Consider the following 70,489-nt stretch of genomic DNA (forward strand, 5'->3'; position numbering starts at 1 on the left):
AATCCCTTTCCTGAGGCCAGGGGCTGTTTTGTGGGAACCACTACATCGCTCCTCTTCCTCAGAGGAGCGCCGGCTGACGATGATGAGCTATCACAGCCGGAGCCCAGATTCCGCCTCGATATACTGACAGGATGTGCAACAATCGACTCGACTGGCTTTTCTTGGCCCAATTGCTAATTCATGCAAGTTGACAATCTGGAGGCAACAATTAGGAGTGATAAAAGCGGCGCTTTGACGATCACAAGAGTTGAGAGGAAGAAGACAGAACATTTCCTTGGCCTTCAAAACGTGTACGTACCTCAGCTGAAACCTCGCACAAGGGGATACTACGAACGCCAGCATGAAAAGCCATTTGTCTGTGGAACGGTGCATTCCGATGGGTCCAAACTCAAAAGTGACCAAAGTGACTTGAGAAGGACCTCAGGTGCTACATTCCCTTGTGATGAAATTGTTTTCGCTCTGGAAACGCAGACGGCTGTTATATGCCATCACACTTGATGAGTTACTGTTTCTTAAAAGTGTGGTCATCAAATTGATGCTATGCCCTAATTACATACTTGCTCCATCCACTTAAGATAAATGTGCTCTCCCTCAAATTGATGCCTGTTTTTCTGTCAGGAAATGTGCAATTATTAGAGTTTATTGACACTATTATCCACTCACAAAGACAAAATAGTTCAACTGCTGAGCTGATTTGAACTCTGCTGCTAGCCAAAACAGCAGCACTCACCAAGGCACAATAGGGGAATTGATTTCTTTGAATGTTCCAGTTGACTTTGACGTGACCAGTATGTGATGCTATTGAAAGTGACATTATATTTTGTCTCCTTTTGCTTTTGATATAAATTGTAATATAGCAGTATTTCAAACATGTGTTAGTACAAATAAAGGCTTCCTTCCCATCTGAAGTTCAGTAACTAAACAGCCACTATTTGCAGAAATACACTATTTAAGGTTTATGATTATGATGATTGTGAAAGGAGGGCCTGTCATGCTGTCTTTGTGTCGGGTCTTAAGATGGAGGTAAACATCTGGCATGGCACAATCTGTTTCCTGATGTTCTAGTACTTCTGCAAATAAACCCAGGGCGAAATTCAGAATATCTTTGGCTGCTTATAGTAGAATCAATCATTTAAAATAAAAATAACTAAATAAAACATACCCTGGCGGACTCTGAGACGGAGAGTCGGCGGACGGATGTCATAAGCTTTTGTCGACTTGCGACGAGCGCCGCGTGTTTGCGCAGTGCGGGGGAATATGAGGGTGATGCTAAGTGAAATGCTCATTTTGCGTTCGTGATTACCGAGGCCCATGGGCAATATGCACTAATGTGAGCTAATGCAATAGATTACACAGTGCTGGCCCAGGGGAGCAGACAGCAAACAGATGTGGTCTACTCAAAGGAGAGGAAGGGGGTGGGGGTCAAGAAAAAAAAAAAAAAGCCCAAACTTGAAAGTATTCACTGTGCTGAAATTGTCCACAGTCTTTTGTTGTTTACACGATGCTCAGCCTTGATGGAATCTGTTGTTCTGTTCAGCAGTGCTTTGTTTTTTTGGGGGGGGCTCTGATATACAGTACATTACGTATATTTTTAATTAAGAAAGAAGTTTGCACCATGTTTTGTTAAAAAACTCGAAGCTATAATACATTAGAAAAACGAGACCAAAAGTGCGATTGACAAGATGTCAATCATTCGCAATTGAAGGCACACTTTTTACATGGGCTTCAAGAGCTAGCTGAAACAATGGTGGAATATGTACCTTGAGTTAACAAGGGTGAGGCTACCCCTAACCCTGCCAAAATTTGAATGGGCAGCAAAATGTTATCAGACGTATGTCAATCAAAAATACCTACCATCCGCAACCCCCCCAAACAACAACAACAAAAAGGAACGGGGCGAAATATTGACGATACATTTTCTAATTTTCTGTCCGCACACCAAGACTGCCTAATACAGACCAGGAGTTACCACTTTTTAAGATAACCATCAGATCTATGGAAGCTGATTTCTTCCAAGTGAGTGCTTGAGTTACATTTGAGGAAAACATAATGGCTAACTTGCTACCCTGTTTGATTAAAAATTGCAATTACCTTGTAGTTTGCTTCCATTTCATTTAATTTTCTAGCTAATAGTCAATTACAATGATCAATTGTAATGACAGCCAACGCCATTTTGCATACGGAGATCGATGTCTCATTTGTTCAAATCATATCTAAAAAGCACAATGACAAAAATATCTGCGATAATTCACAACTCTAAACTTTACTGTATTTGACTGCAAATCGATTGTAAATGCATTCTTAAAATCTGCAATTAATGTAATTGTGTTGTGACGGACTATCAAGGTATCTATACTGCATCCATGCGGAAACGCCAGTAAAGTCAGTTTACAAAAGATTCATCCAGAGGTGGGGCTGGCCAAGTCTAGCCACCACGTAGTTCCACCCCTGGTTTACAGTATCTTCATAAATGTAAATTACGGCCAGCATTTTTTGTCATGAAACATTTTGTCATCCAACATTTTTTCGATAGTAGACCTTTCGCTCAGTCAAAGTACGGTCGCATGCGGCTGAAATCATCATTCAAGCCATTTTGCTTGTATTGTCAATCGCCCTGACGTGACTGCACCGGTCGTACCAAAAGTGTGACGTCATGGGGAAACATCCGATAGTCTGACAGGTATCGTTTTAAGCCGAATAATCAACATTGGATGACTTAACTCTTTAGGAGGGACTACGACAGAGACGTCTTTGTCATAGGGACAATCAGTTTGTATTATTGTAAACAAAATAAAATCAATTATTAAAAAAAAAAAAAAACTGGACAACGTTGTTCTTCACGGAGTTGGCCTGCAGGCCCATGGAATTTTATACAGAACTGTACTTAGTAAATATTGCCCTCTAGCGGCAGATTTCTACGGCCACTGTTGAGTTCAATAAAATACCCCAACCCTAAATGTCAAGTCTGTGCAGGTGATGCACTCATTGTACTGTATTGTATATAGGGAGGATTTCATCACGTTATCAAAAAAATGTTTCATTACGATTAAACATGCAGATAGATCGATAGAGATAAAGATAAGAGACATAAGTTTAAAAAAAAGAGCCTGTATTTTGATTTTAAGAAGTTATTATATGTGGTTGTGTCAATGGCAGTCCTGACTGTATGGTCACTATAACCAATGACACAGCAATAACTGACATGCATCTCTTTGCCTCTCATATTTTTATTCAAACATGTTATACAAATCTCAAACAATATATTTCATTCAATTACACAAGTTGTGAAAGAAAAAACAATAACTTAATCTCAATTCATGGTGGCAGATCAGATTGTAAATCTGACTTGCCTGAGATATTTTATTCACATTGACAAATTGATTCTGATAGTATGTCGTTGTTAAGGCTGAGTGTTCATTTTTGCAGCCCTGAGAACCCAGTCGCTTTTAAAGATATCAAGGCAGGATGAACAAATAATATATGAAATTAAATACTTTCAAAAATGTGCAAGACTTGAAAAACTGAAACTGTGCCGTGGAACAACAACGTACAGCACTATTAATAACCACAAAATCTGAGGACCATTTGACGAACAGTACCACCCAAACTGTGCAGACCACCAGGGGGGCTTGATGTACCATGTAATTCTACTCCAAGCAAACGTTTGACAAAAGGAACACACTGCTCAGTGCTTGAGGAGAGGGGCTTTGCTGGTGAACATATAGCAGCAACAATATTTGGTACATCAAACGCTCCCCGGATATTATTTTATGTGCTAAAAAGATGCACAAATGCTATGTGGTAAACTCTGATCAATATTAGTGTGGCTCAAAAAGGAATCTCCTGGGACACTTTTTTTTCAGCCCTAAAAAACAACAACAAAACATCCAACAGTCCTGAAAATAAGGTAGCAGCAAATGATTCTGATTTCACATTCTCAAAAGGACCCGATTGTGTCAGATGTGCAGAAAGATTGCATAAGTCCTTTAGCGTGCGTTGACCTTTTATGTTGTCTTATCGGAGGTCCCATGGTGTTGATTTGGGATGGGTGCTGGGGGCTCTCTCCTGGGCAGGATGGGTACAGTGGGGAAGTGCTGGAACAGCACACTCCTGCCTCCTGAGGAAGATATTTGCCATGTTATATCCACAACATGTGACCAAAACCCAGTTCCCGTTAGCCCACCCCAGAGCAGCTAAACAACGTACCTGCTCTTGGATGAGCCAGCTCCATGTGGCTTGGGTTCCCCAGGATGCCGCGGTAAAGAGATGCCAGGGTGTTGGGAGTGCAGGCACGCAGGAGATTGTTCCAGTCGGCATCCAAACCTTGTCCGAAGGCCGTGCTCTTGATCGGAGCCAAGATGTCCGCAGGTGCACGCGGGGCTTGCGGCAAAGCTTTAACAACACTCCCTTGGACACGCAGATTGGTTCGTCCATTACCCGGTGGTGGTCCTTTGAAACCCACGTCCGCACCCCCTGCAGGTTTCATTTGCTTTAATCTCTTGCTGGGCGGCTCACCAATCTGGGGCAGGCTCCCGAACTGGCTGGGCAGGAACAGGTGAGCGGCATCAGACTGCCACATGGCCGCACTTCTCTCAGGGAAACTCCTCTCGGCGGCCGCCACTTTGGTGAAGGTGTTTGGCTGCTCGGAGTGGTACGCGCCCGCCGGCCTGGTTTTCCTCGCCTGCTCGGTTAAGCGAGCAGACTCCCGGTCAGACTGCGACGCCCGGTTGTGCCCGAAGCGGTTTCTCTGGTGCGGACCGGCGTAAGGAGGTGCACGGATCAGCTTGGGAGGCGTCGTTTCTTTGGGTTTTGTCGGTGGAGAGGCTGGGGGTGGGGACTTGGTTCGGCGAGGATGGCGCCTGTCAATCATAGCGAGCGGGCTGACGTCTTTTCCTTGGAGCGCAGGTGGGCAGCCTGTGAGGCGCTTCTGCTTGCCCAAAGTATTCTTTCCTGCACCACCACATTTATCTTTGTGAGTCAGCCTTTTGTGCATACTCAGGACCTCCGGGTAGATGGTTTTATATGTGCAGAATGAACACACAGAAGGAATTAATGCATTTCTGGGTTGTCTGCTGGCGGGGACGGAAAGAGACACTTTTAAGGACAGATTTAATGGGGCCTCACACTTGTCGTCTTTTATCTCCTCCTTTTCCACCTTCAGATTAACAGCTACAGGGCACTTTATGGTCACGTTCTCAGTTCCGTTGAAAGCTGCATCAGCAATTACTTTTTCGTGCTCGTTCTGCACAGCCACGTTGTGGAGCTCGTCGACAAGGCTTTGCAATTTATCCAGCGGTTCTCCCTTGGCCTCAGGAAACCAAAGTTTGGATCGTTTCACTGCTGAACTTGCTTTCCTCTCACTTGGTGAGGGCACGGGAATAACGGGTTTGCTTGGGATCTCCACATAAGGTTTGTCCTTGTGGCGTCGTTCCAGGTGATATTTCAGCGATGTCCTCTGGGCGGCAGCATAGTCACAGTAAATGCACCTGTAGGGTTTTTCACCTGACACAAAAGGAAGGGAGGTAACAAGAATGAACGGAGCACTTCTATAAATGTACAGAGAGCTTTTACAGCGCCTTTTCTTGTAATTGTAGTTGACTTCCCCTTTAAGATCGAAACCAGAAATTGAAGTTATTTTCATTTAAAGTGGTACCTACATCCCTGTAGCGGATAGTAAGTCAAATAAGAAAGAAAAAAAGTCAATTTTCACTTCAGCGTCCCTTACTCAATATCAAACTTTAGGTTGAAAAAATGGTTTTGGTTTTAATATCTTACCAGCAAAAGTTGTTGACTTATAATTTCATACTTGGTTGAGTGTTAAAAATGTTAAAAGTACTCAAAATGTTTACGGTTTATTGATGGTGAATTTTTGTCCGTGAAACAGGTGATTTCCTCCGAGAAAACATTTCACATTTCAATTGTATCCATTCAAGTGGGATGAATGTACCTGTGTGAGTTCTGAGGTGCACTGTTAGGTAATAGCTTGAGCGAAATGATTTGCCACAGTAGCTGCAGTGTTTCGATCGCTCTTTCGATTGGTAGAGGCCATCCTCGCCTTAAACAAGAGAACACAGGAACAGAAATCAACAGTGCTCAAAGACCTCAGATCTCCAAATAGACAGAAACAAAAAGGCCCAGGTACATGGGAGAAATGCAGCAAAGATAAGGCAGCAATATTTTGACAGTTGTTCTGGTCTTTAAATGAAGGTGTGATCAACTAAAATGAAAAAGATGGATAAATACCTGCGTCAAAGCCTTCCTCAGTCCCGCCCTCGACGTAGGCTGCTGAACCTGCTCTGGCCCACGTTCCGTCAGTGGCCAAGGTGGGGCTCTCCCCTCCGCCTCCCTCACGCTTGTGTACCCTGGAGTGAAGTACTAACTGGTGGTAGGTCTTGAAGCTTCGCTGGCATTCCTCACAAGTGGTGGGCCTCTCAGTCTCTTTGTTCTTTTGCATCAGGGATCTCCGCGGTGGTAGTCGCGGTTCTAGGTTCGCTGCCACGGCCTGCTGCTGCTGCTGCTGCTGCTGCTGCGATCTGAGCTCTCTGCCTAGAACCACTTTGGTAGTTTTGTCTCCATCAGACCCGGAAGCGCTCATCTGTTCCTTATCAGAGCTGCAGTCCTCATTGTCTGTGCTGGCCTCCGGGCCCATCTCTTTCGTTGTAATAGGACCAACTGCAATCTTACCTCTTGTGGCCAATTGCCAGGCCTGAAATGTGTTATAGGGATCCAGCTGAGGAATCCATTTTGACGTTCTTTCGGGTCGCAAAGACTTGCCTGCGGGACGAGGCTTGAGATTGAGGCTGTGAAAAAAACTCTGTTGGGTCAGAGGTTCAGTCCCAGTGCCGTCAGAGTGTTCATCTTTGGCAGGCCCCACGTCTCGGTTGTGTACTTTACTATGTTCTACCAAGCTGCTGTGGTCTGGAAAGAAAAACCCGCAAACCATGCACATTTTGTAGGCGGTGACCACAGGCGCTGACGCAGGCTCTTGAACCACGCCGTTGACAGTGACAGGGCCCTCCTGGTCTTGCAGGGCCTTGCTCTTGGTCCCGGACTTCCCGTGCATCTTCATGTGGTTTTTGAGGAACCAGGGCTCTCTGAACCGCCGTCCACACACATTACAGCAATAGGTGAAGTAGTCCTTGTGCTTCCTCAGGTGGGTCTCCAGCTCGCTGGCATCTTGCGACACCAGGCCACACACGATACAGGTGTGGACTTCCTCTTTGTCCGGCGCCAGGCTGCCTGGTTTGGTCCGGGGTCTCTGCCCCGGGATCCGAAATTCCGCTTCAATTCTGAGCACGGCCGGCTCAAAGAATGTGGTGGGGTGCTGGGTGAGAACGTGTTGCCCCACCTCATCTTGGTGAGTGAACGTCTTGTCGCAGAACATGCAAGATGGCGAATCGTTCGCTCCGCATTGTGCCACGGTCTTTGAGAGGTAGGTGGCGTGAGGAGTCATGCTTGAGCCAGATCCCGGGATGCTGGCGCTGTTGCTAGTCAAGCTGTCTTGGGTGAGTCCCTCCGGGCTCTCCACAAACGGCAGCAGAGACTGAGTTGGCATTGTGGGATGGAGCAACAATGCATTAAAGATGGCTGGGAATCTGCAAGCATAAAGAACAGAGTCTCCTGAGGCTTTGCTCAAAGATGAAGAATAATTACCACGCAATGTCGGGAAACAGGAAATGTAGCTTTATAGCAATCGGGTTCAAACAAAACTGATTGTGTCCAATTTGAGGCCACTTGGATAACATGGATTTGAAATTTGGTATGCGTTATTTATGCTAATGACAAAAAATGATGCTTGAGGGGTTTTTTTCGCCAAAATATGACTAAAACCAGACTAAGATTTGGTTTACATTTAACTAAACAAACACATTAAAAAACAATGGCCAGGCTTGGATGAAAGCGCACAATATCGATTTGCTCAATTCCTCCACTCGTTGATCGTAATTTAACTTTAATGTGCCAGTTTGGCCCAAAGGTGGAGTAACTGGACCAGCCAGTTATAGTGTAAGCATTGTAAACACAATACTTACTGTAACAATGAAACGTGTTATTCTCACACATGCTTTTGTATGTGTACATACACACTTTTTTTTTTTTTTTAGAAATTTACCGTGGAACTTCTGCAGTCATCATTGACTTGTGACCAGAATTTCTTGAAGAAACTGAAACTCACACTAAACTTGGGAGTCTTTTGCACTTTTTCTTTGCTTTTGTGGCTTCTTTGTGGCAGCTTTAACAGAGTGAAGAGAAGAGCATAAGAGGGAAAAGAATTTGAACATAAAGTTTGAGGAAGTTAACAGGCTCATTTTTTCATAGCACCTAGACACCAGTGTCATCATACAGTATAGCTCATCCTTTATTAAGTTTCTTTTCTTCTTTTTATTCAAGGTGGTTAGCATCATTTGTGTGAATTGGTTCAAAAATATAGTGTTATCATAAATATATATAAGATGTATGTAAACATGTTTAATTACTACAGGTGAATTTGTTATAAGTACACTTCATTGATAAAATATTCAGTACACGTATGTATAAGGCTTTTGTTTGTTTTTGCATATATATATAGCATGTATATTTGAAATAGTTTACAAGCCATGCTTATACTGGTGTTAATAGGAGCTCACTTTATTTTGTTTGTTTTATTTTGTTTGTTTTGTAAACAGAATGCCAATTCCAGTGACATCATCTAACCTAAACCTGCAAATTATAATTCTATTATCAATTTTCCATGCCCACTCAAATGAGTGAAATTACCACCCATTAGTGCACAGCTTTTGCAAACTAACATTTCACAAAACAGGGGATTCCGCTTTGTTTTTATGTTGTAATGTGGTCCGAACCAATCAAATTAGATAGTTGATCAGAAACTGTGGGTGTAGAACATACTATACTAGTTGAGCCCCTTTCCATAAATAAAAAATATAATCTGAACCGCTTATCCTCATAAGGGTCATGGAAAATTAAATAATTTTTTTTTTTTTAAATACACAAGCGCATTTTTAATTCCTGCTAGTCCGCAGACCACGTTCGAGTTCACTACAATTCTGGAGTGTGGAAATTAAATGGCAGGCTTCTTGTTTGGGCCATGGCAACAAACCTCTACAAAATGTAGCAGGAATCAGTTCTGTATTGTTATATCTGAGCCTGCGAGCTGTGTTTGATTGATTTTGTGATTAAAAATGACCGCCAGTAGTAGGAAGCAACAAAGCACAAATGAGTTACCGTCGTAATCAATGCAGATTTTTCAGGTATGCAAACTTTACTTGAGTATTGCATTTCTTTTTCTGACGGCTTTGTACATTTACTCTCAACATTTGAAAACTGATCAGTATTTACTACTCCTTTGTCAAAAAAGTGTTGTTACTTTTTTTCGCATTTCAATGGCAATTGACTGTCCTGGAGAGCTTGATTGATTGATGGTCGGTTTGATTGATTGACCCAAATCTTCAGGAGTTAGCAGATGAAAGGACAGGGTGTCCGTGTATTTTGTTCAGTTGTCATCATTGGCTTTATGTATGTAGGTTTATAAAAGGGAAATCTTGTATGTGCATGTTGTTGTTTTTTTAATTCAGAATTGGCATTGTTTATAATAGAACAGTAAAGATTCAGTTGTATTTTTGTGCTTAATTACATTTCAGAGTGTACGTTCTTGTTTAAGAACCAGAAATACTTTTACCAGTCTTTTTTGTAGACAAGCATCTGTACTTTTTCTACCTAAGTGGAGATATTGAATATGAGCCACTTCTGATGACTGCTGGGTGGGGGTCATGTAAAAACTTACAAAGTAATGCAGAGTCTTGGATGGTTCTTCAAAATCACTTACCCAGTGATGTTTCAATTAAGGTATGACGTCACCAATTTGAAGCAAAACCCGTTGAAAAGCTCCACGAGGTTAGACAAGCGCACATAATTCACATTACCGTATTCATTCACATCATGCGCTTCACAATAAACACCCCCCCCCCCCCCCCCCACAAGCAGGAGCGAACAAATTCGTATTGTTCCTTCTTCTTATTGCACGTCCAAGGTGAACAACACTGCTACTGTCACACACACACACACACACACACACACACACACTTTAGTGTGCGCACTTCACTTTATAGCCATCTTCTTCAATGAGAAGCTGCCCTAGATGTCTTCATTGTTACGTTTTATTCGGTATTCGAGTCCCGAGAATAAACGTTTGTTAAGAAACGTCCTATTACGTTTCTATTATCTACCTCTGGTGTGCAACACGCTGTAATGTTTCCTGAATCCAATGCATCTCACATACATTACAAAAGACAAACTTTTTTGCAGTACGTGTACTTACTTTGGGCGTATCTGTGGTGCGTTCAGGCTCCAAACAACGACTTAACAAGTTGTCTTTTTTAAGAAGGAAGAAACAATAACCGAAGCACTCTCCTCTCCCGTTTCCGGTTTAATAGCACCGAGTTCTTTAGTTTTTGTTGAGGTTTTTTTTACCTTTGTCGAGGGGTGATCTTTTCAAAGTTTACTTTGATGCCCTCTGTCTTGCTCGGCTCACCTTTCCGCCCCCAACAAATTGTTCAATCATTTTAGTCAGCCGTTGGGGAGAAGATGAGGCGCGTGCACGACACTCCCCCCCCCCTCCTTCCCTTCCTCCTCCTCCTCCTTTCCTAACCTAACCTAACCTCACGCGCACGCGCGTCCTCCCTCTGAAGAAGACTGTCACGTGGTTGCAACGAACAGCTGAGATGAAAGTAAAACAGATAACTGCAAGAACTTTGGATCGTGCAATTTATTATGATTTGTTTCATAAACTTGCAATTGAGTCACAGTGCTCGTTGCCATGTCGACGTCACAATATTCATCAGCTGCGAACGAGCAACTAATCACGTTTGATTTGTATCTGCTCAAGTACACACACACACCCATCGCTGCTCCATACAGTCAAATTTGGCGTATTTGCAGAAATCATAAACGACATGTTTAAATGCATTGTCACAAAGTGTGCATTGATAACTTTTCTTCAACTTTTCATTCAAGTTGGTGTAAACTACCTTTTAAAGCGCTGCTGCTTGATCCTCTTCCTCTTCTTTTTTTCTTCTTCTTCTTCTTCTTAAGGCACCATGTGGTGGTGGGGGAAGGGCAACCTCCAACTTTTTCACAGTTACATGAGGAGGAGTTTTTGCAGAAGCAGGTTGAGTGAGTGAGTCAGCTTCCTCCTAGTTCACATCGAGCTTCAATAATGACAAATCAGTTAACCTGGTGATAATGGGGAATATAACATGTGGAAGGTTTGAATGAAGCGTTACAGCTTTGTCGTGGGAATAAAATCTGAAGCATTTTTTTTTTTTCATGAGATACTGTACACAGTAAAGAAGGAGCAATGTGAAAGAAGCAGCCCCTCCTCCACCCCTCAAAGCAGCCAGACAGCAGGCATTGATAGCGGTTTAAAAGCCACATACATACAATGGTACAATCAATGAGTATATTCAGCTAAACACAGCCAGGATGAAGAAAAAGACGAGCGTTTTGTGAAAGCTCGCCCAGCTGAGGAACAGTATAACAAAGAGCATGTGTGAGCCCAAAGTACATGAGTAGATGTTTTGTTGGCGACCATTTTCATTTCACTGGATGAACAGTAGATTTGTAGTTTACTCGACATGTCTTACCGAAATATATAAATATAATGTGCTGCAATACAAAAGCTATACATTGGCTCAGTGAGCACCAGGCACACAAAGGAAAAGCACTTTGCTTTAATAATGTACAGTAATATTCACCAAATGGGTCAAGCAAGAATAATAATAATACAAACCAATCTTAACGTGACTCAAGGAAGAAACATCAATGGCTTTTGGTGTACAGTATTGAACTTTATCCACTATTTGAAAACATATGCAATAAAAAAAAACAAATTTCAATGTGCTGCCAGGTGGAACATTTGACCATAAGTTGTCCGCTTGTCATGTATATGTTATATATGTTTATTTGATGTTGTTATAAAAAATATCTCACAGATTCTGTTACACAATAACAACTCTGTCTATTAGTTCCTGGCTTTTCTCACATGTTTGACATATGTTTATGCAAAACAAATGTTGTTTTAATGACCTTTATATAGCTAGCATTCAGTTGTACAAATTGATACAGACTCATTGTTTACGTTTATTTGAGTGGTTGTTTTTATCTTTGACTTTCTAACAAGTGCATAAAAAGATTACTTCCAGTTAAATACAGCAACAACAAAGTTAGCATTCATGGTAATAAGAAATCAATGTATGCAAAGGGTCATGTGTTTTTTGTCCTGACTTGTCAGAAGCAGCTGACCTCTTTGTTCTCCAAGTTTCATGACCCCAACCCCCCCTTCTTTCATAATGGCCACTCAAAAAGAGAGTGATCGTATGAGATCTCCATACACACCTTTGTAGACTCCATTGTATTCTACATAATACTAGCTGTTGGGGTGCCAAACACTGGAAACATTTTCAAACCTGCCTTTTTGGACTCCTGAGAAGAATTGGTGGGCTTCCTCAAAGGCTTTCAAATACGTCCTTCAAAATCTGAAATTTCAAACTCCTTTGTATTTAGAACGCTCTCTTGAATTCAGAACGGACCTCTGGATCCTTTGAGAATTGCAGATGCAAAACAATGAATGAGATTTGAACCTGATAATATAGAAACACGTAAATATGCAGTTAGATGGTTTAAACTGGGTTTGACATTTATATCATCCTGCATAACAAATGGAAGAGAGAATGTCATCAATCAAACAATAAATCACAAACTGTCACACATCCAACCGGTAAGAATGAAAGTAGCAAAAAAAACTCCCTTTACTGAAATAATACAAATCAAAAACTATGCAAAGAGACCTTTACTCCCTCATGACATCAATGCTGCACTTTCTGTGAGGAATTAATTATCTCCTTTGTTTTCTCTCTATTTGTTGCCTTCAGTGATGAGTGTTATGATGGTATTGATTTATTTCGCATCATGTAAATGCTTTTAGTACAGCCGCCTTCAGTCAATGAGAAGATAAATTAGTTGGATCAATTCTAATTATAATTCTTATCCAGCCATTGTCTACAGTGCTTGTCCTTATTTTGGCAGAGTCGTTCCCAGCTGACTTTTGCGAGAAGCGAGGTCACCGGTCAGTCACAGCACATAATTTGGTTTCAATTCTAATAATAATTCAAACAATTAAAAAAATTATATAAAATGTTTTATTCTGTTTATAATTGTACATGTTTTGTGAGATTTAGCTCCATGTCTAATTTATAAACTCATTCTGACTGTTAGAAAAAAAAAGTTAAATTGCTTTAAGTAAGAATATGATCTGCTGTATTTTAGTTCTCTACATTCCTCAAGAATAATTTTTGAAAGTAAGTTCAACAGTGTATAATGTTACTTTAAATCAGACTCCAGGATCATTTCTAGGCATTCAAAAGGTTTCACTGATAACTTTGATTGCCTTTTGTTGTCACATTAGAGCACAGGTGTCAAACTCAAGGCCCGGGGGCCAGATACGGCCCGCCACATCATTTTATGTGGCCCGCGAAGACAAATTGTGCATCAAATTCGCGTGTTATTACTAGAATTGCAAATTGTCTTCACTTTTAATAATATCTTTTTTCTAAATATTTGACCAGTTTGATTTGAAAACGAGTTATTTGTCAGTTTCTTTTGTAGCTTTTACTGTATATAATATGAGGTGCTCATAAATTTATTTGGGTTGACAGTCATAATGGCCCTCCGAAAGAAGCTATGACTACAATGCGGCCCGCGAAAAAAATGAGTTTGACACCCCTGCATTAGAGGATCATCTCCATAACAATGCCCCCCAAAATTCCGCCTGCTGTTTTGAACCTGTTGCTGTTCATTCATGATTGTCAGAACGCAAAGTTGTTCTTCCAGATCTCCATAAGATGGGTGGATGCTAAAATCTCAGTCAGATGCTTTTTGGGGGTTAAGAAACTTCAAAGAATCTCGGGTCACATGATGCAGCAGTATTGTTTTGTGACCACTTCCTAAGTAGTTCAACTCCAGCTCCCTCCCACTTGTTTCATCATAAAGCTGGGAGTGTGTCAAACGACCCAGGCGATGTCTTCACTTTTCCGTCATTGCCTCTGCAATTACACTGATGCAAAATTGAAAGTGATCCACCTATTACGCAAAGTAACGCAAGCAAAGTCTCCTTGAGAACAAAAGAGCGGTGTGAGTTATGGCTGCAAGGGCTGTGACTCACCACTTAATGGAGGTTGAACGCCTCCCGCTCGGAGGATGCTGCTCTAAAACGCATCCTTCCAAAGATGTCACACCAGGCCCGTTAATCATGGGCGATGACATCATAAATGTTTAAAGACGAGTCGAGGCTTTTCTTTTAGCTTACTATGTATGGGGCCTCGGTTCAAACATCTTACATCACATATAAATGAGATTATATTTATTATACGATTATGTGACAGGAATAATGATGTGACCAAATTCTCAAACAGGTGAAACAAGCCTTGCACTGGATCCAAATTTTTGTACTAGATTTTACCCTTGAACGCAGCTAGGGGTATTTAACTACTTACTTTACTCTATTTATACTATTTACTATTTTATATTATTTACGTATATTTCTTTATACCGGGAACCAGCACCTTTAAAGACTCTGCAATTTTCTTGTACATCCGGTTTGTCTATTGTTGTACAATGCCAATAAAAGGTTTCTATTCTATTCTATGTAGCCCAGTAACTCAGCTAAATAAAATACCTCCTTGTGAGAGTTCCTGTTTTCTTGCAGCTGTCAGTCAGCAATCCAAACGAAATCCAACTCTGACTATGAATTTACAGAAAGTGATTGATGCATCACACTTCCCCTCAAGTTCACCAAACACATGAACGCGTCATGTTCTTAATAATGTTCAAACCCAAGGACTCATCGTGGGTTTTATTGAAGGCTTCTCTGTATGAACATTTGCCAATGAGCAAGAACCGACAAATCTCTTTATTGTCTTCAGGAAGTAACTTACACATAAACACATTAATGGAAGCAGACAAAAACATAATGTTAATCACACAAGAACATGCCACAAGACAACCATGACTTGACAGTTCAGAGGCAACTTCATATTGATTTGGTGTCAGTCGCACAACACATATTTGCACATTGACAATTATATTATAGAGTTCATTCCCACATGAATTTGTTATTTTCAAAGCTTGCAATTATTCCTAGACATAGCAACGATTGTGATATATCTCATGTGTCCAGTAGGTGGGGTCAATATATGTACGAACATCTCACATGAACATAACAGAATGTTGAAGTGCTATTTTCTCAAGCGCAATACACATTTAAGAGAAAGATTTCTGTTGCCGCCCAGCAACAAAAAGTAAAGTGTGCTAGTGGATCCCGTAAAAGGTGTTTGTTAGTACAAACAAAGCTAATTTCATTTCAAGTCTTTGATTTGACCAAATGTTGACCTCCTCCACATTGTCACAAAGCAAACCATCCCAAAACTACCTGCACTCGCAGTTCATATTCACTTTCATTTTTTTCGCCCCCTCGTATTGACCTTTGAACTGCTAAACTGACAAAAACAAGCAATTATTAATATGATGGTTCCGTGAAATGTTGCCATGAGCCAGCGAGAAAGATAAACACAGAAGGAAGTCTATACAGAAGTACTTGAGTGTAGATTCTGTTTTCATTTGGCTGGAGCCACGGTCACTGGCTCGGTCTGGACCCCGGCATCTGTCGAGTGACGTTTCTGACCCTGAAGAGAGGAATATCAGAAAATGGATCAGACTTCTCTTGATGTTTGGACTGTTTGATTACAAATCATACAACCAACTCCTGGCCTAGCTCGTTTTTGCCGGTTAATGTGAAGAAGGATAATCTTGACAATGTTGTCATCTGTACGCATTGGTTTATTCTGAGTTCCACTCAGAGATGACTCATAGACTGAGTAACTGTTTATATTATTATTATATATGGACTGGTTATACAGTCCAAGAAAAATCCAATATGACCATTGTAATACGACAATATATATACAATAAATAAAATCGAGGTCATGTAAATTGGCAAGTTGCACACAAGCAAATGACGAAATAAAGCGACTCTGACAAAACTACCTTCCTATGGTTAACACAAAAGTTGACTTATTATCTGATGAGCTTCTGCTGCCATCTAGTGGAGACAATTCCACAGCATAGTGCAACGTGTTAGGAAAGGCCTCCGAATTAATCTCTAAATAAATGATGTGGGGACCTGTAACTAAGTATTGCTGGTGTGTGTGTTTTTTTTTCTACCAGATGTTTCAAAAAGAGCTGGATGGAGTTCCTCTTCTCTGACTTCTTGGCTGCATTGGCAGCACTGTCGCCAGCTTTGGGGGCCACTGAGGCTGCTTTGTCGTCTATGACCACCTCGCATGACTTTGCTGCAGCTTTGGGCTCCTCTTTGGTCTTTACTGTGGGAGATGCATCTGCTGCTTTGACGGGGGCAGGGCTCGCCTTCTTCGGATCACTCGCCTGAAAGCAGTGAATGCAACACATCATGGTGCATAGTAAGATTGTTTGCTCGCTTTTTCGATTAATCTTTCAACATAATTTAGTCCGTGCCTGCTTTGGTTCATCCCACAGTACAAATGAGTCTCATTGTTCAGAAGATTTTTAGTGAAATATGAATTTCAGCATCAGCAGGGACAATCTCCATCTTTCACAAGTATCAGAAAATGAACAGATGTTTTGTCGATTGCTTCTTACATTAGGTTTGAAAAAGGAGAAGAATGATGACTTTGATGGGGTTTTCTTTTCTTGTTGAACCGGTGGTGGTGGTTCTTGCTTGGCAGTGGCCTCCAGTGTCCCAGCTTTAGAAGGATCCACCTTCTTTTGTGAAAGACAAAAAAGAATCATAAGTATGACCAGCTAGTTTATGAGGATAACGACTAGGACTGAGTTAAAGTAGAAACCTAAGAGTGAAAAATATTGTTAGGAGAGGAAATGTTTGAAACCAGACCCAAGTCCCTGCAAGAATAGAAAAAAAGCACACCCTGATTTATCTATACAGAATATTGTCTTGACAATAGTGTAAGTAGAATTATCTTGGACTCATGCAGTATTCACAAAGAAGAAAAAGAACACGTCACCCAATAATTTTAACAAAAAATAAAATTAATTCCTAGAACTTTCCACGGATGCACAAAAATCTGGATTGATTTGGCCCATGCGTCATGACTCAATAAAGTTTTATGCGACTGGTTGAATCATTTTAGCCAGCAAACGTGTAAACTAACTGTTAAATTAATGACCAGAGTTGACACCTGAAGGTCAAAGAGGAGGAATAGATAATAATTGTGCAGGATTATTGAGACAAGATGGAAGAAAAGAACCAAATCCCAGCAAAGATTTCAATTAAATACAACCAATTAAATACAACCAAGAGACCCTTTGTAAAAATAACACAATAGGTACACATAAATGTAATCTGAATGTTCCTGAATAACTCCTCTTGGTTATTACCTCATTTTCTACCTCAGGCGGTGGTGTCTCTAATGTCATCTGCAGAAAGGAAAAGGTTTTTATTTTTGCACCAAAACTAACTAACTAACTAACTAACTAACTAACTAACTAACTAACTAACTAACTAACTAACTAACATGAGATATGAATGAATGAGTTTGAAATAATTTGTTCTTGAATCATAAAGCCACCTACAAATTTGTCCGATTGTGTTTCTTAACATTCTCAAAAGGGGAAATGACAATTTTGCAACTGCTAGCAAGATTTGAATGTAGTTTGAATTTAACTGTAAGTCTACTGCAACTAAAGAAAGAAAAAACTTTTGTTTACATCTGCTACTTTACCTTCTCCTCTACAACCATCTGAGTTTCTTCTCTTGCCTGCTGAGGTTCTTGAGCCTCATTTGCAAATACAAATGAAAACATTTTTTTAGATAAAAAGATTACTTCTCACAAGTGACACAAGTGAAATATTTACGTTCAGTGATTTACCTTAACCTGTACAACTGCTTGGGGCACATCCACTGGAGTTTCCTGCAGGGTAAATTAACGTTTGCTGTTGCTGTTTTTTTTTTTCTTTTCTTAATTTTACGTACGTAGTTGAGGCCTAGCATGAATAGCTTCGAATAGATTCAGACACTTCCTGAGAGCAGCTGGACAAGTTTACCTGTTTTTCTACAATTGGATCTACTTCAGCTTCTTGCTCTTGTGTCTCCTTGTTAGTCTGCAGCACATTGAAACACTTAAGTTAAGCATCATCATTGTTAAAGGCAAACCTCACTCATCTGCTATTACTGTATGCAACCCATGATCTGCATATACAACATTTGTTGTCATGAAACAAAACAATGCAGTACAAATAACATCTTCCTCAATTGACTTTGGTATCTTCTGACTAAATCCCACATTAACTATGTATCTTTTTTTCCTTGAAATAATTGAACACAGACCTAAAGAGATGTATTCCACCAAACACTCAGAGAATGTAAAAAGTCTACACACCCCTGTTTAATGTACGATAAACAAATGTTGGGTAAACATTTTTGACTGGGCTGTGTCATTCCAACGTGCAGCGAAGTCATTCGATCGTAACCTGTAAAGTCGTTTGAACGTAATTGATAAAGTCATTCAAACGTATTGGTAAAACGGAGGCCGAATGCTAAAATATTTTTTCCCCATAATTCCACAGGGTATTGACTTATGCATCTGCAACTGTTCCCATCGTTCCAACATTTTTATCAATACGTGCAAATGACTTCAAACATGTTCAAACGACTTTGCCAAATATGTTCGAATGACAACTTTACCAAATACATTTTGAATATACTAGAATAGCATTAATGCACACAATCTTATATTGTGTTTATTTACCTTTGAATGGAAGAATTTGCTCAGGACATCTTTGGCTGACTTCCCTTTAGGGGATTCCGTGCCCTTTGCCGCAGCTTTTGTTTTTTCTTTGGAGGTGGAGGCTTTGGCTGCTTTGCCACTTAGCTCCACTTTGACTTCCAGTTTTGGAAGCTCTGGAGGAGGAGGTGGCGGGATCAACATTCCCTTGGAGGCGGCAGGAGGATCAGATACTTGTGCAACCTTTGGGGGAGAGCCTGAGTTAGGATGTTTGTCTGCAAACATGGGGAGGACAGATGTTACAACTGCCGAGTACTTAAAACCAAGACGATTTGAAAATCCATCAAGAGTTCAATAAAGGAGATTTAGCAGGAGGTTGACCGAAGACAAAGGCAGATAGGAACCCAATGGCTTGATAAGGAAACAAACAATGTGCTCACAGTGGTAGTTGGCGCTGGCTGTTTCTCCCTCTGTCGCTGTTTTGCAACAAAAGAGGCAACATTTTAATGTAGATCAGTAAAAAATGCATCCAGTTTAGTGGCAATAAATAGAAAACTACTTTAACTGCCATATTTAACCTGCATACTAACCATCAGCTCAAAACATCCATTAGTCTGCGTTGGCTGATCTTTGTTATTTAAAACTAAGCATTGGCTTTCAGAGTCTTTGGAAAATTCTGCTAACCAATTATAGTTGATTTCAATAAATGACTGAATGAATGAATGAATGAATGAATGAATGAATGAATGAATGAATGAATGAATGCATATGAGTTGTTACCATGTTTTTTAAGGGCTGGGCTATATGGCGGGACATGCTTTGAATTACAGAAGCTGCTAAAAATCCAAACTAATTGATTAATTACCCAGTCCTGGTTTAACATAAAAAAAAAAATCAACATGATGAGGAAGTGGATCTAATGAAGTCATCAGGTGAAATTAACATTACATGTACAAATGTTGAACTCTCCCACAACAGACCCGGACCAACCAATAGTATAGTTTTGAATTCAAACAAATCTGGACACAGAAGGTTTTTGACCAACAATGACAGATATAGTATCATAAATAAAAAAAATGGAGAATGCCATCTTGTTTTCATTGTGATCATCTATGACTATTTATTTTTAGTCGGATTGTGTCATGGTCACCTGATCCGTTATGACTTCAGAAGTTTCCTTTTTGGATGTTTTAGTAGGAGTCGTCTGCCGAACAAGGGAAGGGACAGCTACCGTTAAATTCTGTCATAAAAAAAAGAAAACACAAAATAGAATAATAGGTTGCCCAAGTGTTACATTATTAAAGATTACATTAGAAATGTTAAAGTTGAACATAAGGCACATTAGAAAGAAGGTCGTTCATAAAAGTACGAACAAAATAAGCGCTGTCGGTGGCCATGTTGTGTACACAGTGTGTCGCTGTCAGAGTGGCGGCCATTGTGCTCTGGAGATGGCGTAGGCCTGCCCTCGCTCTATCTTTACCAATCTGAACTTCTAGCTGCACAGGCCTCCCTTGTGAGCTCACACGATGGCTCCAACAATGGGCCGCCACATTCCCGCATGTTCCAAGGCTTGATTAGCATCGCGCGAGGGCACTGTAACTCTTTAAAACGCCACACGTTCCAAACGACGGCATGATGAAGAGGAAACACAATGGCTGCCTGTTGTGCATCAGGGCATCATTTGTTATGGATAGCTTTTGTGCAACGGACAACGTCATTGTTACAATTTATTTGTAATATTAGCAAAAGGAATGCGTTAAAAAAATAATAATCTGGTTCATTTGAGTGATTAAGAGCTAATCAAATCAACATTTTATGAAATCCTTCAATTCTGGTGATTGAAGAGCAAAATTCAATAACCAAAATATCACAAACATACAAATTATTCATGTTTAGGTTTAAAATGTGTCACTTACTAAATTTTTGAAGAAGTTCATAACTGGACTCTCTTCTGGGTTAGTCTTGTCTTCTGCAGGTAGACAGTTAGCGTTGTCAATTGGTTCTGGATTCCCACCGTCTGGTTCCGTCAGTGCCTCTGGGTTTTGGTTAGCAGTCGCCTAAGCACCATCACACAGAATTAGCCTTTGGAGGGTTATGCAGTAGCAGAGCAGTGCAACAGCGTCTTAATCACAGCATTGAGATGGGAGCACAATTCCAACCATGCCTCTGCCTACTCTGCACATTGTAAACAATCACCCTTTTATTAACGTGCATGCTCCCCCCTCACTCATTGATATTCAAGTATGTTGGATGGTCATTTTTCAAAGAATTGTTAGAAAATCCAAATACCTTGCTTTGGATAAATCTAATGATAATTATGGGAGGATTATTTTTTTAAAAAAATTTTGCCACTGAACAAAAGTAACTTTCATAAACATCTGTTTAGTCTTCAATGAACATGAGGTATGTTATGTGCAACAGTCTTCCATCAACTGCATATCAGACATAATGTAATATTCTAGTCGCATTTTTCAGTTAACAATGAGGCTTCTTCAAGGACCTTACATACTTTGTAATTTGTAAACATCACAGCAAATTCTACAGAGCCACAGACATGAAAAAAATAAATAAATTGTGACCACGATTTTGGTAAAGCATCCTGACAAAATACTAAATTAGCTCTTAGCGATCACAGAAAATGCACGTCACGCACATGCAGTCCATATCTCAATTTCACTGCTTATATTTTAGTTGGGTATTTTGAAGGAACCATGTTTTATGAAATATGTTTTTTGTTTTGGATATTACTTGAATGTTGTCGTGGTGTCATGTTAAACAATCAAAGTCAGTTCTACTTTGGGTAAAGCAAGCCAAGCAGTTGTTTATCTATCTATGTATCTATGTATCTATCTATGTATCTATCTATGTATCTATCTATCTATCTATCTATCTATCTATCTATCTATCTATCTATCTATCTATCTATCTATCTATCTATCTATCTATCTATCTATCTATCTATCTGTCTATCTGTCTGTCTGTCTGTCTGTCTGTCTGTCTGTCTGTCTGTCTGTCTGTCTGTCTGTCTATCTATCTATCTATCTATCTATCTATCTATCTATCTATCTATCTATCTATCTATCTATCTATCTATCTATCAGTATTAGCGATGGGAATGGCAGTGCTTTTTACTGTGATGAATAACTAGCATGAGTTCATTCAAATTTACTCATTTGAAAGATTCATTCACTGAATCGTCATCTGCGGAACCTTTTGCCACTCATCTGTTGCCGTTCACTCCAGTGTTGGCTCCTTTACATTAATAGAGCTGCTCTGAACATGTGCATGTCTCCTCAAGCCCAACCAATAGACGTCTTCTGTGGAGATTATTGTCTTGGTGGAGGTCTTTGCACTTCCTTCTGTTGGGGAATTTTCTGCATTCCTCCATGATGGACAAATAAGAATAGTCAAGCCTGGTCAAGGTATTTTTTTTATTATTTTATTGTCAACATTGCTACATTACAAAGTGAATTAGCTATTTAAAAATACAGGTGCCTTGACATTGTCAAAATGCAATCATGTTCACGGCAGTGTTCTGTACATTTAAAAGCATAAAATAACAAAGACAAAGCAGCAAATTAAATTATTCTAAAAAAAAAACTTTTTGTGTTTCATTGCTGTTCTTCTGGAGCTACTTGAATGAGAACCATGATCTTATCACTCGATGAAGATATGTCAAAATATTGAAGTCTGTAGGGTGAATCTTGAACAACAGATGTACATGAAGACTCCAGCCTCATGAGTAAATCTTCCATGTGTTCCTGGCGTTCCAACTTTTGGTCTGACCACTCTTCAGTAGGCATAATTTCTGTTGTGTTGACACTTGATTCAGCCTTTGAGGTCCCAAGGCAAGCTTCATCTTCAGGAATATCTAATGCTTCCATTAAGGACAGAGACTCTTGAACATCATGTTTTGTGTCCTCAGTTTTGACAACACTCTTCTCTTCTAGTGGATCCTCATGAACTGAGTTACATGAATCCAGATTGCCCCCTGTTAATGATTTTGCTTGCAAAGTTTCTGTAGAACTGATTGTACAAACGTCAAGATTTTCAAAAGGCTCTATTCCGGTCGTTCCTTGAGTCTTGTGAGGGCTTTCATTTTCCTCTTTGGGTGCATCTGAGATTGCAGAATTTTCGGCTTGTGCATGTTTTGATGATTCACAGATCTCACCTTCATCAGATGTTTCCTCAAAATGGCTCTTGTCTTTGGCAGAGATGATGGTCTCCTCTACAGTTGGCTCAGAGTTTTGTGGGATTTCACTGGGTGTTTCAAAACATTCATCTTCTGACAAAGAATCTTCAGATGTTATTTGTGCTTCACATTTCGTCATTTTATTGACTACTCCATTTTTTAGCTGAGTAAAATCCTTCAAGTGAATCTCATCTTGAGCATCCTTTACAATTGGCTTGCAAATTGCAGGTATTTGATCAAGTGGTTTGGGACATTTGTCTTCTGCCAAAGCTTCCAAAGATGCTTCACGAGATGATTTATGGATAGGTGTATTTTCCTCAGTTTTTATCTGTGGAGATTCCTCAAAGTAACCTTTCGCAGGAGTAAAATTCTCATTCTTACTCGTCTCTGAGATCTCAGTGAGTGGTTGCGAACAGAATCCAGCTCCCACAAATGTGTTGGTGACATTAAATTCAGAGGACAATTCTTCATCAAGTGTATCGTCATCAACTACTTCATTTTCTTTCTGTGTAGATTCCTCAAAATGTAGGTCATCTTTAGTCGGAATGTTGGTCGCCACAGTTTTTCTTGGTACTGCGGGGATTTTGATGAGTAGTTCCGAGCGATATGCCACAGCTTGCAAAGCTGCTTTGGTGACTCCACATTGAGAAGATAATTCTTGGATCGGTATAGCTTCATCAACACTTCCTAGGACTGCCTTTATGTCCTGTTTAGATTCTACAGAGGCGATCTTGTGAATGGTCTCCATGAAGGTAGGCTCTGAATCGCCAGGCTGCTGTGCAGAGGATACAAAGCTGACTGCAGTGTAGGCTTGTTGTTGGTGGTCATCATTGGCAGGTTCCAGAAGCATAGTAGATTTGAATTTGGGGATCTGAGAGGGGAGAGCAACTGCTTTCTCTTTGTTACCATCTGCAGGAAAGCCAGATTCTGCATTGGGTTCCATTGCCGTGTCAAAGTCTTTATCATCTGCATCCGCTAAACATTTAACAATATGATATTCAGGAACTTCGTCAATGATTGATAGTTCTTTGTACCAAATAGTGGTTCTTTCTGAAGAATCCTCAAGCACATCAACACGTTGAGCAATATTCTCAAAGACTCGCTTTGGTCTTTCAAGAAGCAAATGCTCTTCCTCCTCTGAGATGGTTTCCATCATTGTGATTAGTGGCTCAACATTGGCTGATGGGATGTCATTTCTTCCCGTGATATCATGCGTGATGACTTCAGGTTCAGCAGTCTCACTCAGAAGTGTTTCATCCGCTGAGCCGCCTTCTCCAACCTGAAGCCGAGACACGTTGACCTCATCAGCTATCTCAGTGATGGATTCTGCTGGCTGATAATTGACAGGGGTTTTTGTATCAATGTCATGAGTGTCATCAAGCCTCCTTTTTTCAGGATTCTGGATTCCACCAGTCACCTCCACCCTCTCAGCCCTGAACACACTATCCTCATTGATGATGTCAAAAGTGGTGCTCCCTGTTGCCTGGTTGTCCGACAGTTCTTCAATCGCCTCCCTTGCGATCACAATATCGGATTCACTCGGTTCGTTGGCTCGATCCGTTCCGACCAGGACCTTGGTGGTCAGTGCTCTCTCCGCGTCATCTCCTGTTTGTATTGAAATATCTGATTCAACTATTCTCTCTGTCTGAGTGGATGATTCGGCTTGGTGATGCAGATAATCCGGTTCCATTTTGGGTGCTGATGTGCTGACTGCATCTTCTCTGCTTGAACTGGATTCCTTTATCATGAAAATCAAGATTCACATTTAGATTCATACTTTGGCGTTTGACCCTGGGACAAATAATAACCATGTTTTTGAGCAGGATGTACGTATATTGACCCATAAATTGTAACTTCATAGGAGTTGGTGCAACAGATTAAAATACACTTTATGTATTTGATTTCAGAGGCATATTATTGAAGATGTAAATGGCAAATCTTACTGCATAAACAAATAGTTTGATTTTCATGTATAACATTAGACACTAGAGAGGCTATGTGATTGTTTGACATTGTACAGAGAAAGTTAGCTTAGCGCCTCACGATATCCGGAAAGATGGTTGAAAGTGTGATACGGACACGTCACTTTTTTAACCATCTTGGCGCTGATTGGTTAATGTGACCGGAACTCCAGTAATATGCTGCTTTTGATTGGAAACCTTAGGGGCAATACGAGCACTTAAACTTGTGCTTGATAATAAAAACTTACTTTACTTACCGTACGACAACAATGGTTGTCCACTGAAGGAGTCTTTAAAATTCCTCCACTGGGAGCGTAATTAAGTAAAGAGTGTATTTAAGTTTTATATTTTGTAAATATTAGTGGTTTAGTTTTTAGAGTTTCATATTAGAACCTTTGCCAGAACTCACGAGAAACTTAACCGCCTGACCTAAGACCTGGGCCCAAAATTTTCTATCAGAATTATATTCTCATCCCATTTCAAAACAAACTCTAAAACCTGGTCTTGACCCCCAACCCAACCAAAATCTCCATACTCTTGGTCCCTTCCTTAACCATAAAAGTGAAAATACTCACCAGCTGTGTGTCTGTGGTAGGAAGACTTGCTTCTATTGCAATATTCTCATGAGTCTCTTCCACAGCAACATGCTCTGCATCAACTGGCGCCTCTGGTTCTGCTTTCTTTTTGAATATTTTGTCAAAAAAATGCATTTTTGCTTCAGGTTTCTCAGCCTCTTCTGTCTCAGAGGTGGCGGCCGGCTTTTCGGGAACAACTTGGGTTTCAGCTTGCTGACTATCCGAGTACATCATCACATATTCAGAATCTGCGTCAGAATTGAATGCTGCAACCTTGCTGGTTTGTTGGTTTGGTGTCAAACCTTCAGCTAAAGAGAATAAAAAAAAGTCAAATGGTGACATAACAATCATGACTGAGAAATCTTTTGCTCTGATAATTCTTTGGAGGCCACCAATCCCATTAAAGCTGTGTTTTGTTTTCATTTAACTCATCTGAATGTATGTGAATTTGCTGAAGGTTTGCCCTTGCAAAAACAGGCACAAGCTTGATTTCTCAAATAAGTAAGATAATCTACTAACCGGGCGCACCCAGGATCTGTTTCTGCCAAACTGACAATATTGACACACCGTACTTTTCGCACCTTTCGGGAGGAGTTTATACAAATATATAACCTTGTTCAGGCAATGTGATTTTGTAAAACCTGTAACCAACAGCATATGCAATCTTTTAGAGTGAACACACAAGTTAGCCCGTTTTGGGGAATTACAATAAATCAGCTCAATGGGGATTTTGTCCAAATTTTGTCCATCATAAACTGAGCTAATTTTATTTTAGCATTTTCCTTTAAAAGGTTGTTCAAACTAATATTTGTCAATGATTAAATCAGTTAGAGTATAACAAATGCTGTGTCTGTTCTTTGAAAGAATCGTGCTCCATGAAGTAAACATGGGCTTGTCTACCCAAGAACATGAGATTAACCTGATCACCATTGTGTAAACATCATCTCACTGGATGATTCTCTCTGCAGGGACAGTAACTGCACCATGACAGATTAAATAGTCAATTTGAGAGACTACGCCTATAGTTCACAATAGAGGGTCCAAGAAACAGTCACTGTTTACCTAGCATTAAAAAGTCCAAAGGACCAATTCATCCTGCGCATGGGAGGCTGATTTTGTTTACCACTGACAGATAGAGACATAATGTGTTTTGAAAAGTAAGCGAGGAAAAACATAATTATGATTATGTACGATCTAATTTGGCAGCTATCGATGTCAGCGTTATAATTATAAATATAATAGAAATGCGAAAGCTGAACAGGGCACCTTTGACAATTCGGAATTCAACCAAAGGTTTTTGGGAAAATGAATTTTTATAGTCACGCATATCCAGTCATAAAATGTAGTTTGATTTATCTTTTTTTTGCAACAAACAACCTCAACAAGAACTGTGAAGGAGATTGTGAAACAGAATATAAAAGGAATTTACCATTAGTTAAGATCACTCAAATTTTCTATTTGCTATTAAGGATGGTTCATTGGACAGGTGAATGTTTAATCATAATGTGAGTGCAACTCACTATGTTCTGCACTTTCTTTTTTAATGTTTTGTTTATTCTCAGCAATGTTAACAGTGGTAAGTTCTTTTCACATTTATGTGGTAAGTAAAATATTACAGTTACATAAACCACTGCCTATTTATTAAAGATGAAAGTTGATTCGTATTATGCTAGAATACATGTTCCATTTCCATTTTTTAGAAAAACGTGTTTCCAAATCCCAACAAAACAGTGATATGTATATTTGAAGTTCAACCGTACAAAACTGTGATATGTACGTATATTTGAAGTTCAACCGTAACATTGATATAAAAAACTCACCTTCATTTTCTAGTCCATTTGATGTAATGTTTTCTGCTCGGTCATTCAGTCCTCCATTTTTATCACACTGATTGACCTATAAACATATAGTATGGAACAATGAAAAGACAAATGACAAGTGAAAAAGACAAGTAAGCATTCCTAAATGCTACCGTATGACTATGATAACAATCTAACAACCAAATGAATAATCATCATAATCACCTGGACCACTTATTCTCATTAATGATTAATAAAATAATCCAAAATTATAATAATGAGAATTGTATTATTGTTATTAGTTACTAATAGTTTCCAAGGTGAATTTGCTTCATCTGTCATATTACCTTGCTTGGATCTTTGTTTTTGGAATGCTCACTCCCCATACTTACTGTAAGACCAAAAGATGCAGGGAAGCCAAGAGAAATTAGAACAGAAGTAACTGCAGCATTTGGTCACATGTAACGTGAATCAATCGCCTTACCCAAGCGGCTCTTCAGGTCTAAGTAAATGAGATCCTCCCTTGGAAGACAACAGGTAGAGTGACACCCTGTCAAAAGGGGTGGACTCGTCACTTCAGCCCAACTGTGCTTACCTACGACCGTTGTAGACAAGATCATTATATGTGTGCTTGCAGATGGGTGGGACTCTTCTTAAATAATCAATCAGATTTTCTGCCTGGAAGGCCCAAAAGACGTGCAGCAGCAGCACATGATTAGTTCAAGCCCTCTTGAGCCTTCTTCGCGTTGTAAAAATAATAGTGAGTTTTATACTTAGTTAAATTGTATTTTTCAGATAATATGGGTAACGAGGTTTTGAGTGACAGACTCCATTACGGCTGCAAACATTGAACATACATGAAATATAATGTATAGGAGCCACATAAAGACCACACACTTTCAAATCTGCTTTAATTTAACAAATGTGCAGAAGAGTATCTCAACATATTTTGATGCTCAAATGCACAAGACAACCATTCCTCATCTACAGACGCATTGAAGCAAACCAAAAACAACCACATGCTGTTGTTTTTTTCTTGCTGTTATTTATTTATTTATTTATTTATTAAAATTATTTGGGCCTGTGCTAAGGGCTCTCTAGCATAAAAAGTCCTATTCAAAGGTGGCTCAAAACTGCTAAACAGCAAACATACAAATGCTGTGATTTGTGAACCCAAACTGACACGCACTTTATTGTTTATTTATTTTTTATTTTTTTACAGTCATTTTTCCAGCCCCAGTGTAAAAACTGCCGCGGTCCTGTTGTTATTTTTTTTTAACAAAATCAAGGTTGGCGGCTCTGCACTCAGCTGAGTGACATTCCAGTTGTCTTATTTTTTTATTTGATTAAGATTCCAGTTCCATTTAATCAAAACCGACATGAGGCTTAAAATATCGACTGTGACATTATTCCATTTCAAAGCAAAGATGTTTGTGACCTGTCAAGAGTGAGTAAGGGCTCTTTTTGATCAGAGCTCATCAAAAAAGACTGAGCTCTGTGATTAGATCATTGTCCCGTTAAAGATTGCACAATGCCTCTCAATTCTGCAAACCTTTCACCATCCAAGATGACAGCTCATCAACCGATTTCTTCCTTTTATCAGTCTTTGATTTTTTTAGCTGTCGAAATGTGTCGCGATTACGGGGACAAAAGTTCCTTTAGCGTTTGTTTTGTTTCTCTCAGAAGCCAACACTGACATCACACTGTGGAAGACAAACATGTTTTTTTTCTTTTTAAATGGACCTAAAATGTGCTGTATTGATGGTAAGTGTTGGAATGCTTGAGCACAATGTACCAATTGTGGCGTGCACATTAAAGTGGGAGTTGGATTCCCCCAGTCTGGAGTGCGCTCTTTATATCAGACGTGGTGGCAATGACACATGCCAATTACAACAATGCTAAAAAAAAGTGTTTAATAACACGTATTTAATGCACTTTTTTTCATGGCAAATGGAGTAAATGTGTGTGTCAAATAAGATTTTTTTTCAATACATAAATAAATAATGGCTAAGAATGCTGCTGGGCTCATACAACGAAGCATCATGGAAAAGATTGGGCTCGACATTTGGGGTGCTACTGTGGATGGCATGCACATTTAGAATGGATTAATGGTGTTCTTTCTTTACAGATGTTCAGTAAATATTTGAGGTTAGGGCACGGTACTGTTTGCTGGAGATATAATGACAGTGGACTCATTTAATAACACCTCTGACATTTTTCATACACGTTTGTATCCAAATAGTGCCTGTCCACCCATTAAATGTGACATTCTCTGCCACTGCTTAGCCTCACTGGGTACATGGGTGTGCTGGAGCCTTTCCCAGCAGTTTACAACCCATGACCTTTGAACTGTGTGGACTAACCTGTCAGATACCATGCTGCCAAGTGTGAAATTAAGACAGCCTGAAACTGTTCTAAACTGTGGGAAAATGCAAAATATGCCTCATGCAACAACAAAAAATTCTTGTAAGGTTGTGTCCACTTCTCTGTTCGAGAGAGAGAAAGAAAATGTGGTCTACCGCGGCGCATGGGGGCGCTGTTAGCTTCATCCTGGCGCTCGTTTCCCCACTGTTTCAACGAAGAACTGAAGATGGCTGCAACCATAAAATCAACACCCGTAAGTTGATTTTAAAAGACTATTTCTGGTCTCCAACATATGCTACCGCTTTTGTATAGATGTTGTGTGTTTTGTAAATTAAACTGTCGGTGCTGTAAGAGCGCGCTTCCGATGGTTTTTGATCGCGGTCACACCCTCATTTCAATCATAGCAGCATGTGCTAAGTAGCAGCTAGCTACCTCGCCAGTCATTCTGCGTGATTATTCTGCGATTTATTAGTAATTAGTTGGATAGCATATTCGTTTCTCAAACGATCTCTCATTTTTTTAAATAAGCAAACAGACGAATGAACAAAATGACAATGCAATACGTTTGTTAAATCGTTCAGATTCACCTATTAATAGCGGTTGCAGAGTTCAATCTCGCTTCATTCTGTTCTCAGTTGGGTTGCGTGTCCTGTAGGTGTCTGTAATTTCTGGGTTTTGGTGAAAAGGTAGCGTAATACCATGCCCGTGTCGTTTGAATTCATGAACGAAAACATCTACAGGAACGAAAAACACAGCAGTAGAATAAAATCGTAGCAGTTCTACTAATTTATGAATTGAGGTGTTGCATTGTAGACTCCTAAAATACATACATTTTCTCAAGGGCATGCGTGATTATCAAAATGGAGTTTTGTGCATGTTGAGACCTCCAGAATATTTCCTAATCACAGAATTACAATTTATTATGCAAGTTCAACAATGCGTGTATCTTGTGTTTGACTTCACCAACCTGCATTTCTCACTCCTAGGGGGTCGAAGATGTCAATGTCACTTTTGAAGACCAGCAGAAGATCAACAAGTTTGCCAGGAGCACGAATCGAATGGCAGAGCTAAATAAAGAAATTGAGGCAAAGAAGGTGAGGTTTGCTAATATTGAGAGTTTGTCTGTGATTCCCACCACTGATGTGCTCTCTTGCCTTGCAGAAATCACTGCAGAACTTGGAGGACGCCAGCGACGACCTATTAATGTTTGACGATGACTCACTTTTGATCCCTTATCAAATCGGTGACGTTTTCATTAGTCACACGCAGGAAGAATCGCAAGAGATGCTGGAGGCTGCCAAGGTAGGTTCACTTCACATCTCCTATCACCACGCTATGCTTATCAAGTTGATGCATTGTATGAAATGATTTCCATTGATTGAATGTAACTGTGATTTTTGATTGTGTTATGTTTTATGCTTTCTTTTTTTTACTCATACAAAACAACATCTTTATGTTGTTTTGCATGAGTAAAAAAAATGAATTATACCTGTGCAGGGTAAGAAACGTTTTACTCTAATCCAAACCGAACCATGTGAATTCTCCCAGCCAATCAGTGAAGGGAGTTTATGGTTAAAAACCACAAATCAATAAATTAGGATTAAACATGATGGAATAAACATACACAAATATAATGGTCGGTTCTTATTGACACTGTCAGAGAGGTACTCATTTAAAAACAAAGGTATAACTTTGGATATAGTTTGTAGCGCCTCTGGTTTTTCACTCTCTTTATTTAGGTGACCAAAATGCAAGAGGCAACTCTCATTATGATACAGTGAAGTTGTACGCCACTGAAGTTTTCCTTGGGTTCTACAGACTTGTCTTTCCTTATCTTATTATGTGCTGATTTTTTGTTTCAAGTCCAACATGGGTCACTTTCATCTATGGTCCTAGATCCGAAACACATCTCTCTGAACTGAGAGGTCACATTTATCCGACTTTACGTAATTAAAAGGCAAAAGACGTCACCATTCTGCACCGTGGGACCGGGAATAACAACAGCCCTGGCAGACGATGAAGTGGAAAATAAGCAGTGAACTGGAAAACAAAAGCCACTGAATTTTTCTTTGGAACAGGCCTTTGAATCGTCCACTGTGTGTAATTGTAAGTGGCTTGATTGTGTGAGCAGGAAGCATTGAAGCAGGAGGTCAAAGAGCTTGATCAGCGAGTGTCAACCATCCAGCAACTGTTGTCGGATCTGAAGGTGCAGCTCTACGCCAAGTTCGGTAACAACATCAACTTGGAGGCGGATGAAAGCTGAGGCGAGACATTGTCAACACACCTCGTAAGGACTTTGACAGAACTTTCGACACACAAACAGAAGGTCCAGATGGACCCGACTTGTGATGTTATCGTGAAGAACCTCAAGGACAACAATCAACAATGGGGGGGAAAAATGAAATAAATAAATGCCATTCAAGTATATATTATTCAGTCTCTCTTTTTTTAAGGTTAATTTGTGGCAAATATTTTAAATCCAATGGTTTCAGGGATCAAATCTTGGCTCCAGCCTTCAGGTATAGATTATGCATTTTCTTCCTGTGCTTGTGGGTGTTTACTACAAGTAGTCGGGCTTCCTCCCACTTTACATAAATATGCATGTTATATTCATTTTAGATTCATAGATGACAGTGTTATCTATGTGTAAATATGTGCTTTCCGATTGACTGGTAACTTATCCAGGATTTAGCTCACCTCTCGCACAAAGCTGGCTTGGCTCCATGAGGACAAGTGCAGTAGAAAATAAATGGTAATGATGAGGGTCAGTCGTGGGTAGGTAAGAAAGACAAAAATGAATCACAACTACAGTATTGTACAAGATAAGTGCAAATTGAGTAATAAAATAGTTGAAGTAGACATCGCTGGTTGATCTGCTTGTGAATCGCACTTGAGTGGTCCCCTGCTGGTGCACTCTCCTGCTCCACATCCAAATTCCTGATAAAGAACTACCTGTAATTAAGACCACACAGCACTTGTTAAAAGAAGAAGATGCATGGAAACGACTGAACTTATTTCCCCTTGTGATCTTGTTTACTCTCTTCTCATGTTGATGAGCTGAGTTGAAGTGCACTGGGAAAACTGCTTGTTAGGCATTTTTCCATGCAGTGGGACTATCCACTCGGAAACATTTAATGTTTGTTTTCATAGGATACTTGAGATGTAGTAGAAATGAAAATACTGATTAACTTCTATTAAATCAAGCACAATCCCCTTAGACACAGGTTATAATTGAGTTTTAAGACTAACCGAAATGATCAACTCAAGGTCATCGGAGGTTTTTCTCAATAAATCTATTGATATTCCCAATGTTTTGCAAGTGATGCTACTTGCAGTGACCCTCCACAGCGGGTCGCTGTTTCCCCAGCACTGAAAAACAAATGACCACGGCCAGAGAGAAGTTATGTCAGTCGGTCTCGCCGCACCAAAACACGTGATCAAAGAACCTTGAAGGAACTGGAATATGACAAAAGCGAAGCTAAAGTGGAAGTCTTTTTGTACGTGCTCTTCACCTACCTCTGTACTCCAATGTTGGCTCATCTACGTGATCTCCTCTGTGGCGCTACAGTGAAGAAACAATTGTGTTTGCCCTTTGCTCCTGCACGATTGTCCAAATGTCAGAACAGTCAAACATTTCCACGGAGGATGCTGCAGTTTCTTTATTCCATGCTGCACCTTTGATTTGTAAAAGTCAGCAGCCATAGTATCACTTCTCGAAGTAATACGTGTCGATTTGACCCGACTGGGCATGAACCAATGTTTTTATTGTACAAAACAACCCCCAAAATGATTGTTTTATCAGTGCAAAACAACCCAACGTTGGGTCAATTTGACCCACCTTCCTGGGTCAGTTTGACCCACCTTCCTGGGTCAGTCCAATTTTTAAGACAGCAGTTTTAATTTTTATTTTATCTTGGCCAAGGCAGTGTTTTGAGCATATAAATGTTGATCAAATTATATAATAACTTCTATGAATCAGGATTTAAATTACACACGCTTTGAATGAAAAGGTGACCATGGGCCAGACATTTTACAGTGAAGTCAGATTATAAACTGGATTTATTGACTACTTGTGATCTGGTGACAGACATTTTAGAAGAAAGGCCAGGTCACATAATGTGTACACTAAGTGACATTCCATGGACAAGTGAAATTGCTGTTTTCTTTATATACTACTGAAATATAATTTCCCATGAGCAGTCTTAATAAAAGCAAGACTACTTTTACGTAAATACAGTTGAGTGGGAACAGGGCAGAATTGATAGTTATTGTATATGCATTTTCCATTAGACCTCCATTAGCTGACGGTGTTGAAATTCTTTTAAAGCCTGCGACACTGTTTGGCTGAGAGCACTTTGGTTTTCAAAAATCAACTGTCCCAAATCTGATTTAATGTAGACGGAAATAAAGTGCAAAGTGTTTTTGTCAATCAAATCATTATTTCTGATGTAACATCCATAATGCACTCTTCATAAAAGCCTGACTGAGCAATGTTACAGAATGCAAAATGAGTTCAGCTATTTTCTATACAGAGGCTCTCATCCTCTTAAGGTCAAGGGTCAGCTGGGACCTAGCTAGGAGTACACCCTGGACTGGTCACATATAAACCAGCAATCATTCACTCTCACATTCACACCTATAGACAATGTAGAGTCTTCACTGAACCTAACATGCACGTTTTGGGGATCTGAGAGGAAGTCAGAGTACCCGGAGAAAACCTACAGAAGCATCCGGACAACATGAAAACTCCACTCGGGAAGGAAATTCAAACCCATAACCTCAACTGAGAGGCGGCCATGTTAAGCACACACCTTCGATTGGGTTAACATGCAAAAGTCGTCATATGTCTTTTACCAGAATGTGTTGTTCCTCTTCACGCATCACCGCACGAGTGTTTTTGGAAGACAAACTGCTTCTTGTTTACTGTGTTTATACTTATCCAAATAATTAAGTTGTATAGAAACTTCAAATTGTGTTTTGAAATTAAATATAATATGCACCGTCTTGTAGGAAAAACAGCACCATACCGAGTCACCACTTTGCAAATCTCAAACATTTTACAGCCACATTGCAGATGCTTTTACAATGCTGACTGGAAAATTTGATTTAAAAGAGAAAACAACTCATAATTCGTCCTTGTTATCCCTCGGTTGTAGCGTACTATTAGGCTGTAAAAGTGAGTCCTTGTGTGAGAATGACGACGGCGCATGTTGTTGCAACATCAATTGAGGCTAATTGGCTGACAGCAGAGCTGAGTCGGCGTGGCGCTAATATGACTGATCTGCTTTTTAAAATCTTTTCTAGAACATAATCCTGCCGGGGTGAATGTAAAGTATTCATTCTTCTTTGGTAAATGCCGTCTGAGGAATATTGAGGAGCAACATGTGGACTTTTAGATTGGCTCGCTGGAGCCACCCAGAGGTCATCAGCTTTGCTGATGTGAACTGACCAAATGCTTGCGCATTATCATTAACATCAGCGTCACTAAGAAAAGTTATGAGAGTTAACTTTTGCATCAAAATTCAAAAGTTTTGTAATTCATCCCTTTTCTATTACAGCCAGTTCAAAGGGAAGGCTATTGGCTTGTGCATTTAGCTGGCTAATACTTTCAAACGTATTTGCAAGAACGTTCAAACGTATTTGCAAGAACGTTCAAACGTATTTGCGAGAACGTTTGAACATACCTGTAATCATGTTCAAACTTATATCATATTTGAATGTACTAACTGGAACATTGGAAACGCCACGCTTCTGTAATTTTGCATGTAGCTACATTTGAATTTTGTTGGACATGCCTTACATATGGAGTACGTTTTGTCAATGGCGTTTTCATTTACAATTCCACAAAACCTGAAATGCTACCAAACACCAGCCTTTAAAGCTGATGAATGAATCGGGTCTGTCCCTTTAGGTACCAAGCATTTGTGACAGACTTACAGTACCGTATTTTCCGGACTATAAGGCGCACCTAAAAACATAAAAATTTCTCAAAAGCCTTATAGTCCGGTGCGCCTTATATATGGACCAAATTCCTAAATTTAAACTAGCCCGAAGCATTGTGTCATGAAATCAATCATAAGTGGCCCGCTGAAGACTATGAATCATGAATCAAAAAGACTATGGATCATTATTGTGTGATTATAAAGTAATTTGTTGCGTCTGAAGTTGAAATAAAACATTTGATTTGGATTAAAAATCTGACGTGATGCATTAATGGTGCGCCTTATAGTCCGGTGCGCCTTATATAAGGACAACGTTTTAAAATGGGCCATTCATTGAAGGTGCGCCTTATAGTCCGGAAAATACGGTATATGGTTGGGAGGTTTACCTGAAGCCCTCTTCGTCAGGCATCTTCTAGTTATTCTGCACTCTGAATACTCTCCTCAAAGTTGCTGTGCTACAGTATGTCCAAAATTGTTTTTTAATAAATTTAGCCACTGGTAATGATATTCATAGAATTCTTTTCAATTCTTTTGTATAATGACTAACTTGCTTATTTGTGTTGTGGAAATGGAAATCCAACATTATGCTGCACACACAGGGCAGGGGATGTGATTCTAAGGGAGCATTATTGTGGGAATAAAAAACTTCCCTTGATTTCTACTTCTAGTCATTCGTAAATGAAGATAAAGAAATCTTTAAATAAACCGCAGGCTGTTAGCTCGGGGAAAGCAGTGTTCCCGGGGCGCTTGCCCATCTTAATTGCAAACACACACACTCACACACACAGGCTGACTTTGTCTTTATTGTTGTACCGCTTAATGCTGCAGTAGCACGTGTCTTTGCAGTCTTGGCTGATCAACGTGATAGACAGTAATGAAATGAACGACATCCCTGCAAAGCGTCCAAGGAAGCAAAGGGACTCAACTCATTATTGTGAAACTAATAAAAGTCCCAAACATAATACCTCAAGTTACAACATTTGTGTGCCTTATAAATCTTAAATGATTGCAAACATCAGGTTTGTGTCCCACACTTTACCTTAAATCCTCAAAGTCTTTACGTCCTATCACTCAGATTGTCATGGTGAGCTTTGTGATCGAGCCTATGAGCAATAAGGGCGGGCTTGTGATTATTTAACAGACCCCCGTCGCCATCCTCACTGTCTCACTGCTTTTTAAGCAATTGGATTCCAGCCCATTTATGTATGCCCTTATTTCATTACACAGTTCTACGTTCTGTTCATTTGTATTTGTGAAGGTAGCTATTATCACTAATAACTGGAGAGCAACGAATGAGCACCCTGTGGATTTTTTTTCTCCTCTGGATAGTTTTTCTACTCGTCCAACGCACTTACGTTGTCCTAGACAGCGATTATTATGACTCACTTGGTAGAGAAGCAATAACAATTATGTGATCGTGAAATTGTGAGTTTGTACATAGGCCCTGGCATATCTAAGCGCACCATGGAATTTTTTTATTTTTTTTTTAAACTCTGGATTATTTGCAGTTATTCTCTATTTTGCACCGTGACAGTTAAGAGCTTTTAAAAGGATCTCACGTTTATTGTGGTCAACATTTATGTCTTCCAATATAGCATTTATCCATTTTCAAAGCTGTTTATACTCACAAGGGAGCTGGAGCCTATCCCATCTGACTCTGGGTGAAAGACCCTCCATCTTTTTGATGTAAACATTAACGAGGATGAAAAAGATGAAATCTTGTGTATTGGTATTCTTTACCATATCTCCGTTGACAAGATTTTCATCAACATCATTGACCTCCCAATTTTTTTAATTTGTATACCGTTAAAAAGATTTCAATCACAGTGACATCACATTTTTATATGAATATGTATCCACACCCTCCTGGGGAAATGGCAACTACGACAACAAATAATACTTTTTATTTTCTTGTTGATATAAAATACATAAAAACGTACAACTAAAATAGTGACCAATTATTGTAATGCCTTAATAAATGGAAAATTGTCAGAAGGAAATGACTATTTTCACTGCATGTACACTGATGATTTTAGAATGGATCAAGGGTGCTGAATATCAAAGTGTCCCTTTTAGCCTATTTTTCTGTATGCAGCCCTTGGCGATATTTTTTTAGTGCGTCAGTACATCCTCGCCTTAGCAGTTCTCCTGTATTTCTGTCCTGCCGTAAGTCTCCCTGTCGCCGGTGTTCTGATTTATTCACTTGAATTTTAAACATATTCGCTAGCCTCTTGAGAGAGTGCGCATTTGCGTGCAATCCTCTTATTTCAAGGATGATGATTAGTTGAGCATCTCACTTTGAGGTGAGATCGCGTCTCACTTTTGTCTGGGCACACCCCGAAGAATCACAGTTGTGCACAATTGTGCCAAGGGAAAATTCTTCATCAAAGAAACTAACAAGATGTCAAGTCCTTCATACACAACAAAAACGAAAAGTTAAAAAAAGCATGGGTGATCCAACTTCGTTTGGTTTGATGAGCACTCCCAGATAAAAGCATTCCATCAGTACTGAGCCACTTTATTGCACATGCAGAAATGCATTCATAAAGTAATGGAAGACGTTTGGACTAAATGGAAATTTGTGAGCTGTTTTTGCACGACACGTAAGCACTTTGGAGACACGTCAGGTTCAATTTCAAAGTTTGGAAGCGAGTGGGCTGGAGTTGAAGTTGTGTGGAGTGTGTTTAAATGATGCCTGCTTATGAGGAGGAATTTAATGCTTTAGACTCTTAATGCGGCCATCGTGTGACAAGCATACCAAGCAGACCAGTTGTGTTTCCACAGCAACTGAATTGGTTTTGTGACAATGACCAATCAGCCCTCAAGTACTTCCGGCTCATTTCCAATAAAAGAAATTGAGAAATTCAGGTTGACTGTTTGAAAGCGTCTTGATTTCGTGGAATCATAGCCAGGTAATCAACGTAGAATGTTCTTTTTTAACCTGTGACCACTCAAAAGTAACTGTGCCCAAAAGTTCTAGCTGCTCTGTCTCATGCATGAATGTAAAAAAATATGTATGTATGTATGTGTGCGTGCGTGCGAGTGAGGAAAAGGGAAGACGTGTTCATGTGCAAACTCAAAACACTGGATAACGGCACCAATACAAAGTATTTTGTTTTTTTGCATCACATTTTCTGGCCACTCCACTTTGTTGAACAGGAAGCAAGATGCTGATAGCGACACTGCATGGTTTGAAGGATATTTCCATATTTGTATTAAGTCACATTACTCCTTCAGTATTCTCATTAATTCATACTGATCCATGATCCCTGGTATCAGATGAATATGCCAAACATCATAGTGGTATATTCCCCCCGCCCCCATATCATGATGCTTGCGCAACTGTGGTTCATGTCATCCGTGTTTTCAATTGCATCAGTGGCGTGCCAATAGGCCTTTTCAAGAAATATAGCGTGAATGTGAAATGAGTGGAATGCTAGTTCACAGGTCAACGTGAAGTAGCGAAATAGAATCGGAACATAAAATAACCACACCGTCACCCTGAATTGGAAAAGTAGTGGTGAAAATGGATGAATGGAAAATAACCACTAGCATTCTAGGAAAATATTGATTGCATTGTGAAATGCCATAACAAGAAATGTCTACCAACGTTCTTTAGAGTTAGTTATATAATGCAAGTTGGTTTAATTTAGAGAGGCATGCCGTAGTAGAGGAGGGAGCACAGCAAATGCGACATTTCTGAGTGCAGGTATGAGTGTGTGTCAAATCACACGAGCATCTCTGAAGCTGCACCCTTGAGGAGGCGTCTCCGTAGATGGGATGCACCTCTGAAAGCTTCGTGGAAATTTCCTGTTTGCATCATAACATGCCCTCAACCTGACCTTAATACCACAAGGTTATTTATTTATTCATCACTCTTATTTATTCTTTGTTTGTGCCTTCTTGTTTTTATTTTTTGTGTTGTTTACTTGTATGTACGTATATTGTGTACTATGTCTTGTCACCGTGGGATAGTGGGAACGTAATTTCGATTTCTTTGTGTCTTGGCATGTGAAGAAATTGACAATAAAGCAGACTTTGACTTTGACAATGCTAGGTGGCTGCATGTTACCATGACAAGTCACATGTTTGAATTTGATCCCCTCATGATGTTAAGTTTATCTGGCATTAGAATATTAAATGAGGCATAACTGCAGTAACTGTAGACTAGCATTAGATAAGCAATACTTGTATTAAATATCCATAACAAATATATTTGATGGGCTAGAATTTGTGCAACTTTGTCTATTTCTGTTTCCACAGTGTCAAAAACTTTTTGCCTCTTGTGAGCTTGTTTTAAAGGCAATGAGAGGAGCCGCTTCCATTGGCCGGGAAGCAAATGTTCTTTAACGGCGCAAACGAACGCTTTAAACTGTGGATATCATGCACGTTATATGTTCACAAATTGAGCACTTTGCCACTTTGATATCATTTCAGTCGACAGTAAGTGACAATACAAGATAAAATGGCCACCCCGAGAGACAAGAAGGGGTTGATTTTTCTGCTTCATTCATATTCCACAAATCCAAAATTGATCAGATTATCATATTTAGACTAGTAGGGGCGCAAAGAAATAATTAAGAACATTTTTGACTTGACTTTAATCGCAGTTGTTGAGAGGGGCGCTTTATCAGAAGACCTGCCACCATGTTTATGTCACCATATAAACTTTGCTTCCACGAGAATACGTTCAAAGGCAGTGTGGCGGAGGACACGGCTGTAGCTAATATTATTTCTCGGAGGAAAAAAGCACGAACACACTGAATTCACATCAGGCTTTAATTTAATCGGGATTTGTGCTCATCCTCCTTGACTGCAGAGTTCGTCAACTGAGATAATTAACTTTGGAAAGACATCCCATCATCCAAACACTGTGATCTATTTGATTTGAAGCGTGTCCACTCAGGCAGCCGTTTCATTTGATGATCTCAATGTGTGTTTGTGTTTGGAGGGAGGTGTTAAAGGGATTTGTTCAGAGTAATTTGCATCCCCTCTGTGATTGGCTGATTAGACGTAGCTTAAGTTTTGGGGCCAGCACAGCGTTGAGAAGTTCATAGTGCACGAAAAACGTAGGAGGAGGAGAATAGTCATCATGGCCCAGAAAAACAACCGTAAGTTAGGATGAATTTTCTTTAATTAGCTGATTAGTTCAGGAATAATTGTCACATTCTGTGAGGTGTTTGTGGTTTTGTTATTCTCATCCAAAGATTTCTATAGTAACCTTTGTGATCCTGATTTGAGTTGTGCTTTTTACATTTGCTCTTTGCATCCATTTGGTACAGAAACTGCCTTAGTAAAACGAGAACACTGTTCTTAGCTTCCATATCAGAAAATCCAGCAAGAATGTTAAAGCTGCACATAGATTAGCCTCGCTGAGCTCTTTCTCCTGCTTCCTTCATTCAGTCCAGCTCAACATCAGGGAATACCGGCCCTCTGATCAACGTGTGGTCACAGAGTTGTTTTGTGACGGCGTTCGTGAGAACATATACCCGGCCTTCTTCAAGTCCATGAGCCACCCGGACCACGTGGGTGTGGCACTGAGCATCTCTATGGCCGGCTACGTGCTCGGCGGCAGCTCCTACTTCCAGGCACTGCTCTTCGGCGCTGCATGGGCAGGGCTCATCTACTTCTGTTGCCACGAAATCTACGAGGGCTACATGCTAAGAAGGCTGAGCGCAGATATGGCTGATATCCAAGCCAACTATCTGGATAACCCAAATAATGGCTTCTGGGTGGCGGAGGCGGGAGACGGAGAACTGTCCCGGGTGGTGGGCATGGTGGTGATGACCGGGAGAAGGGAAACCGAAGAAGAGCATCATGACATCCTGAACGGCAGATTGGGGACAGGATCATCGGCCGATGGGAGCGGCGATAGCGGAGAGATGTCCTTCTTAGTTGTGGCGTTCCCGTGGCGTCGCAGGAAGGTGGGCTCCCAGCTGACCCAGCGGGCATTGGACTTCTGCAAAGAACGGGGCTTCGCTCGTCTTTTGCTGGATGTTAGCTCGCCACAGACGGGGGCTATCTCCCTCCTCCGAAAGAGCGGTTTTATTCCGACGTCGTCGCACAACACCACGCACTCCAATCGCTGGATCTCCAAACTGGCCAGAATCAGTGTGACGCGCATGGAGAAATTCCTCTGAAAGACTCCAAGACCTCTTCCAACCTGGACTGTGAAGCGCATATTTTCCACTTACATCATGCAATATAATTTGTAGCTCCACTCAAATAGATGTCAACCCAACTTCAATACCGGGGTATGTCATCCACTTGACCAAATAAATACCTATCCTCAAATAAAAGCCTCCTTTTGTCTCGTCAAGAAAGAAGAAAAAGCTGTAATTACATTTGGTGACCTTTGATGTCACAAACAGATACGACTATATGTGTGATGCTGCAGTTGACCAAAGAGTTGAAAGAGACAAATGGTTTCAGTGTACTGTGTTGTGCCGTTTGAGGGAAATGTTTGGGCTCAGAAAAAAAACAAAAAACAGAAGCGCTATCTGATGTCCACTGACAAAAAGAGAGAGTGCCTCCCTTGTGGGGGAGTGAGTTTGCAAGGACTTGGTGTTAAAATGAGTTTAGTCCATGTGGGACAAACACAAGTAGTCGAGTAGTGCCCAGAAAAATGATGAGAAGCAGTTGAAGAGGTTGTAATATCAAATCGACATTATTTTCATTGCAGGTTCCAGAACGGCCCGGTACTTTTATCTCTACCTGTCTATCACAGATTTCACGAGTGGACGAGTCTCAGCCGCTGGTTTTGCTGCGATTCAAAAACAAGATTGTAATTGCACGATGTGGCGATGTCGCAAATTCTAGTCCGTCAAATGCAGAAAATGTTTCACACAGATGAAAAATGATTTCATGAGTCTTTTCACAACAGTCGTGTAGATCTACAGTTCATGTTCAACATGGATGGTATAAATGGATGTGACTGTTTAAAGAGTATTTGCACTTTTCCTGGCAGGCATTAGCAGAAGTTTAAATGGTATTGCGTAACATTGTGACATACTTTATGGTCATTGTAGCATTGATTGCCTCATTCACTGCCAGCGCAGTTAAAATAGATCTTTGACGTCCATGGTAGTGAATGAGTTAAATAACTCATCTAATCATTTGTCCAAAATTTACAGAGACAATACTATATGTGGATGATGGCATTGGCATATTCTTTATCATCATGTTCGTTCGTTTTCAAAACTGTTTTTTTTTTTTTACCCTATTTGTTTGTGTTCAATTGAATTAATGTCCGTGTGCAACATACCATGGACAATAAATAGCGCCCGTGTTGCGGTCTAGCTATTGTTCTTGGGGGTGCTCAAATATGTGAGAAGTTGAGTCATTTGGAGGTGGGGGAGAACTTTGTGTTAAGCCGCTTTCCAGGGAGAAGTTGAATCCGTCTACCTCGGAGGAATTAATGCCAGCCGTCTTCTAAGACCTCACAACTCTTTGCTTAAAATACCAATGAAAAATGCAATAGTGTCAGGACACTGGGAGACTTCAAATTCTTTGGAGCTGAAAGAGTGCGGCATACAAAGAGGATAAAGAACGGAGTATAACGCATTGCATTCAGGCCGGCATGCACGATGAAAATACTGAGATTAGAACTAAGGACAAACAAAAGAATAACAGAGGAGTGTGCAGGCGCAACTTCATTTGTTATCATGTCGCATGATTGCAGGGCATGTGTTGTATTGTGTTGATTGAAGTTGCATAGTATAAAATGTATCTTTCAAATCATCTAATGCCTGAACTCGGTCCCAATCAGCACTCAAACCAAACAAACAAAATAACATGGAGCGAAAATCAAATGCATTGAGTTTGCACGAAGCACAGAATCCATGATGGCTGCTGGTGGGTCTCCACAGTGGGACATCTTTGAGTTTTGACATCTCCGGCTGTTTTTGTTTGTACTCACCTCTGTTATTTGTTGGATTTTATTCATTTTAAAACTGCCCACTGTTGCTGTGCTATCGGCTAAAAAATGTTTGTCCCCCTCTACGCTTTTTTTTTTCTCCATGTTTATTGCTCAGGATTTGACTTGCATCTGTGTGAAGGCTTTTGAAATGGAAATAAGAGCTGATGCTACAAGAGGGGCATAAAGGGCGAGGCCGACCAGCGACTGCTGATGAGGATCAACTTTTTGGGAATGAACACGCATGTTGGCAGCCGCTGCGAGCATCCCATGCTCACCTTCCTGCGGGAATGGAATGAGTTGGGTTTTTAATTATCAAACTATGATTTCTAAATGAGTTTTTGGTGTGTGTCAAAACTGATAATAACTGAAGACAGTGACGAGCCTGGGGAGATTCCAACATGCTGGTGAAGAGACAGACTGTTCTCTCTTCAAAGCGCTCAGAGATTACTAACCTTCACTCTGCAGTAAAAGATGCGAATAAAAACACTGGCGAGACAATTAAATGACACGGTGGCATCAAGGTCTTTATAATTATTGTTGACGGCATGAGCAGAACTAATCGTTTTTCAAACCAAATATATAATAGTCTGCAAGGGATTGACCTTCTTTTTAACATAAATTCCAAATATATAGTCGATAAGATAGCATATGAGAGTGGAAGATGTCAGACAGGGCTAATACTGCATTAGGGGCAGGCAGAGCAGTGCCCCACCAAATCCAACTGATAGTGGTGGAGTTTTTCCTTTGCAATACAGTGAACATGGAAGCTGCTTGGCCAACGCTTTGTTCCGATTTAAAAAAAAAAAAATTCTCATAGTAAAAAGGAAAATGGAATAATCCATTCCAGCGTCTAAAAACACATCAAGTAATTTTCACATTTTTTAATCAGAGATGCAAGAAAATATTTGTAAATAATAACAATAATAATGTTTATGAATTAAAAGTTATGTCTGCAACAGATGGAATTTGATCTGAAACATCACATCTATGAATGGTAAAATCCATTCATTTTATCCATTCCTCTATTTTCACATATCCACCAAAAGTGAGTGAATGATTGTCTACATGTGCTCTGGTCCACTGCAGGTTTTAGTTACAGGGTCACATGTTCATATGTTGAGACGCTAAACCTCAGAGCAGTTTTTAAAAAATCTAGTCAATCAAAGTGTTTTAATAATTACAATTATCAACGAAATCATGCAAAAAGGTTCATTTAAAGCTTGATGTATGTTTTCTGTCATATAGGTTATGTAAGGTCACAACAACTTTATTTTGAAATTCCACTTGGGGAACAATTTCTCCAAATCTGGAATGGCCCACTGTGTGTACGACTGGAGTTTATTTTTTCTTCTTCTGACAGAATACGATAGTGGCACACAACAGCCGTGATTTGTAATGAAGAACTGAATGATCAAAAGAGCGCATGCAGGAAGCCAGAAGATGCTCTCATCAGGCATCATTGTTGGCGCTTTGTCATTCATGCCGAGTCGGCTCAACGTTTCTCTCTTATGTTGCCTTCTTGTCAACACGACTCAGCGACTTCCCTCACCTCGTCGTCGCAATCACGCTGAGGGACCAAAACCACCATCACTCATTTGACCTCTTTGGGGTTTGCTGCTGTTTAGATGCTTAGCGAGCGTTCCAGAATAAAATCACTGTGTTTTAGTCAAGACTGTTACGGAATGAGTTGAGAGAAGGTCACAAATATCTGGAAACTATTGAATCAATACCAAACATTGTAGGACAACATTCTTCATGTGGGGTTTGAAATTTTGCCATTAAAATCTCTGCAGTCTTTCAATTTTGAAATAAAAAAAACATTTACTGGTTCTCCTTTAACAGCTTGAGAGACGTCTTAATATAACACGTAGCCGCAGGGTCACTCAGCTATTTTTCACTTTCAAATTTATTCAACGGGCTGGATTTAACCAACAAACTGGATGTTTGACACCCTGCGTATAGAGCACTGTGATTTGTTTTTCCAATTTAAACATCATTGCTATGGACAGGAAATGTTTTTGCTATGATTGTTTTTTTACCCTGGAGTGAGGCGAGATTCAAAACGTGGACATTAACAAAGTTTAAAAAGCCGACATTCATGAAAAGGAGCTATCTTTTGGCTGGGAGTAATTTTATCAAGATGAAAAGTTATCTACCCTTTTCCTCCCTCTCAAAGAGCCACTTGGGTCTGAACATTCTGTAATATATTTTTCTACAGCTAGACTTTTCATCATTTTTTTTTTGCACATTCAAATGTGTTGTTGAATTTCTTAGGGCCATCTCAAGATGTTGATCCCCCATTCCTGCTCACTCACATAATTAGTCGTGGAAAAAGTTTGTTTTCCTGTGCAGTGAACCCTCTCTCGTCATGGAGGAAGGGACTGGGTTGACCCGTGAATAGAGAAATGCACGTCGAAGTGATGGCTATTGAAATGCATATGGGACGTTTTGCACTCAAATAAAAAAAAAAAATAATGTGTTAAAAATCCCAAGTTACAAGTCACCAAGACTCCAACTACCTCACAATGATTGCCTCACCCCATCTGCAGTTGAGTAAACAAGCCAGCCTCTAATTTTCGGACATATGCTGATACTGTATGCTGTCATTTGAATATCTTTTTATAATAGTATTATTTCAAGAGTTTACAATCTGCCTGCGTCTGTCACAAGGTTTAAAACACTTCTTTGTGTGCTAATCATGAGTCACGCGCTGCCTGTGACCTCACGCCGCCATCTAATGAGTGAAAGTTCAAGTGGCGTTCAGCAAGCCGATCACGTGGAGGAACTGCTGCTAGCCTCAAGGCAACACAATGGCTGCCTTGACACTATCCAAAGGCACAATCCAAATTGTTGACAAGTGACGTTAACTTTAACCTAAGATGAATTTGACTTCAATCAGTACAAATTAGATTTTTATTAGAAAAAAATAGCCATACAATCCAGTCAAAAACATCACAGTCTCTAGAAAACGCTGACTTGGCTATTTAGCCCAACAGTTGTCTGACCCGTAACAAAAGCCTCCCTTCAACAAAAAAGAAAAGGAAACACACATCAATAACTGACACTGGAAGAAGAACAGAAGATTTGTTCTGAGAATATGAAATGGAAAGCAATGCCTGTGAAAAAAGATTTCAAGATTTAATCCTAATTTGAAACCTTAAATCGAGTTTGAAACCCTACTTTGAGACGATCTGAGTCAATATTTAGGGCTTATTAAAAAAGTAGTGTAAGACAAGTGATACAAAATAAATAAACGACATTTGTAAAATAATCTAATAACAGACACCAAGAGATAAAAAAATACCTGGTCTGACCCAGATGTTGGTTCATTTTTGTGTGCATGCCAAACTCTACTTCCTGTTTCTTTTCTAGCTAAGCGATTCCTCTTACATTCACCTCCACCTTAATGCCGTCATTTTCAATCAAAGTCATTTCTGCGCTTGTTTTTCATAGGAGCTGCCGTGACAGAAAGCAGACCGCCCTTATCCTTCATCACAGACCAGACTGGCACTTCAATGACGTCCATCAACTTGCCATAATGCAGCTTGCTCACAGAATCATGCAAAGGTAAAAATTGAGGGCAGGGTTGGTGGGAGGTCTGCTGAAAGCCGGCATGTCACTCGTGGTTAGCGTCATGACAAGGGCAAGGATGAGCCGAGCAGGAGATGATTGGTCCCCTTTTCCCAAAAGGCTTTTCCCTTAAAAGACAGGAGTGATATTTTTTAGGAGGATTGCGCCAGTGATGTATATCATGACATGCTAGCAATCACCACCACAGGCAGAAAAATCAGCCTGAACTCTAACAACTTTGTGTGGCAAAATTCAAAAAGAACCACGGTATGACCCTCAAATTGCGCTCCAAACATGGCTGCACATCTTGGACAGTGGTGGTTCTCACAAGGATTCACCCAAATTAATCTGAACTGGGCGGTTGAGAGATGATCATTCTTTTTCTAGTCTATCATTTAAATGTGAGATGTAAATTACACAGCTGACATTGTTTGCATCTGAGCAAAATTGAACGATTTGAAATCCTCCACAATGTGTTTCAACACAGTTCAAGTTGTGCCAGGGCAATGTGAACTTGTTTTGAGAAGAGAAAAAAAAAAACAGGCCTGGTTGTGCCTAGCGACAATGGCTGGGAAAGAGCTGCTGGTTGGGTCAAGGGCGTCTTTAGTGCCCGCTCCCCTCAACAGAAATTTGTTTTGTTCCCTTAAGTGGCTGTGGGAGTGAAAGGAATGAAATGTTCTCTTCCTTCATGGGCATTGCACCTTTGACGGGAAGCAGGGTCACACACATCAACATCATCATCATCATCACGAGCCACCGTGTTTTTCCTCATTAGATAGACTCCATGCCGCTCTGACTAATGCTTAGTTACAGTTCACTTCAGGGGGTATTTATGTGACCCAGTGGATGCAATCAAGGAGAACGCTGGAACGTGAAAAGTATAAAGCTCTGGAAAAATGGAAGCAAAAAGAATGCTACACTTTTATGACTTTTTTTGTTAGTCGAAATGGCCAATATTTGTGTCTAGGAGTTGTTGTCAGTAGTTGATAGTAGTAGCTCCTCCTGTAAGTGGCATCTGTGTTATTTTTTTTCATCATGACTGGGATCTCTCTTAACTCCCTTAATGATAGGTTAAGATGATTCCCACTTCAGAAAATGGAAGTGAAAGAAATTAGATGAGTAAAATGATTACAAACTGAAAGTAAATGTTCTGTGCGGATGTATCTTTGATTCCAAACGAACTTTTCTTACAATCTTTTCAAGGAATCGCTCCATCAAAGAGTACAACTATTTGCAAAAGAAAAGAATGATTTTTTTCACTCAGGGTGTGATTTGATAAAAACCTTGCCAAAGAAGCACGAGTTCAAATGATAAAATCCAAGCCCCAAAGAGTCTCTCTTATCTGTCACAGTTAAATCCAAAATACGTGGGGATAATCTTTCAATGAAAGCTTTCCTTTTATAAGTTGTGCCATTAGGAATGTCAATTTATCTAGCGATTCACCACATGTTTTAAAGTGCTCATAAAATGGAATGTAGGTGGTGAATGTAAGTCAGGAAAAAAAACCCAAGTCAATCCACTGGCATTCATTTGGAGAATTTCTCTTTGCAAACGTTTATTAAACTCACAAGAAAGCTTGTTATCACAACAGTGTACCAATGCGTTCCCAAGCAGAACTATTTGTAGCTATAATATGTTGCTGATGAAAAAAAAAACATGCAGGCATGGGGAGAACATCCAAACTCCACACAGCATGGGCCAAGATTTGGATGTAAAACTGAAAAATAACCTGTTAGGAATGAATTGCACCTTGCACAGCAGTCAGTACAACTCCAAGGTCGTTCAGCACAATTAAAATGACAAGGAGAAGTTTACAAGAGTTTAGTAAACGGATCAGGTAACATCCTAGCTTCTTCTGTTTCTTCACTTTATGTTCTTGTAATTTGTACTTTCTCTGAGTATGCTGCTTTTCACAGGTCAGTCTTGGTATTGCAACAGACATCCTTTTCAGGGAGATTTATGATTATAGGTCAAAATCTTGTTACGTGTTCGGTAGGGGTCAAACTGACTGGATGGCTAATCGATGCGCTGGCTTTACGACTCCTGAATAATGGTCATAGATTGTGTTTGATTAATCGGGAATCACGTGTTTTGGCATGAATAAAACAGATGGCTCGTAGGTCATCGGTCGGTGAAGCAAACTAGCAGTGGTGCCTGAGGCGTGTAGAAATGTTTCTCTAAAATGAGACTGGTAGAAGATTCACTTGCAAAAATGTAAGTGTATACTGTAATGAAATGTAATAAAAGCCCACCTAAAAAGGCTTTTGTTAATGCTAGCCAATAAACAACATTACATTGACCCTCGGCATATTTATCAATCGCCCTACACTAACAGTGAAAAGACAGACAAGCACGGCTTATACGATGAAACCAAGACAAGCAGCGGTTGCCCCATAACTTCTTTATTGTATGTTGTAATATGATGTGAATGAGTGAACTTTTGGAGACACACAAACGTTGTCAACAGAGAAAATTAGGGATGGAGAAGTACCGATACCAGATATCTACATCGGTACCGTTAGCAGTCTTGTGGCCATTTTATGATCAGATACTATAAATTAGAAGAATCAAAAATCGCCCTTAATTTCATTAAGAGGACTACAACTCCAAGTTTGACCTTTTCTTCTTTCGGCTCGTGGCTGTGCTGTAAAATCGTAAATAATGACATTTTAAATCAACCCCAAATAATCGCGTATTAAATTAATAGGTCATTCATTATAGGACACCTTCGCTATAATCAGTTAGTTTGAGTTAGTTTTGAAAATATGTAGTATCAGTTAGTTTTATTTTTGTTTTGTAAATGAGAAGGTTTTTTTCAATTTTAGTTTTAGTTATTTCATTTGTTTTCATTTACTAAAATAACCTTAATATGCATCCATTTTAGCCACGTTAGCTTAACATGTGCATGAATTGGCCTCAATACATCAAAATGTTGCTTTCATTGCCTATGATGAGTTCAAAACATTTTGTTCAATTTTCTAAAAGGAATCAAAATGTGCACTGTGTAACATACTCTGAGGATCTGAAACTCAATGATTTAAATAGTCTGTTCCATGGTCAAACTGTGAACCATCATAAAACCTTTACAGATCATGTTTTAGGTAACATTTTAACGTTCTCAACTCTTATGCAATTGCAAGTAAAACTGTCTTCCATAAAATGATGGGACATAAAAAAACAGTCATATGTGTAATATATATTATAAAGGCATTGATTTGCTTTACAGTCCCACCTCACACTTGTCATATCAATTTTCTTTAAACATTCTTCATCATCCTATAAATGCAAAATAAAAGGCTAAAAGGAAATAATGCTGTCTTCGCTTTGAGAACTAGCAACGGTGTATGCTGACCAAGTCTTTCCGATTCCAGTGTCCTTTCACTGAACATCCTGTATACAGGGTAACGTTTCTGTTTACGATTGTCCCGAATGCACCGTACGACATTCCAAGATTACAATGTGTGCAATTGGAAGATGTCGTTGCGCCCCATCTTGAATATTAATGACCATATCGTAATGACAAAGCAAAGTCCAGCGCTTTTAATGACTCCATTCACTTTTGCGGTCTTATCATTGAACCTTAGTTGCCCAATTCAAAAAGCCATTATGATTTCCTTGTATTGCTTCTTGGATGTTACCTCCATACTTCCTATCGGCGTACATGTGTTTTTCACTTTCGTCATATGTAAAAATGTGGTTTACGTCAATACCTTAGAAATGGAACTCTACTGTTTTGGCTGACTCTGGAGTCATATCTTCTTCCCATAATCTGGTTCGCTAACAGTGTACAACCTCGTGGCTGTTCGGCTTTTGAGGTTCCAATGTGTGTAAATGTGACTTGATGAAAATTTCTTGTCAGTTGAGACAGCACCTTCTTTTAACATGCAGCGTCAGATAACAGAGGACACTATGGACATTCATTTTAATATATCACATATACAGCATATAGAAAAATAAAAAGCTGTTTTCATTGTTGTCATATAACGGACATGTATTTTTTTTTTAATTGAGGGTATGTTTGGGAGGTTAGCTACGTTTAAAGCAGATGTCATATCAAATGGGTTTTAGCGACAAACTAAAAAGCTCAGTTAGCAAAAAGGCAGACACACCTGAGCAACAGTTGTCATGACAACAAAGCGCTTGCAGGGTGTGGAAGGCTTCTCTCTGGGAGCATCTTGATTGACAGGATCACGCTAAACAAAGCATCTTCAAAACCCAGTTTTGTGATGCTGCTTTGGCAGTCATGTTTTTATTTATGCAGCGACGACACATCACGAAAGAGAAGTCGGTCACTTTACAAACCGTTGTGGTTTTCTTATTATTCACAGAGGAAAGACGAGAAAGCCGGAAAATGTCGAGTACTGCCATCCGCCGACCAGGTTGCCCTTCTCCAATTTCAGGTAGACTTTGTCCTCCTTTTCCAGATAGAGCAGAACTCCATTCGTGGCGGCCTCGCGAGTTACGTCCTTGTCCCCCGCAAACGCTGAAATGACGGGCCTCCCGTTTAACATTAGGTTCACCTAGAAAGTCAGACAATTAAACAACTGTCAAATCATATCCACATTTTTAGGCTTTGTTCAAGAAAGAAAAAGGCAGCGGCCACCATTGACAATGACAATTGTTTAATCCCATAATCTGATACAATTGTCAAATCAGAAAAAGAATGGTGTTCATTTTTATAGTTAGACACTCGAGTGTCCTCAAGAACAAAGAAATTGTTAAATGTCTCTGCCTGGGACCCAATCAAGGCTTTGTTCATCATAATACAATAGGAGCAGATATGGAAGTAAGTCTGCGAGAGCCTTTGGATTAGTATATTTAAATAGGAAAGGAAAGAGGAAAACGAGCAAATCCTTCTCAAAAATGAAAAAAAAAGTGAGATATTAGCATAATTTTAGTCAGGAGGCTACTTTCTGGTTTGCAGAGGAAACATAACTTTCATATTCGGCCTGGACTGAACTGTACCAATCATATGTCATAATCACTTCAATTTCCAACAGTAAAAATACTAAATCAATCTGCACCTTTATCGTGATCCATACTATCATTTTTTTGTCTTGTTTCTTGGCCAGCACAAATTTTATAAGGCATGCTTCAAAGACCAGGCATGAGGTGATAAAACACTGCAGGTCCAAGTGCCTCATTGTGATTCAATGCCTTACATCTGATGTTTTCTACTATTTCCATGTACATTTGAAGTGGCACGTATCCGACACGGCGATGCTTACACTGATGGAACACAACACAGGGAGACACACTGACTGACAGACAGACTGAGAACTTTGACCTGTGTTGGTTAGCCCCACCAGACTTGCTCAGCCATACACTTTCAGAAATAAGCAGATACTCAAATTGACTTGGTTATTTAATTTTCCTTTTGAGAGGAAGGAGACACTCCAGAGAACCAACTATTTATATACTGTGCTAACATTAAAAATGACTTTTCTATAATGTCCCCTGTGAAGGTTAATATACAATTTTGTTGGCTTGAGCTGACTCTTCTCACCGTTGATTTAATAAAGGGTAACCTCGGGCGGCAATGAGTATTTAATGACGGGCATGCCTCTCATGTAAGATATTCATATTTCATTTTGGTGTATTCAGATGAGGTGAAGTTTGTATCATATTAGATCGTCTTTTTGTGCCACTTGAGGGCAAAAAAAAAAAAAAACTCAATTGGGTTAACGGCGTTCTTTCAAAGGCATACCTGTATGGTCTGGCTCTGGTACACTTTAATGACATGGAAGTTGAAACTGTAGACTCCTTTTCTTGGGGACAAAAACACAGACTCAAAGGTGAAGAAGTTTCCAATATTTACCAGAACCTACAAGAGAAGACAGACAACAGAAGCTCACAATCGATCTTTGTTTTGGAAATGACCGGACAGTTCTGATGACTTCATTAGGACTTGAGGTGGCTGCCATAATAAACACATTTGGTGATTTTTTTATTTAATTTTTAAATTTCATCTATATAATCTGTACGTTTATCTACAAGGGGCAGTAAAGTGGTGCAAAGTGAATGGAATGAGGTCACCCAGGCTCTATAGTTGAAATTATTGCATCAGTAACTTGAGCTATTGTTGGAATTGTTGTGACAACTCCAAGTCAGATGTTATTAACAAACTATCATGTTAAATATGAAGAATTACCTTAAACCAACATTTCATTTTATGACTAAATATGCGTCTAACGTCACACAAAACTTTGGGGTTCCATTGTATTTGATGTCACGTGCAACCCTAATTCAGTGTGACTCAAAGGATTGTGCACGTGCACTGGTCATAACATGCGCATCCTAATATTTATGTGGGGGCAAGTCTAATTTATCATGTTTGGAAATTTGAGAGACCATGTTACGCTGTTTTTGATTACATGCCTCTCAGCACACCTGACAATTTGGTGACAGAAGGTGGCTTGGACTTTAGCCAGATTAAAAAAAAGGTCTAGATTGTGGCACAAGTAATGTGATGCAATTTGTCACACACAGACGCATAATCAGGGTTCACGGCAGCCAACTTTACTAAACGTACTAAGCTCTTGCCAATTTCTTGTACCAATGCCAGCAAGTCCGTTATGCTTCCGCCAGGCAAACGGCGTGCCTCTCTTGTACTGAATTTAAACAGAATGACAGGAACCGTTTTGACAGGCTGAGAATCAATTTGCTTGTGTTTACTCACACAACGACACAAACACCCATTTCTAACTGCTCCCATCTACAAAAGTACCACAACAAAGAAAAATCCACCCATGCGCACAGTTAGACTGCATTTACGCTCAACTTGCGCCGGGCATGAAAATAGTGGTCCATGTGTTTTTCTTTGTCCTTGCCATCATTTCACTGAAAGAGGGGGCTCTCTCAACAAGTGCTTTTAAGATTGATGGGCAGGAGGATCCTCACAGAAGCTCACTTTCAATGCATCTAAGTCACAATACATGCCGTCATCATTAAAAATATATTTTTTTAACCTTTAATCATTAATAGTGGAAACTCATTTTCACATTTGTATGACAATTAGGTATTTGTTAAAAATTGCCTATAATAAAGAGACAGATTATTTCAATTTCCACTATTCACACTGGGGAAATTCGTTTTCCTGAACTGAATAAAAAATATGAGCTTGTTAATTGATCGCTGGTTTTCTGACTACTGAGTCAGTCCAGCAGGGATCTCCTGCAGGTCACCGACAACCCTATTGAGCGAAGGCACTGTAGAAAATGGATGGATGGATGGATGGATGGATGGATGGATGGATGGATGGATGGATGGATGGATGGATGGATGGATGGATGGATGGATGGATGGATGGATGGATGGATGGATGGATGGATGGATGGATGGATGGATGCACTTATTCATAGGTACATTACAGTTACATTTAGATTATTTTTGATCATGATAAACATTTAAAGAATCCCCACCCAAAATACATAAATGATACTTTTGTATTTTGGGGGGTTGAGTTTGGGGTTGATGGTTGATCTGCAGGTGATGAGATGGACAGGATGGACCCCTCCCCCACTGAATACATGACAGCTCTACGCATCCAAAAGCAAACGCACAGACACTGTCATAAACATGGCAACTGTTGTATTGACACGTAACACGCAAAGGTTCTGGACCTGGTCGAAGTAGATGATCCTGGTCTTGTTGCTCATCTCGGAGGGTTCATGGTTGTTGCTCCGCACCGCCGAGAAAGCCACCTTGGAGTTGCCGGCGCGCACCGAGATGCCGAGTGGCGAGTTGGACGCCCGCCAGTCGGCAGCCGGGTTGGAGTCACACACCACCAGACACTTGCCCTCCAGCACGATGGGCTCCGTGTCGTTCTGGGCTTGCAACGTCGCAGCCAGAACCCACAGCACGCTCCAGCCCAACAACCGCATGTCCGCGAGTTACCCCGCGAGTTGTCCACTAGCGGCTCCGCACATGCGCCGCGTACACTAGAGACACCCTCATCGCGCACGGCATCCTTGTTGAGTCCAAATTCCCAGCTCGAAAAACGTCTGAGCGTGTCATTTAAATAAAGCAAGCAAATGAGTAAAGTTGGTGCGTATGCGTGCGCAAATCAAAACCTTGATGCAAGTCAAAGGATGATGCGCCTCCAGTAGCCTGGGTCCGTCCGCTCCACGCACAGATCTGAAGATATTTGCTCAGTGGTGCTGCGTGATTGCGCGCCCAAACGCAGCCAGCCAAGCTCTCTGCGCGCACGCGCACCCGAACCTCAATTAACAATTGTCAGATACCGTCTTGCACGTTACACGCACCATCTCACCTGCAAGTTGCGACAAGAACTTGACTTAGGGCAATTAGCAGTGTCTTCAATTCATGTTTGCTCATCAATTGGTTCCATTGGTTTTGTTGATCACAATTTAGACAAAATAGGTGGGATACTATTTTCATCGAGCTGCTGGGTTTATCTAGATAAGACTCAACTGCAGTTATACTTTAAGTTGTATTTATTTATTTATTTATTTATTTATTTATTTATTTATTTATTTATTTATTTGCGCTATTTACCTGTCAGTTGAGTAGAAGCACTTGTGGCTAAAGCCACACTGTGGCAGGGTTTTTGCAATTTGCAATCAGTTTCTTTGCACACGATTTGACAATCGTGCTTTTTTCTTTATGGATCAATAAATAGTTGGCGAACTTGGTACTTCAAGACATTGTCTTCCAATATGAACAAAAGTCCATCCATCCATCCATTTTCTGAACCGCTTAGTCCCCACGGGGGTCGCGGGAGTGCTGGAGCCTATCCCAGCCGTCAACGGGCAGTAGGCGAGGGACACCCTGAACCGGTTGCCAGCTGATCGCAGGGCACACAGAGACAAACAGCCATTTGCACTCGCACTCACACCTAGGGACAATTTGGAGTCTTCAATCGGCCTACCAAGCATGTTTTTGGGATGCGGGAGGAAACCGGAGTGCCCGGAGAAAACCCACGTGGGCCCGGGGAGAACATGCAAACTCCACACAGGGAGGGCCGGAGGTGGAATCGAACCCGCACCCTCCTAACTGTGAGGCGGACGTGCTACCCAGTGCGCCACCGAGCCGCCCATGAACAAAAGTCTTTTTTTAAAATGTTTTTTATTGTTGCACCGAGTTGTGTCCAGTCTCGTTCAGCTATTTTGTTCTTTATGCTACATACAAAGCAAGAATGCTTGGATTACTTTTTTTGATTCTTTTCATTCTCTCAGCTAGTCTATTGGCAACTTGGAGCAGACATCACCACGTAGTAGAGTCGATGAATGGCTGGGACAGTATATCGGGAAACACAATCAGACAAAGTCAAACGCATAAGAATGAAATCACTCAAAAACAAAATGTTTATCTCAGAAACACATCATTTATTCATTCAATAGTACTCCAAATACAGTCCATTTAAACGCAGCCAACAACCGTCCCACTTTCCTGAAGTGCAAAATGGCCATCAAAAGACACAGCATAATACCCAAAACACATGAATGAAGTGGTGGTTTATGCAAGAATTTAAGTAAACTATTTCCTTCTTTTAAACCAAGTCAGACAGTAGTCTCAACACTAGTTGTATTGTTTTCAGTCATGTGGACATTAATAGAATATTTAGCAAAATTACACCAAAAAAAATACAAAACTGCAGAGGGTGGTGCAAGAATTCATTTTCCCCATTTGAGTATCTATGGCATTACCCCCAAAATTATAATGGCACTGCCCAGCTGCTCATCGTCACGCATGAACCAGGAAGATGTCTGCGAACTAACAAACAGATGGACAAACAAACACAAATAGGATTTTTTTTTTGTCGGCGCCAAGACATGCATTCGTATCCCTTCATACACTTGTATTGCAGTCTTGGTAATTAAAATATTGTTTGTATGTTTAATTAAGGTTTTACAGTGTGGAATTGAAAACACATGGTTTCTATTTCCATTATTTGACAGAATGAGTTTTCACCATCTGATTGCTTGATTTAAAAATGCTGGAAAACAGGAACAGAAACCAAATGGTTGATATTCTTGTCATGTATAGAGAATAAATTCTAATTTCCATTGCCATCTATATAACCTCAGCGCGGGCCCTCTTGAAGTCGTGGATGAATTGACAGATGAAGCCAAAGAGCTCCTGAGAGTCCTGGTCAGCCGCCTCTCCAAACTTCACCTTGTAGCAAGAGAAAACACACATGTGGTTACTTGCTTGGGAGGACACATGCACACCCAATTTCAGCCAGCACAATTAATTTACAATTAGCGAGCGCCGTTTAGCCTGATTAGTGCGGCGATTCCTGGGTGGCGTACGTTTGTTCTTAACACCGGTCGAATTAATGACCTCATAAAGTGCCGCTGCATGCCACCTGCTCCGCTGGTGTATTTTAACACTGACTTGAACATGGATTGCTTACTTAATACTCATCTGGACGCTTCGGGGTCACCGACACCGAATTCCAAACTTTCTAAAGGTCGATTGGGGTTAAGTGGCCTAATTAAAGTGCTGCATGCTGGTGGGAGTGCCTCTGAGGTTTTTCCTTTTTTAACATTTGAACAAAAGGGAAACACCATTTATTGTCTTATATCACAAATTGATTATTAATCTTTATCGATGCACGTTTGACAGAACTCAAAAATGTCTCTGTATTTATTTGTGAATGAAGCACATGTCTGCATTAGTGGTTATGGGACTAATACCGTTTGCATCAATGTCTCTCTGTAACTACATTGCGGTAAGTTAACGTCTGCATATTTCTAGCGAACACAACAGCCAGCTTACAGCATGTCATGTCTCCCTGCACCATTTCCATTTCCTTGCCTCAAACGTCTTTACAAGCAGCCGTAATGTTTTATACATAAAACATCTCAACTATTCAAGGACATCATGAAGTATTCTGCGCCCTTGTGACCAGGCTTAATATTATTAAGTCATATGAGTCTTTTTGCATATCCTCTGCTAGTTTGCACCAGTCAGCTGCAATCATCTGTCTCCATGGCGTTGCAAGTAGCTTTGGGTTACATCACATTACTCCGCACTACATCACGTTACTCCGCACTACATCACATTACTCCACACCACATTACACTCGATACAACACCAGATTGAAAGACATGAGAAAAAATAAATACATTTCCAGGTCTTCTCAGCCCTTATGTCAGAATGAATCATTGAAATGATGCACTGCCACAATTTGATGGTGCAAGCAAAAGCTTGTTCATTTATCCTCTGTTGAGCATACCTGCTTTTGACTGGGCTCATTTGGGCAAATTCATGAGTATGTCACTGAAACTGGTGTCAGGGACAATTTATTTATTTATTTTTTTTAACTTTCCATGGGGCGGTAAAGGAGCTTAGTGGGGTCATGTTCAGGTCCTCAGACCTGGATACCAAATTTTGACTACCGATACTAGATTTCATTAACATTCTAAGACAGTCCACAATATAATGTAAAAGCAATAAACACTCAATAACAAACAACAGAGTTTGACAATAATTATTCTTCAGAAAAAGTAATATTTTTCATCACACTTCTTGCCCTGGAGTCTAACTTTCTCTCTAAATACTGTCACGTGGATTTTTGACTTAAGGAGGAAGGTTTTAACGGGACGAGACAAAACATCAGAGGGTGAATGTTTGCTGCGCTCACTCCAGTCTCTCGTCGTCGCTCACTCGAGTGCAAGCTGTGGCGAAACAGAGCAATCTAATTTTGGCTTTGTGTAACCCAATTGTCTGCTCTCCTAGCGCTGATTCTATAGCGCTCATTCCATCATAGCCAGTGGTGAGCATGTGTGGGCTTTCAATGGAGATTGATAGAGGCCATTTGAGGGATTTTTCTAAAGGACTGGCTTTGTTCTTTGGGGGGAAAAAAAGAACTCCAAAATATTAATGTGAATTTAAGGTGCTAGCACAAAATAGCTTGTTGATAGATGGGAAAGTATTGAAATATATTTTACGACCTCTACCAAGTAAGGTTGATTCCATACTGCTTATGCTAAGGCAGCATTTCCAGAGAGGGTATGCTTTACGGAAGAAAAATAAATCTTAGTGCACACCATTCAAAGTCACAAAATTGGATACACAGACCATGTGTGTACTTTTTGCAATCTAATAGTGGAGCATTTTATTGTTCTGTCAGCACTGCAGTTGTCACTGACAGAGATAAATGAATTGAGATGTATTATTTGTAGCAAATGAAATTTTTTTTTTAGATTGGATAATTTCCCATGGCACCCTGGATTAGAACCCCAACTCTTAAGGAAGTCTGGACGGTTCGAAGTCAGTCGTCGCCTATTAGAGGACTGGAGCAGGTACTTTGGATTTACTAGGCTCTGACATTTTTATGACTATTATGAACAGACAAATATTTATGAAAGTGCTACTTTCTTCATTAAAAACATAATCACCCCCAAAAAAATGGCTGTTTTTGCGGCAGCTGGAACGAATTAATGACATTTCCTTTCATTTAAATCGGGAAGGCTGATTTGAGATACAAGTGGTTTCAGTGCCACTGGGCTCGCTCTGGGGGGGTCCACGGTGGCTCTGGAGCCTCGTGCGCCCGACACCCAGGACGAGTTCCAGGCGTTCGGCTTGTATTTCTTCGACCTCCCTGTGCTTCCGCTGCACAAACGTTCAAATACTTGACACCACAGGACACTGGAGCAATAAAAAGAAGATTTTGATATATAAAGTCCGGGATTACCAAAATGCCAGAGTAGAGCTTTTTCATCTCCTCGCAAGACCTCATCAAGTCCAAAAGCTCTGTGTTGTATTTCTCCACAGCCACCTGGGGAATAAAGACAATAAATAGAGTGCAGCAGGTAAGTGGCTTTTCAATCAGACAGTCTGTGCTCATCACTAATTATTCTTTCAGAAAATTCCAGTCTGTTTAGTATGCTGTGTTCATACAGTAGTGGTTGCTGGATGAGCTCTGCTAATTAACCTCTGACTCACATGGAAACAAACTACCTTTCTTTCATATAGTGATTGAGCCATCTACTTACCTACTCAGCACCAAATTTTTGACCTACCAAACTCAAAGTTGAAAAACAGTACGTACCTTTATAAGTACCAACAGATATACTTTGAATCTAATTACCGACCAATTTATCAGCAATCAACTGACGTACTAATCTATTACCGTAATTTTCAGACTATAAGCCGCACCCGACTATAAGCCGCACCAGCTAAAATAACAGCACAACAGCGGTCCACAGCCTTTTTATGAGTGTATAAGTGTATTAGTCATGAGAAAAATCACGGAAAAACTCCTATACAAGACGCACCGGACTATAAGCCGCAGGGTTCAAAATTTGAGAAAAAAGTCGCGCCTTATAGTCCGAAATTTACGGTACTTATAAGTTTTTAATTTTACCTTCAGGTCTTTGCTGAATTGTGCATGATGCGCCCCAACATTTCTCTTCTTGGAAGTTTTGCCGTACTGGATGACTTTTTGCAGTTCATTTTTCAGGACTGAGAGAGCACAGACACAATTTTGATGCTGCAGGGCATTGGGGCAAAACTCATAAGATGCCATCTACTCACCATCTACCTCAGCAGTTAGGCCTTTGACAGAAGCTAAGATACACAGAAAAAAAGCTGTTTCATATAACTTAATTTTCTTTCATCTTCGATCAAACATTGGGTCGTAAATACCTCCTGGGACCGCTTCAAATTCCGCCAACTCGTTAGTAAAGTTGGCCAATACCGGCTCGTGTAACATGATCTGCTCCACAAGGGCATGGAGCAAGGTGAACGTCGGCTCTCTACCGCGAAGCTGCGACAGCTGTGGATTGACAGCGCAGACAAACAATGACATGGCAGAACCTCCTTTGTTTAAAAGTACATTACATTGGTCGAAGGGTTTGTGTGTTTATTCTTAAGTGTTTCTACATGTATAGGCCAGACAGGAGATTCTCGATGTAAAGATTGAATTGATTCCTTCAAGGTGACTTTTTTTTGTTTGTTTTACTTTTTCCACATCATGAGTGTAGTGTTTAATGTCATAATAGGATCAATACAAGTTAAAGACATCTGTCTTACAATTTAAATGTTCACTCTTGAATGTCCAATGCAGGTCTCAGCAAATCTTACAAGAAGTGTCCAGTGAGTTTAAAATAATCTTCAGTGCCTTTTTCTCGCAGTCAGGCGTTCACTCAAAGAGTGTCTATCTGTCTGTCACCTTAATAGCCCAATAAGACCACGCCTCAGAAGGGAACGGAAGGCCTCGGCTTCATTAGAGCAGGTCGAGGACATTTTAGGTGTGGGCCCAACATACGGGCCCTTAAAAACCCCCGGTGGGGACACTCGCACACGGCAGAAGTTCAAATTAAATTCGGAACAGTTGCATCACAAGACTCCTAAGCCATTTAGACTTTTAAGCGAAACATAATTATATTTAATTCCCCCACGTGGATTTCACTTTCTCACCATGTCTAGCAAGGCAAAAAACATCAGCTGGTGACATTCAACATCTTACGACTATGCTGTTTTGCTATTTGTGCGCAATGCTAATTTCTGCAATGATGCAGTAAACTAATTTGTTCCATACTATTCTGTGCTTTAATATTCAGGCAATGCTACTGCATATTGTTGATACGACGAGTATTTTTACTATCTGTACTTACCTAAATACAGAAAATGAGTACTTTTGCCAACTGTCTTTTCCACCAAACTATAATGCGACAAATTCCTTTATTAAAACATTTGTATTGCTTTATGTAAGCTGTGCTATTCCCGTGCCTACACTGTGTAAATGTTCCTTTCATTTGTGAATTTGAGGTACAAAGTGATCATTCGTCAAAATGTAAGCGTGAGACCCGAATGTACTTAAGCGGCCGCAGCAGGACGGCCGTGAGTCAAAATGAAGAGAAGCCCTGTTGTGTATGTCAATGAGCGGCGTCTTATTAGCGCTGCGCCACAGCTCAACAGCGGAGTCATACTTTAGCTAACGCTGAGAGGCGGAATCCCTTGGCCTTTTTCTTTCCGGCATTCTCATTGAGGTAATTGCCGATGGCCAGCAGGTACTCCAGCACGGCAACGAATGACCTGCAGGTTTGCAGCTCTGCAGACATTGCAATCTTCTGGCCAATCAGCTGCAAGGCAAACAACGTCTGACTTTATTATTTTTGCATGAATTAATTCCCCCACACAACAAACATGTTTTGAATGTTAAGTTTTAAGGTCAAAATAACTCTGGGCAATAGTGAGTTTTTTTATTTATTCTAAACACCACCTCATTTGACCCAATGAGATGAATAATCAGGCCTGTGTTGTTGGGCGAGATGATTATTTTGTATGGAATTGTGTCAAGTGCTAATATCCCTCTGGAAAAAACACACAACTCTGGTTTAACAAGCACAAGGCTGAAGTGAAAGTAGGACTGCTTCAGTTTTTCCAATGAGCTGTTTGGAGCAGAAAAAGAGGATGATGTGGGAAGGCACACACACACAAACGTCAATGGAAATATCATCTTCAGAAGTTAGTGATTTGCCACATTTGACTGCGCTAATCAATATGTGCACTACTATTTTGACACTCTTTCTCCCTCACCTGCAACACTTGATCAAACACCAATTCCGTGATGTGAACTTACACCTCACCTGGCAACGGAAAATACAACCAGCAGACAAATTCTTCATTCTTTTTTTTCACCTTTGGTTTGTTTCACACAAACTGAGCTGCAAGTTTAGTTTGGAGGAGGGATCTCAAACATCACAAAGTCACAATAACTAATGTTTTGTTGCATTTACCACATTTTTACAATTTACCACATTTTTACAATGGCCTAGGTTTCTCATCTGCACTGTGACTTTTGTGGCAATTTTTTTGACAGTTTATAATCTGGCCAGGAAATCACAGTCTGTCAGGTTTGCCCGTCCTTTCCCACAACCGACCTGTTTTGGCCACGGCGGCCTTCAACATGGCTGCTGGGAACTTAATGTAAACATTAAGATGGTATAAATCGGCATGTATACCTCGCTTAAATTACAACCAGGTAGAAATAAAGTTTTTATTTTTTCCATTTTAGTTGAGTGTGACGCAGCGCCACTGTTTGTCTTCATTCAGTTGAAATGAAAGAGAAGTTTGTGAAGTATAAAAAAATAAAAGAGTAGAAGAAGAGCTGGGAGCTGTTGCTGTCTGACTTCAATAACTTCACAGCCTGCAGTCCCTAAAGCCAATAAACAATGATCCTGTGTAAGAGAGTCACACTGGCTAATGATGAAATATTGATCCTCATGCCAGCAAAAAACACTAAAAACTATATTTGCTTATTTTGTTTGGACTTCTCTTCATTCATTTGTCTTCATAGAGAATTGGAAGTTTTCCCAATGAAGTTAAATTGCATTCTTTGAATTCTTGGCAGCATCTTCTGAACAAAGAACAAATTAGATTTGATTAAGATCCTTTCTCCTCGTTCTCCATCACATCAAGAGTGTGTTTTGTTTGAAGGCTTGCAAATCAAATAAAAAGCGTGAAGATTCAAAGGACGGGGCAAAGAGCTCTTGCTCCATTAATAGTGGTTAGCGTGATGGGAGCTTTTAGGGATGTCGCACACATGACAGCAAGGATTTGACCTTTTTTTTTTTTTGCAGGTCACTGCACTCACAGGCTGTAGGTCCCTCATGCTGATGGGAAGCTCTCTCAGGGTCAGCAGCAGGTCTAGTTGTGTGCTCAGGTAGGGAATGTCACACATCTGCAAAACACGAGGAAGCCTTTATAAAATGACAACCTAGGAAACATTTCACCTCCAGATGAAAATATTGTTAAATGATTCCTGCTCACACCGTGAGTCCGCTGTTCAACCAAAATTAAGCGTGCTCTAGCCAAAAACGTCACCTTGTTTTCTTTCCTTTTTAATCTGCTAGTTTTGTGGGATATTCCACAATGTGTGTTAGCTTGCCACACACAGCAAACAGCAATTGGGGATGTTTATTTATTCTGGCGGACTGCCTGGAGCTTGTCACAGGTAACATTTGCCTGCACAGAAGAATCAGCACGTTGCACATGCAATGACGCGCTCGTCTTGCATCTGAAATCCCTCTCAGGTCTACCATCCTGGAAGCCATTGTGGGATGTTTGTGCTATTTATCTCTTTTGACCAGGCATGCACACAGAAATACACACACACATACACACGCAGGTCAGATGGGTGGATATTTTGTAAGAAGGCATCTTGGCAGAGTGAGAACGTTATTGAAATAGGGCCATGTGTGTTAAATCTGAAGGTGTTAGTCACAATCGAGAAACATAAATTCTACCTCCATCATGTACTGGTCCACAATATGTAGCTCACTCACTGGTCCTTTGTAGGATTTATACATCTCCACATCCTCCAGAGTGGGAACATACCTATCAGGTTTGAAAACACATCATCAGCCCAGTGCAAAATGCTACAGTCACTTCTCAGAAAAGACTTCTCAACGGTTTCTTGTCGAGTTGAAAGCGTTGCGAATATGTTAATTGACGTCTTACACTGCCAAGGCTTTGTTAAATGTATCACCTTTTAAATCCCATTCTAAGATCTTAATAGCTAAACGGAGGATGATATGCCAATTTAACTTTTTCCTTTTTAATTATTCATTTTTATTAGTATCATCCTTCTCGGCGAGAGGGAAGGAAGGCACAAGTTTCTGCTGCTTTTTAGCGAGCGGGTGGCATTGATTTTGAATTAAGTGAGCCAGTGTGGTTGTTTGTCCTATCAAGAGATGTGCTGCATTTCAATTTCTGTCTAGTGCACAAGCTGTGACATTTCAAACCATGCGCGTGGATACAAACGTTGCAAATGCAAAGGTTCTTTCAAATCAGACAAAATCTTTCACCAGAAATGTGGACGCTAAGCACAGCTAAAAAAAAACATCCATGAATTTAATTCACACAAACAGAATGACAAACAGAATGACCCAGATTTTTTTTTTTTGCCCATTCGTTGTCATATTTATGAATGAAATACGATGATTTCCTGGAATAGACTTGTCATCGCTCAAAGTGAGCGTTGCTGAAAATACCCCGACAGCATTTGCCTTAGGTAAGCGTGGTATCAAGGATGCGGGAAATAGTCTCAATCAAAAATTGATAAATACCAGCTATCAAATCAAAGCTGAGAGCTGCCACATCGATCACATTTTTTTTAGTTTCATAGAGGCCATTTCTTCTGGGCCTCAAGGTACGCCCCTACGTTGACCCTTTTATGTCATTCTGCCCATCTACGTTTAGACCGGATGCTACTCTCCGGTCGGGGCAGAGGCGTTTAGTCCCTGCACTGACTTTAACCTCGCTCGTGTGCGGTCCAACTTCCTCTTTCTGTCATTTACTCGGCTTCTGAACTCCAAACCAAACGCGGTGACTTTTTCATGAGGCCGCTTCGTGCCTCCGGAGCGCCACCGGACATTAATATTGCAGCACCTGTTGGGAGAGCTTCTTTTTAAGATTGTATTCCTGAGGCACACGTAGTGGCGCATTAAAATATATATTATGTTTTCATAGAATAAATAAAATCCTTCCCTTCCACAGTACATTGGATCAGCGGATGCCCTACAGGGGGGGTCAGCATCCAAATGCAGTGAGTTAACTGCAAGTAAGAAGCCACTTTCTCCATGACCTTCCAGAGGGCATGTCAATAGTTTCCATCTCCACAAATATCCCAGGATAAAAATTTCATTACCGCTCTGCTCTGGTAAAAGGTTTTGCCATTGGCTCTTTAGTATGAGAACCCCGAGCATGCAGAAGAGCGTGCTTCAAATGGGGCCTCTGCCGGTTGAGCTACGTGGGCCAGCGTGGCCTTCTTTTCTACTTGAACAATAATCATCAGAGAACAAAGCTACGCTATAACTACCTTTGTGTTTTCCTTCTCCTTTCTGCTTTCTTCGATCTGTATGCTGTTGCTTTTAGCGCCGGTTGAATTGGTATTGTCAGAGTTGGACTGACATCTATTACAAACTTTGCCATCTTTGTTAAATAGAAAAGAATTAATCACGCGCTTGTCACCGGGAGCAAACATACTGATGCGCATCTCTGCCTTTCAATTAATATTGCTACGCAAGATCATTAAATAAGATTGTCTCACTTTATCTTCGTTATTCATTTGTTTACATCTTGTGTTGGCTAATAAAGCACATGGGAAATAAACCAACACTCTGAAGGGGAGCAGGACCATATGAAAATTGCCAAATGTAATATATCGATATTTGATGGCTCAAATTCCACCTGATCGGTACAATTCTTGGTAAACTAAATTGAATCAAACAACTTATCATGTCTCTCATTAGGTTCCACAGCCTCAGTGCCACGTGATAGCATTAATATCCTCTTGAAGTTGGAATAGGAGACCACTGAAGGCCAAAGGGTGAAATGCGTCGCTTCCCCTGCTCGCTGACTCGGGCACAAAGATCGACTCGCCTCTCGTGGCAGCGAAGAAGGAATACAAATGAGCAAGTTGGGGCCTGAAAAAGTCGTACCTCCTCAGAGATGTGATGTGCTCGTCAGACAGGCCTCCGTCCTCCTCGTTAATGATGAACAGTTTGTCCTTCAGCTCGGCGGGCTGCACCGCAAAGCTTTTGAGGAAAATGTCTGCAAGAACAAGAAAAGCGAGAGCGTGAGCTCGGCTCTTTTTTGTTTTGTCTTGTCTTGTATTGAAACGACTCGAACCAAGAAGACAAAAGGTTTGCACCCTAATTATGCCTCGTTCCTCCTAACACCTCAGGGAAACACATTTGCAACTGCAGGTCGATTTGTTTTGTTTTTACACAAAATTTGAAAGCAGCAGCGTGCGAGAATCAACTGCTTAAAGAGTTTTTATCGGATAAGGAGATCACATTTTTGCTGGTGTGAGAAACCTTTCTCACATCAGCAAAAATGTGAAACCTGAAGCGGGACTCATTCAGTAAATATTTTATTAATTTTTTTATTCAAGCCATCATAAAGGAAAAACCAGAAGCTCCCCCTTTTACAAACACCAGTGTATGAATGAATGAATGTGTGTATGTATGAATGAATGGGAAAGAACGAATGAATGAATGAAATCTGGAGGTAATGAAATGCAATGTCTGGTGATGTCTTATGCATTCCAGACTTCCGGCTGTAATTAACCACAATGGATTTTCAGTTTTAAAAAATTCTTTAGATGATTGTTAATTTATCCCAATAATTTTGATTGTTCAGAAAGGAGCAGGCAATAATATAAATTGTTGTGATTCCTACACCATTTACCTAATTGTAATGTAAATAACCCCAAATCTAAGATAAAAGTCTCCAGTGAAATCATATTTAAAATCCATTGTGGTAGTTTAAAACAAAAAAAATAAGAGAATTGAGTCCATGAGTCCGTTACCCAATATTTATTGACCTGACATTACGTAGCTCCTTCCAAAAGGTAGCAAAAAAGGGCACTGAATTAATATCTCTGTGTCAGCCCAGGATAGAGTTCAGCAACACACACATGCACACACACATGCACACACACTGATAATCACACACAACTGCACAAGAGCACACACACACACACACACATGCACACTCTGTTTGTGAAATCCCATCTGATAAGTGGTGTGGAATGAGATATGAGAAGAATAAGAAGAATAAACAGCAGCAATGCTGACTTATTTTTCAAAATCATGCAAATAGTGCACTCTGTGTGTGTGGGGAGGGGTGCCTAGAGACCACAAAGGGCGGAGAGGGAAAAACTCCTATTAAAAACTGTTTTTTTCCACCCATATTTGCATTAATGAAACTTGACTCCAGGGGGACTTTGTGTGTATTTTTAAATCCCCAAAAGCAAAATAATAATTTTCTTCACCAAACCATTGAAATAAATATTACATGTCGATATTTTGAGTTCACATGGCCTCAGCGGCAACATTTTCAGGCCTTTGAAAACGACAAGCTGAGCAATTTCTGAGGTAGTCTCTGTCCCACAGGGGATCGCAGCTATCTAGAACATTCTGAATCCATATTTCATAAATACGTGGACTCTAATTATGTTGCCCGCCTGCACATTCATCCTGATTCCATTCAGCAGGCCACCGCTCACCGCTGGGTCCCTGAGCCTGAGCAACTTGGAGGACTTGGTGACGGAAGCTTGTGAAATGGTCTCCCCCGACTGCTCTTGAAATATACAAGCAGCACGCCATCAGTTAATCAAAAAGCTTTTGAAGAGGAAAAACAATATGGCCCACTTCTGGGGGGCCCTGCTGCAGCCACTGATGACAGACTGCACCCTGCAGGCCAAACAGGCTACCTGCTTCAAAATGGTCCAACTCTCAACTTGTGTTTTTTCTTTAAAAACTTTTATTTGCGTACATTTAATAAATTGGTAAGACCCACCCATTAAGCTTCAGCAATAATGCTAATTATGTTTGGTTACTCACTGAAGTTGTGTGCAATCTTCTGGTTGAGCATGATGTGTTGTGTACCGCTGGGCTCCGGTGCTGCAAAGGACCCCACGTTTTTCACAGAGAACTGCATGTACAAACGCCTTGTGTCCACTTCAAGCCTTTGCTGGCTGTCTTTTCCCCAAAATGATTTCATAATCTGCAAAGAAACAACATGTTTGCAGGTGAAATTAACACATTATAGAAGAATACATGATTAACATATCACAGCCTATCACACCAATCCCCAAATATTGCAGAAATGTGCTTTGTAACCAACCGGTTACAACAATGGACGTGTTAGGTGATGTGCTACCTTGTCAGGTCCAACTAGGTCCCAGTGAAAAGCCTTGGTGCGGTTCTTTCTTGGACTGATGTTTAACTTGAGGGGGGGTAAAGGTGGGGGTAGTGGGATTGTCTTGCTGGAAGGAACTTTTCCCCCTAAGGATTCTTCTAGATGGTTTGGAGGGTTTGTGTTAGAGGGTGGGGGACCAGGGTGGGAGGGGTTAGGATCAGGGGCGATCTGTGTGGGAACATCAGGAACTGCTGAGGAGGAACTTGGTTCCTCAGCCAAATTTGGATCTTCATAAACATCCTCACCAGGAGACTCGACGTCAGAGCTGTTATTGTCCTCTCCTGCATCTTCTGCTATGCTGAGATGCCGGAGGCTGTCGCTGCCCGCAATCATACACTCACTCTTGGACTTTCTTTTCCAGTCTGAACACAACTTGCTGATGGCATGGACCCAAGCATCTCGCTCTGTTTGCACAGCACCAGGAAGTGGCTGACACGATGGGGGCACTCTGAAGCTGTAATAAAACAGTAAGCCTCAATGTCCTTATCCTTTGTACTATTTTGATGGAATATATTGTTGGAAGGTGCTGGAAATAATGGCACTTTCCTCAAAAATAGCATTCACAATATCAACAATTCTTATGATTATAACTTTTATCATGTTGACATGAAGACTTCCACTCACTCGTATTCATTTTTACGAGTGACAAGGGTAAAGGTATCGGCACGGTGACGTTTCTGGACACTGGTGTCGCCGTCCGACAGATGGATCACAGTGCTTACAGGCGTCGAGGACATCAAGTCGCCCTCGGCGGTGGCTCGCCGACTGAAGGGCACCAGGGTTAGTTGGCCAGGGTGCAGCTGGACCTCATATCTGGAATGACAGTGGAGCAGATCATGTGATTTTTAAGGAGCAGATAGACTGGAGTAGCGTAAATTCTGGCCATCCATCCAACAGATGCTATGCCCAAATTACTTGCCTTTATAAGGACCAGTTTTAAGTGTCATTTTCTTGTTAGGAAACTGACAAGAAACCACTTGAAACCAGAATGGCAAAAGTCATGTAGATGTTATTCTTATTCTATCAACATTACGCGGTACCACACACTTCAAGGTTCTTCTTGTGCCTGAAGCAACAAAACAGCCCCAGGGCATTGTGCTCCCACCATCATGCTTCACAGTGGGAACAGTATTTTTAATGTTGAAGGCCTTCCCGTTCTTTCTCAAAACAAACGCACCATGCCGATGCCCAAACAGCTAAATGATAATATGTTACAATAACATTAGTAAAATTAGACAATGAAAGTGGAGTGGCTCCTTTCGGCTTTTCCCCGAAGGGGTTGCCACAGCAACACACCCGTTTTTTTTGTCCAGATGATTCGCATGAGAGGTGTTTGGCAAAGTTTTTACGCCGGATGCCCTTCCTTACGCAACCCTCTGCATTTACCCGGGCTTGGGACCGGCACAGGGGAGACACTGACTGTCATGTCTCGTCCCCGGTTTTGCTATGTGTCTAGGTTGCCATAGTTTCTGTTCGCGTCGCCCCTCCCTTCCTGTGTCACCTCAATCAATGTAACTGCGGTCACCTGCCTCGTGTTTCGTGTTTTGTATTTAAGTCCTGTCTGCCCCTCGCTCACCGTCGGATCATTGTTGTCGTCAGGTCCTGTTGTTTTCTTGTCTCACGTCAGTCTAGTTATTGTTGTGTTAATGTCATGATG

The 70,489-nt window shown here is 40.4% G+C and overlaps 6 protein-coding genes across 15 annotated transcripts in view; 2 read left to right on the forward strand and 4 right to left on the reverse strand.

Moving 5' to 3' along the window:
* Positions 1-3,230: 3,230 nt before the first annotated feature.
* znf217 (zinc finger protein 217) lies at positions 3,231-11,118 on the reverse strand. 3 transcript variants are annotated; one of them, XM_037269007.1, is made up of 5 exons: positions 11,025-11,118; positions 6,244-7,595; positions 5,948-6,055; positions 4,207-5,502; positions 3,231-4,117 (listed from the first exon to the last, which is right to left on the reverse strand). In XM_037269007.1, exons 2-5 carry the CDS (start codon positions 7,553-7,555, stop codon positions 4,005-4,007), a joined length of 2,829 nt encoding a protein of 942 aa, XP_037124902.1. In that variant the 5' UTR covers positions 7,556-7,595; positions 11,025-11,118; the 3' UTR covers positions 3,231-4,004. The 3 variants fall into 3 exon arrangements, with proteins under 3 accessions (XP_037124902.1, XP_037124911.1, XP_037124894.1); XM_037269016.1 differs by lacking the exon at positions 11,025-11,118 and adding an exon at positions 10,468-10,615; XM_037268999.1 differs by lacking the exon at positions 11,025-11,118 and adding an exon at positions 10,316-10,615.
* A 3,772-nt stretch (positions 11,119-14,890) lies between these two features.
* On the reverse strand, positions 14,891-27,947 carry bcas1 (brain enriched myelin associated protein 1). Of its 5 annotated transcripts, none has more exons than XM_037242227.1 (15): positions 27,839-27,947; positions 27,702-27,745; positions 27,376-27,451; positions 25,556-25,863; positions 20,744-20,884; positions 19,978-20,031; positions 19,268-19,303; positions 18,852-19,070; positions 18,148-18,204; positions 17,973-18,014; positions 17,826-17,879; positions 17,482-17,520; positions 16,726-16,848; positions 16,273-16,491; positions 14,891-15,734 (listed from the first exon to the last, which is right to left on the reverse strand). In XM_037242227.1, exons 2-15 carry the CDS (start codon positions 27,738-27,740, stop codon positions 15,666-15,668), a joined length of 1,476 nt encoding a protein of 491 aa, XP_037098122.1. In that variant the 5' UTR covers positions 27,741-27,745; positions 27,839-27,947; the 3' UTR covers positions 14,891-15,665. The 5 variants fall into 5 exon arrangements, with proteins under 5 accessions (XP_037098122.1, XP_037098113.1, XP_037098138.1 ...); XM_037242218.1 differs by having other exon boundaries at positions 19,978-20,067; positions 27,839-27,946; XM_037242243.1 differs by lacking the exon at positions 19,978-20,031.
* A 1,927-nt stretch (positions 27,948-29,874) lies between these two features.
* Positions 29,875-32,150, forward strand: pfdn4 (prefoldin subunit 4). The gene is made up of 4 exons (XM_037244826.1): positions 29,875-29,971; positions 30,705-30,812; positions 30,880-31,020; positions 31,850-32,150. Exons 1-4 carry the CDS (start codon positions 29,882-29,884, stop codon positions 31,979-31,981), a joined length of 471 nt encoding a protein of 156 aa, XP_037100721.1. The 5' UTR covers positions 29,875-29,881; the 3' UTR covers positions 31,982-32,150.
* An 8,570-nt stretch (positions 32,151-40,720) lies between these two features.
* LOC119138031 (probable N-acetyltransferase camello) lies at positions 40,721-41,944 on the forward strand. Its single transcript, XM_037277710.1, has 2 exons — positions 40,721-40,771; positions 41,064-41,944. Exons 1-2 carry the CDS (start codon positions 40,753-40,755, stop codon positions 41,798-41,800), a joined length of 756 nt encoding a protein of 251 aa, XP_037133605.1. The 5' UTR covers positions 40,721-40,752; the 3' UTR covers positions 41,801-41,944.
* Positions 41,945-48,673: 6,729 nt separating this feature from the next.
* On the reverse strand, positions 48,674-55,357 carry cbln4 (cerebellin 4 precursor). The gene is made up of 3 exons (XM_037271051.1): positions 54,771-55,357; positions 52,856-52,972; positions 48,674-51,668 (listed from the first exon to the last, which is right to left on the reverse strand). Exons 1-3 carry the CDS (start codon positions 55,029-55,031, stop codon positions 51,471-51,473), a joined length of 576 nt encoding a protein of 191 aa, XP_037126946.1. The 5' UTR covers positions 55,032-55,357; the 3' UTR covers positions 48,674-51,470.
* A 1,117-nt stretch (positions 55,358-56,474) lies between these two features.
* Positions 56,475-70,489, reverse strand: part of LOC119134360 (formin-like protein 13) — a 22,414-nt gene continuing 8,399 nt past the window's right edge. The window contains exons 6-17 of one of the 4 annotated variants that reach the window (XM_037270974.1): positions 69,457-69,645; positions 68,794-69,286; positions 68,475-68,637; positions 66,567-66,678; positions 64,371-64,461; positions 63,719-63,805; positions 62,052-62,204; positions 60,766-60,895; positions 60,655-60,687; positions 60,485-60,582; positions 59,813-59,896; positions 56,475-57,285 (exon numbers count right to left, since the gene is read on the reverse strand). In XM_037270974.1, the coding sequence (XP_037126869.1) occupies positions 57,184-57,285; positions 59,813-59,896; positions 60,485-60,582; positions 60,655-60,687; positions 60,766-60,895; positions 62,052-62,204; positions 63,719-63,805; positions 64,371-64,461; positions 66,567-66,678; positions 68,475-68,637; positions 68,794-69,286; positions 69,457-69,645 (1,735 nt within the window). In that variant the 3' untranslated portion in view covers positions 56,475-57,183. The other 3 variants (XM_037270984.1, XM_037271003.1, XM_037270993.1) reach the window with 3 other exon arrangements.

This window comes from Syngnathus acus, chromosome 2, assembly GCF_901709675.1.
Source record: "Syngnathus acus chromosome 2, fSynAcu1.2, whole genome shotgun sequence".
Lineage (NCBI taxonomy): Eukaryota > Metazoa > Chordata > Actinopteri > Syngnathiformes > Syngnathidae > Syngnathus > Syngnathus acus.

What these genes read in the sequence shown, in the direction of transcription:
- bcas1 (XM_037242218.1), bottom strand. Translation starts at nt 27,740, where the DNA reads ATGGGGAGTGAGCATTCCAAAAACAAAGATCCAAGCAAG. An exon ending in AAATGGACTAGAAAATGAAG is followed by an intron (nt 25,864 to 27,375) that starts GTGAGTTTTTTA and finishes TATTCTCTTTAG; the next exon opens with CTGAAGGTTTGACACCAAAC. An exon ending in CGCCTGAGGTAGAAAATGAG is followed by an intron (nt 16,849 to 17,481) that starts GTAATAACCAAG and finishes CTTTCACAAAAG; the next exon opens with AAGGTGGATCCTTCTAAAGC.
- pfdn4 (XM_037244826.1), top strand. Translation starts at nt 29,882, where the DNA reads ATGGGGGCGCTGTTAGCTTCATCCTGGCGCTCGTTTCCCCACTGTTTC. An exon ending in AAGAAATTGAGGCAAAGAAG is followed by an intron (nt 30,813 to 30,879) that starts GTGAGGTTTGCT and finishes CTTGCCTTGCAG; the next exon opens with AAATCACTGCAGAACTTGGA. An exon ending in AGATGCTGGAGGCTGCCAAG is followed by an intron (nt 31,021 to 31,849) that starts GTAGGTTCACTT and finishes TTGTGTGAGCAG; the next exon opens with GAAGCATTGAAGCAGGAGGT.
- znf217 (XM_037269007.1), bottom strand. Translation starts at nt 7,555, where the DNA reads ATGCCAACTCAGTCTCTGCTGCCGTTTGTGGAGAGCCCGGAGGGACTC. An exon ending in TGAGGAAGGCTTTGACGCAG is followed by an intron (nt 6,056 to 6,243) that starts GTATTTATCCAT and finishes CTCTTGTTTAAG; the next exon opens with GCGAGGATGGCCTCTACCAA. An exon ending in GCTGGCTCATCCAAGAGCAG is followed by an intron (nt 4,118 to 4,206) that starts GTACGTTGTTTA and finishes TATCTTCCTCAG; the next exon opens with GAGGCAGGAGTGTGCTGTTC.
- cbln4 (XM_037271051.1), bottom strand. Translation starts at nt 55,031, where the DNA reads ATGCGGTTGTTGGGCTGGAGCGTGCTGTGGGTTCTGGCTGCGACGTTG. An exon ending in GGATCATCTACTTCGACCAG is followed by an intron (nt 52,973 to 54,770) that starts GTCCAGAACCTT and finishes CTTCTCTTGTAG; the next exon opens with GTTCTGGTAAATATTGGAAA. An exon ending in ACCAGAGCCAGACCATACAG is followed by an intron (nt 51,669 to 52,855) that starts GTATGCCTTTGA and finishes CTGACTTTCTAG; the next exon opens with GTGAACCTAATGTTAAACGG.